Below are 72089 nucleotides of genomic sequence, written 5' to 3'. Positions count from 1 at the left end.
AAGCTAACGAGCCTTAGTTTTTTTTTTTTTTTTTTTGGAATAGTAATGAGCCTTATCTTTTTCTTTTTCTATAATCTTCTTGCTCTTCATGTTTGTACTGTGACAATTCAAAAGATATTTCCTTTCTAACATCAATGATCTCTCTCTCTCTCTCTCTCTCTCTCTCTCTCTCTCTCTCTCTCTATATATATATATATATATATATATATATATATATATATATATATATATATATATATATATATGTACAATTATTTTGCTGCAATTTCAATTTTGTTAGGGTATGAATAATTGTTTCAGAATTTTTTAGTCCAATTTTTTTCCTACGAGTTTTACTCCATCAATTGTGGGGGATTTTAACATAAAATATAACATCTATTTAAAGAGATCACTACAAGATCAAAGATATACTTTTCTAAGATTTTGGGGGAAAATCTAAAGGGAATTCAAAAAGAAGAAATTTTTATGTTTATGCTAAAAAAATGACCATAATTTATGTGGTAGTTGAGCTGATGGAGTAGTTGAGGAACCACTCCGGGATCGAGGTTTTTCTCTTTTAGTTTCGTAAATTTTAGTTATTTTTCATAGATCTAGATAGAATTCTATAAATTCTAGTTTAGTTCTCACTTAAATATGAATTTGATATATCTAGCTCATCTTTTCCAAGATAGTAAGATACATTCAATTACTCAAAAAAATCTCTAAATTTTTTAGCTCATCTTCTTATAAACTACAATTTAGATATATTATCGTACATCTTACAGCTCAGATATCATGTTTTTTTTTTTTTGAAATGGTAGAATGATTTCATTAGATAAGGGAGCGGGCCGAGGAGGACCACTCCCGAAAGTACACGAGAAACAATAAAAATAAAGATACAAAAAAACTCTCAAGGAGGGAGGAAGTCAAACCACTCCAATGTCAAAACAATAGCAGAGCCCGAGATTAGATCTTCTATTTCATCAAAGATAGACGAAAATCTCCAAGGAGGCAACACCGCCCCCTTCAACCATCGAATTACATTGAGTGAATCACTTTCTGACGTGGAAGATTCAAAACTTCTGGTTAAATTCTGACGTGGAAGTATTACGAATTACTTTCTATAAATTAGATGACTTCAATCTATATCATTCTTAGATGTAGTTGGAATTGAGATCAGAGGAGTATCATTTCGATCTGATCTAAAAGGTATAGGTATGTTTTGAATTATGGAAGTTTCTTTGGATTAGACTTCATTTTACTTTCATTAAAGATTAAAAATAGTCCAATTCTGAGTCCATTTGATTCGTGAATCTATCTTGTTGTTACCCAATTTGATCCACAGGCTTTCATGCCCTGAATTTCCATTACAATGCACATATCATTTCATTCATTGATTTTCTTGAGCAATGTTCCTAAATTCTGCAATTTGGAGTAAAATCCAGATTCCAGAATTATAGAATATCGAGACTATTCTAGAGATTACAATACAATGATTATCCATATGGAAATATATATTGACCATACATGTGACTGTGATTATCGATCGATTTTTTGTAATATTTTTTGCAAGCATAAATTTTGGATGAAATGTTAATATTTCCTATGTTCCCTATGCTATTTTAGATTCATTTTTGTATATGTTAGGATATGATAGAATCATGATCTTTTAACATGATTTGACCATTTTACTTTACAAATATTTAATAGTCTTGTAGAGAGTGATTTATGATTTGCTGAGGTTTATGTCTAACAGCTTCCAACCCTATAACCACAAACTGACATCTAAAGTTGTAGAGTTACACAATGTCATAAATTGGTGATCTTTTTCCTGGGAGACAGACTACCTTTTCCACAATTTTTTCATGAAGAACTGAATTTCTACAATTAAAAATTTGATGAATCTTTTACAGTGATTTCATTTTCTATACAGAAATCCATTCTTTTTTGCAAAAGTTGATAATAATGGTGTATTCACAAATGCGCCACTCACATTGCAAGTCATGTTCACTTCAGAGGCTCCTGAAAACGATCTTGTATTCAATCATGCGGGAGTTTCTACTAGATTGAGAATTCTTTTTCTTCTTTCAACGATGACACTTTTTGCCATGGTGCCAAAGTTTTTTGTAGATGAAGCAATCCCCTTTCTTCCTCCTATCTATCATCTTTTTACTGTTGAAGTGGTCATAGTTCTTTACTTCTTTTTCTTATTTTGTCAAGACTTGATTTTCTTAGTGGGATATTTCTTTTCACTCTTCTCTATAAGATTAGCCTTGGACACATTGCAACACTATGTTCTTCAATTTGAAGGGCCAGAAGGAGATCTTCTAAAGAGTTCATCCTTCAAATGCTCGAGATTTTTCAGATTCCTTATAACATGGTGGAAGTGTTTCACTGATTGAAGTTGAATGGAAACAATCATCAATATTGGTACCTTCTCTTAGGATTCCATTCAGTAAGAGTTGAAATTCATAGATTTGACTTTAGAGACAAACTTGGCATCGGTCATCTCAAACTTTAGGTAATTCCTGCAACATGTTATTAGCTCTTAACATCTTCAGTCTTGTATTCCTTGTATAAGGCTTTCCAATATTTTTTAGTGATTGTGTTCAGATGGAGAATAGATTTTTCGGGTAGCAAAGTTGCTATCCCTTATTTGTATTTCCCTGATTTTGTGGAAAAAATGATGGATTTAGATCGCGACCCTAACCCATCCGAAGGCACCCATAATAAATTTTCATAGCAATGAGGATGTAAACCACAACAAAGAAAATCATTGTTTTTTCACCTTTTTTTAGGGTCAAATTGAGCGGGTTGGAGGGTTAGGATCAACCTATGGAAATGATTTTTGGGGCCCAACCTATTTAGGCTGTGGCCCATCTAATGGACGGTTTGAATCATCCTGTAGTGCGGGCCATACCATACTTTTAATAAAGTGAGGAGTGCCCGCATCAAAATATAGTAGTGCTGATAACATTTCCCTCTATACTTTTAACACCCTATTTCCGCTTACACCTATTTCCGCCGGCGTACCTGCGGCGTACTTAGAATCCGGCGGCGTTCTCCGTCAAACGAGACGTGAGAAATAATAAAATATTCAATAACGTCTGTGTTCTAAGCCAAAAGATACGTATTCAATAACGTTACCGTTATAAGCTGAAAGAGAAGTGAGGACCAAAAGAGAAGTGAAAATATTCTAAGCCAAAAGAGACGTATTCAATAACATTACCGTCCTAAGCTAAAAGAGAAGTGAGAAAAGATAATGATTGACTTTGGGTTGTCAGCGTTCCAAAAAATTTTCCAACACGTGTCAAGCATCCATCCGTCTCTTGTTATTTTCGACGGTCAAGATAGAACGGTTCAAATACATATTCAGACGAATCAAAAGAAGCCTCGTGAAACACGCTAATTTAATGGGCACTAATGAAAAAGGAAGCTAAATGACGTTTCTGTTGATGTCAGAAGGGTATCGGGCCTTTTTACCACCTGATTTTGAAAATTAGCCCGTGTTTCATTCTTATTTAAAAAGTGCCCGTAATGCGTAATTTCTCCAAACATCAGCAACCATTCCGTACTTTTCTCCTTGGATGATGCCGGCCTACCATTTTAGACGTTATGGTTTGATAGGCGGGCCCCACCATATCCCCCTAACCCTGGCATAAGGTGGAGCTCACAATTTACACCTCATTCAGTAGGCCCTGCTATTTACACCTCATGTTATGATGAGTAGGCTTTCTGCTTTGAAAATCCCAATAAATTTCAAGATTTTATACGTTGTGCGCAAGGAGTTCAGTATTTTTAAAATGAACTATGCGGCCCACATCATTGGATGATCCAAACAATTCATTTGTTGGTCCACAACGTAATTTGGTTGCACTGCATAAATAATCTCCATAGGATGATCCTAACCCTCCGATCTACAATGGGATTGTCCTCGATAGAAACATCTATAGATCCTTTATAGATTGGAGGGTTAGGATCATCCTATGGAGGCGGTTTCTTTCAAGGAATGATTTGGATCATACCATGAAGTGGGCCCACAACACTTTTTAAAATATACTTAATTCACACGCACACAAAGTAGAAAATCTCACGGATTTGCAAGGTAATTTCACGGAAAGGCATTCCACGGCTTACTTTTGCACATGACACATAAAATCTCAGGGATTAGTTAAATTGAGTATTTTATTTATATTCAGGGTTTTAAATTTCGGTTTCGGGTATATTTCGGTCCTCACCGAAACTGAAATTTCGGCTGAAATTCGGTAGAGGGCCTCGAAATGTCGGTTTTTTGGGCCGAAATTACTGAATTACCGAAATTTCGGTAATTTTGGCTGAAATTTGGTAAAGGATTTTCGAAATTTCGAAAAAATTGGCCTAAATTTCCAAAATTTCGACTGAAATTTGGTACATTTCGCCGGTCTTGATCGAAATGTACCAAAATTTAGGGAAGATAAGCTAGTAAATGATTATCCCAATTTCTACAAGTCAAAGTGCCTATTATAATTACAGCAAATTCCTAAAATCTCCCCGTTTCCAGGCTAAATGAGCAATAGTATTATTTGTGTTAATGCATTTGTATTTAGACCCACCTTTGATCCAATTAGACCGTTTAAGCGCAAGCCTTCGATTTTTACTGCCCATGGCTTAAAAATTGCTTCAATAGATCAAAGGTAGACCCTACCATTAAACTATGTGGACCATTGATGAGGTGGGCCCCACCATGGATTGCCCATGACCCCCAATCTGACCAACAATCCTGATCCCTAACCATATTACCCATATGTCTTTTCCTTTTAATTGGTTATTGTTTGACTTTCCCTTTATCAAACAATTATCTTAAGCCATTTGAACACCCACCAGATGCACGGTCCAAACTGGATTGATCATTAGTGGGCCCTATCTAGGTAATTCTGGTAAGGCCCACATTGGGATTGGATCACTCTCTTCAAGAAATGGAGTTGTTAAAATAATATTTGTGTGATGGGTCGTGGGTCTGTTTTCTCCAATAATTTTAGCTTACTTAAGAGGGCACATGGTGGCATGGCTTATTCTCTGTATTTTTCTTCTCAACCAACACTCTCCTACTCAAATAATACATCCTTCTTCACATCCCAATATAATAATCTTATGATGTTTGGAGGAAGAAGAAGGAAATCACAAGGACAATTCCTTCCAATGAAGTCTCTCTTCAGATTCAAATCCATATGCCAACATTGTATGTTGCCAACTCCCCCCAACCTTGTTTACTTCAACTTCGAAAATTCCAATTTAACATTCCTCTCTATTAAGGGAAATCCAATTGGAGAACGTGACCTTTATCCCAAATTCCTCCCCGACAGAAAACATAAGATCATTACATCATGCAATGGATTGCTCGTCTTTGGGGGTTACAAAGTAGGTCGTGACTATATATATAATCCTGTAACTGGAGAAGCCGATTTCATCCCTATGTTGCCTTATGGTATCTTAGAAAAATTCTATCATCTCAGATTTATAGTGAACGATTTTGAAGGATTGGCTTTCGACCCGTTGAAAGCCAATCCTTGTTATAAACTAGTTATCCCTCTCCTCACTTACTCCAATGATGATGAAGACCCAACTGAAATGCGCTTCCTAGTATTCTCTTCCGAGACAAACACGTGGGAGGTATCTAGAGCTAAAATCAACTTCGAGGACAGATTTTATTTTGGTTCTCAATCATATTACATCGGCGGTCATTCGTATTGGAAACTTAGATATGGCAATGACATTGTGGAGTTCGACCCCGATGGAAATCATGCCAATTGCAAGGTCATCACATTTCAATTTGGTGACGTGGAGCTTGAAATTATGTGGAAGTTAGCTTGAACTTGAGTGGAAGTTTGCTTGAAATTATGTCCACATTTCAATTTGGTGACCGTGGAGCTTTATGTTGAGTTAAAGGCTTAGTTTGGGACAAAGGCTTAGTTGAGTTGAGTTGAGTTGAGTTAAAGCTCCATCAGACATCTTCTCAACAACATGGCATGGCATGCATGCAAATACTAAATAAAGACTGGATAACCAATCGCCTAGTGAAGATTTTCGAAATAGCTGCACTCACAAGATGGGGTTGCAACTACATGTTCCAATTGCAAGGTCTAATGCTGACATTCATAATCTTTTTCATTTTATGATTAGCTGGCTACCATCATCAGGAAGTTTGCTCATTTCAGAAAACCAGGCATAGTTGATCTTTTGGGGATTAAGTATATTTTCTCTAATATCTCAACATACATCCATACATCCTCAATCTCTAACCAAATTGAGGGGTCTTTCAGGATAAATACATAAAAAAAACCTCCACAAAAGAATTGTTAAACAATTATTGGAGATAGAAATGTTAGGCTATTGTAGATAAATGCTCTTTTTGCATGGCTTTCCCTAGTGTGGGAAACCTGGGCATGGGCCCAAATTTGATTTGCTTGACTCACATCTTAAGCTGTGATCAAAACATAATGGGCATAGGCATACTTTGATTAGCTCACGTTCGCATAACCACCAAACTCCTTAGGAGCACCTTGATTAGCTTACCATCACAATAACCATCAAACTCAGATCTACGAAACAAAAAGAAATCCAAGCAAAAATTTCGAGGTTCTGACATAAAAAGAAGTAAAGGTTCTGACATAAAAAGAGGTCAATAAATGCTAGATCTTATATATACTCCACAAGTTCTTTTTGTACCCAAACTGCATCGATTTGAAAAACCATTTGTGCTTTCTTAACAGTCTCATATGGATTTTGCATATTTCCAAAAATCCAAGCCTATAATATGAATATTAGAAATATAATAAGGTTAGCTTTCCCAACAGACTTAGAAAATATTGTTTTACAGTTCATGTAAAAGAACTTAAAAAGATAAATATGAATGATTCTGCAGTTGTTCTGAACATATGTTTTTTTTTTTTTTTTTGGAAAAAAAGGCTGGGACTCACACAGAAGATTCTCCCACAGCAACACTAATACACCACCTTAATTCACCTCTTGCCAAAGAATGCGCCGTGTCATTTGGTAGTCCTTTGAATATGTCTAATGATTGTTTAAGCTCTCTACTTAGGCTGTTAATTTCCAGCACTATATTCATCTTCTACCACCATTCTGAATTTGATTTCTTTTCCCATTCAACTGTATTGGTGGAATCAGCTTACAGCAACTAATTGCTTGTAAAATTCACATTGAATATTTGAAAATCAGAGAGGACAGCCTGTGCCAAGTCCCTGTTAACTGGACCAGAAAACTGATTTTTCCTTTCAAATCTGTTTACTACTTTTTTGGTACCACCATTCATTCTGCTTATTCTTATGCTTGCTCTGCATAGTTTTTTTTTTTTACGCTGTATTAATGAAAGTTTTTGACCATTCAAAAAAAAAATTTAATGAAAGTTTTTGCTCTTATGAAAGTGGGTCTCTCTTCATTCTTCAAACTTTAGGAAAGAGACTGATTCATATTGTTCACTTCAAGAAGAAGATTCATATTGTCTATGATTGTAAAGCTTCTTCTTAGAATTTGATAGCATGTTGAGTTTTCTTATGTGTAACTTAATATTTTTAATATGATCATGCTGTTATATATGCCTTCATTTTGGTGGGCTCATTGTTGTGTATAGGGTATTGGTATTGCTCTGAATCCTAGAGAGAAATTGCTGGTACTCCAATGGGCTGGATAAACTTGCATGTAATGTCCATATCGTTTTTTTTTTTTTTTTGACTCTTGGGAGTTTTGAAGTATCTCGACACAGTAGTTGCGACCTCTATGGCCCTTTATGTTGGGCTTACTGTAGCATCTAGTGTATTGGCAATGTTCTGATTCTTTTTTTTTTTTAAATTTTGAAATGGCAAATAATATTAAATAAAGAAGGGACCCCGAGATGGGAAAACCCAATAATAAAAGAAGAAAAAAGAAAAGAAAATAGAGCACAATGCAAAGGACACCTCAAGGAGGTTGAAGAATGTTCTGATTCTTAATGAGTCAAAGCGTGTTGGCACACTCTATTCGACGTACTATAGTGAATGTTGTTGTAACTGGAAAGATTTAATCTTGGACATCGGAAGTCACACTCCATCTGCTTAGTTGTGGGAATTCTTCACCACTTGGTAATGAAGAGGATGTATTGTTGATATAAGTGACTAATGGAACCTATCTTCCTGAATTGATGTACAATGGTTTTATGTTCAAGGTGGATGGAGTGTATCCTGCTCAGATGAGGTTGCATCATTATTTATGGAGAAATGTGTGAGAATGAATTATGTCAATGTGGGTGGGGAATGTTAGTGAATGGATGCACGAATTTGCAAGAGAGAAGTTTCTGTTTTGTTTTTTAATTCTTTCACCAAGACATCGTCAAATATACTAACATAAAAACCTTGGCCTCGATCGCCCACTTAAATCTGGTTAGGTCATTAATGTAGGTGAGCTTTTTATTCGTTTAACTTCCTCTGCAATGAGTCATGTGTGAGAAAGGTGGCTAATGCTTAAGATTTTCTGGCATTTCTTGTACATGCTCATGCACACTCACTTGCAATTCTAGCCATCTTCTTTTAGCAGCTCAGGATCAGGCATTTCTGCCTTCTTGGCAGTCCTCACAGGATCTTTCTTTTTTCTAGAGCTTATCTTCAATTTATGTGCCAAAGCTTGAATCTGATTGGAAAATTATCGATGCAGAAGCTTAATGATGAGGGAATCGATGAATTCCGTAGAGAATACGAAATCTGTTGATCCTCGTCAGTTTGAATCTCTGATAGGTCAGTTTCTGTCACAGATATTTCAGACACATCCCCATCTACTTCCTGTGACCATTGATCAGCAGCTGGAGAAGCTTCAAACTAATTTAGATGAACAGAAAGAAGAAACTCCACCTCCATCTCAAGATCTCCTTCTTCACAGGTTAGAATCTCATTGGTCCTATCTTTTACATATGAATCATTATTATTTTTTGAACAGTATTAATGTTCTTAATAAGCTAGTATCAGATGGATCCAAATCTTATATTTTTTATCTTATGTTCCCAGGTGGGTAGAAAACGAAAATATATTGCCCTTTTAGTGAGAAATCTAGTGATTGCATTTTTTCATATCAAAGATAAATGCTACTCAAGGCGGCTCAGCTCTGGCGAGTATGCTCATATTGTTTATGTCCCTCTACAGAATCCTAGCTATTGTGTCAAGACTACTAAAGAAGTTAATGAGAGACTTTCTATCGAAGGGCAGGGAAATCGAAACAAAAAATAAAAAATACGTAGACTGAAAACTATGGGAGGGGTCGGTATTGGAAGAATAAAGATCCGGAACATATCCCTAGTAGGGAAGTGGCATTGTAGATATGGTAAGGAGAAAAATGCTCTTTGGTACCTCATCATTACCAACAAATATAGGAAGGGATGGAAGAGATTTGGAGAGCACGGAACCAGTAAAAAAAAAAGATTTGGAGGGCAAGGACCTGACCCTTGGTAAAGGATCAAGGACATGGAAGAGTATCCGTGCTTCGAGATCCTTCTTTGATCCATGTTTAAGATTCTCAGTGGGCAGGAGGATGGAGTTCTGTTCTAGCATGACCTATGGTTGGGGGAGTTGCAGCTTTGTTATGCTTTTCTAGTTTTTTTTTTTTTTTTTGCAAGCTATAGATCAAGGGGCATGAGTTTGCGGTTATATGGAAAGGATAGGGGATGGAAAACCAGATTGGACGTTAAAGGTCAGGAGAAATCTAAAGAAGAAGAGATTGGCAGCTATGGTCACCTTCACTCACTTCTTGAGTCCCAGTATTGCTTCTTCACTGCAGACCAGAGTTTGGTCCATAGTTGCCAGAGTGGGAAGTGAGGGCGAGAAGCTATGCGGGAAGCAAAACAGGGAAGCAAGGGGTTTAGAAAATTGAAAATGCGTCATAAGTCGGCATGTAGCATGTGAGAAGTCGCATGGAAGTGAACAAGAAGTACATAAAAGAAGTAGGATTGTTGTAAGTTAGGGAGAAAGGGTTAGTACAGGTAAGGATTACATGTAGAAAAGAAGCCTTCATGGCTAATTAGAATTGCAAATGTTAGGAATTTCCAGTTTCTCTTGTTTTATTAATGAACTCTTTTTTCCAGTTCCAGCTCCATACTGTGAAGCGGAAGCCCACCCACTTCTATGGGGATTGAGGTGGTTTGCTAATCATGGTTGTGGACATAATTTTCTCATAAACTCTGCTCCGCAAACGAGTATGCAGACAAGCTTTCCAAAGAGGGGCAAGACAAAGCATCGAAGCAGGTGTTGGTGACTCCGTAATGAGCTGTGACAGTAGTGTTGATGGGGGTGGGTGACTCTGTAATGAGTTGTGAGGGTTTTAGGTATATATATATAGGGTGATGATAAATTCACCCCCTCTCCATTACGTGTACACTCCCCTTATAACGTGAACAGTGGCAAACACTTTTTGATGTCAAATCACGTCAAAAGGGGGGTTCATACGTAATGCAGGGGGAGTGAATTTATCATCGCCCTATATATATTGGGTTTATCAGATTGTAAACTGTTGGGTGAAATCTTGTCGCCCTCACTAGTTTTGTAATATAGGGTTTTATCTAATAGCATTTTACTCTTTCCTACTGCCTGTGACCATGACGAAATACTGCTGAAGTCAAATTTTGGAGTCTCTTGAACCATTAACAGATTGAATGAAAGTTTACACTATCAATTTTATCAATTATAATCTTACTAGAATAGTTTATTTTCTGTGGCAAGTTGTCCGGTTAAAAGTCTTTCAATATTTCTTTATTGTATTCTAACCAGACTGAAGTCCAAACTAATTTTAATATGTTTTATGAATACAAAATATTTGATTTTCATCCTAACAGGAGTGCAAGAAAACCTAATTTCTTTTAATACATACCTAAGTCAAGAATTATCTACAACTACCAAGCAAATGGGCCTTTTATTCATTTCTGGTGCTATAGAAAAGTTGTTATTCTGTTTGTTGCTGCGCCATGGACTAACCTGCACCTATATGTACAGTTTTTGTAACAGACAAAAGTTATGATCTAGAGGAGTTACCGAAGTTCAAACCGCAATTAAGAGTGGTGATTTTATGCTTAGTGAGATGGGTGGAATGCTGATCAATACAGTATCGACTCAATCAAGTAGACGGTGGCTGGGATGATGAACTACTATTCTACCATGGACTGTTGCTGTTGATGGGGTGTTGGTCATGCAAATGGTTTTCAAATTTAGTTGTAGCTGATTAGCTTCAATTTCCCACTCATCACTGCGCTTTTAGGTTTCCAATTACCTAGACTTTCATTGCATTTTCTTCTAAGTTCCCTCTTGCAAAGTTAAGCAGAATTTAGTTCGAGTTTATAACTTGAACTAAATGGCAAAATTACAGAGACAGAGAGCAGAGAGCAGTCTATAGAAGATTGTGTTCATAATCTTCTACTCCGACACTGTTTGGAACATTCTAGAACTATTTTAGGTGATTTTATCTCTACTTACAGCTGATAAAAATGGTAAAATGACCACCAAACATGATTGGATATTGGGGAGCCGAGAGAAAATGCTTCCAGAGATGGAAAAGCTGAAAATAAAAGATATGGAGACACCAAACATGAAAATAACCCAAAAATCATCAGTTTAAGCAGCTTGTCGGCACGGCCCTTGCACGTGATTCAATCTACTGTAGAGAAGTTGTTTCCTTGAACTGTTGAGTCTTTTCATACTGATAGGATAGAGATAAAATCCCAAATGTTCCATAACAATTTTAAGAGAAACAAAAAGGGCATGCCTACTGTCAGTCATACTTATCTATTTATGTTACTTCCTCTTTTATTTTCAATCTTTCCATTACGAGTTGCTCCGTAATAAAGGTCCTACTGTCCCAATCAGATAATCTTTGAAGGCTCAGGCCCCGGGAACCAGCTCTGGGATGTGAATTCAATGACCCAGATTTCAGATGATGACGACTGCGATGATGTGGATAGAAAGCAATTGGACTCTGGCAAGGTGAAGCCAAATAGATTGTGGTCCTATGTCATGTATATGGATGCAGAGGCATTGCAGATCTTTGTGAACTGTATCTTGGAACAAGAGCAGAATTCCAGAATAATTTGTTTTATTTCTGAACTTTCTTCATTCTCATATGCTTGTTTGAATGCAAGTCTTTGAAGGCCGATCCAGTTACAGCAATAAGAAAGCTTCTTCCTTTAGTTCTAAACACTCGTCTTCTTGCACCCCTAACTATGTGGGTGTTGCATGCCTGGAAACAGCAAGCTTTTGGAGCGGATTTGAGCAACCAAAAGTTTCATTGCAGGTTCTTTTTGTTGCATCGGTAATTCGCATTTTCTAGAACTGATTATTGGTTTTTAAAACATCATCTATGGAAGTGAACTTTGCAGCCAGCAACCCAGATTCTACCCCTCTAATCCAAGTTTTCCCTCTTGAACAATCCCACTTCAAGCCGTTCTTCACCACCATTATCCTCTTTCCTTTACAATCCCTTAATCATCTAAAATTTACCTTACAACCAAGACCTATTTCTTCCTCCCAAAACCCCGCCTTCACCTTCATTTTGTGTTTACCATTCCATCTTGATCCTTTACACACAATTACCTAGACAGCTTTGTAGCCTTTTTCTTGCTCAACAATTTCTCCAAATAATATTATTATATTATCATTGATAACTTGGTTTAATGCAGCATATTGCTGATGGACAATTCTAGCACATATTAGCAGGATACATAGGACACCAGCTGATAATTCAAACCATGGATGCAACCCATTATTCCAACAATCAGTTGGAAAGAAAAGAAAAACCAACCCTTCAGAAGCATACAGAAATGCAATATCTATGCTTTTGGGAAAAAATAGGGTTGAACATGTCGTAACCTAAGTGGTATTGAATTGAGATCTGCTTCACAACTACTGGGTTGAGGCTTGGGTCCCAAACTTGCCATAGATCAAGAGGGATAGCCTTGACCATATCAACACCCGAGCATAGAAAGAGTTCTAATTACAACTTGAAAAGAACATGATTCACATTATCGCATCTCAAATCCGGCCGAGTGTTCGAACGGGTCTTGGTCTCTGTATAGATTCAGGGGGAGAGGCCTGTGACCTGCACTCAAACAAAAGCTTAAGGGCATCCGAAGTTGGAACTCCAGGGGAAACCTTCGACACTCAAGTTAGACGAGGCAATGGAATGAGCACTTAGCACTTAGGATAAGAGTAGTGGTGTTGCTCAGTGGTTCAAGTGGGATGTCAGGTATGCACACCCGGGCGTGGAATGGTGGTTGAGAAATTTGTCTAATACCTTTGACATGGAGTGGAGGGTTCCCTTTTATAGGCGTAGGTTTCGTGTTCTATGGTGCGACGTGACGATGACGTGGTGCCGGTGTTCACCTATGGTGTGGGCACTGGCACTAGGAAGGTATGGCCACTAGGAATGACAGGTACAAGGAATGAAAGTGATTGGGGGCTTTTGGTAGTGACCCTTCCTCACGTTGGTGGGTGATGTGACATATTCCATGAAGGTGGCATGTGTCAGTGAGCTAGCAAGCAATGGGTGGTGAATATGGTCCCAGGACGTCGCGTGTGTTAGTGGGTTGGTCGATGATGGGGATAGAACATGGCCCCGATCAGCAATGTGTCAATGATCTGACTGTTGATGGTGACAAGTTTTTATCCCCACTAAGAGTTTCCATTTGGCCAAGGGCCCCAGGGTCTCGGCTGGTACTGACTGCATGTCCCGCATCGTGATGTCGCTCAGTGGTGAGGGCTCTCGGATTTGAGGGGTTCTTCTTGGCGGAGGGCTTCCCTCTGAGCCGGTGGCCTTGCTCTTTGCTCCGCGAAGTGGAGTGCCTAGTGGCACTCGCCCCCTTGTCCAGCCGAGTACCTGTCTTGGTTGGAGCCGCAAGGCAGCTTAACTGCTTCATTTCTTTGTGGGCCAACCATCTAAATTGCTTGGCTGCACTGATGGCATATGAGTGAGCCTAGATAGGGCTTCTTATTTTAAGGCCTCTCATAGTATCATTGCCATATGTTTGGACTGCAAGAAATTGATTTCTTGGAGAATTTTTTCTTGGAGATTATGTCTTTCCTTGATCTATAGCAAATTGATACAATTATAGATAATTTAGGCGGATATCAACATAAAAGATCACTCTAAATAAAAATTGAATAGGTTTGGTTCAAATTAATATTTTTTTTTGGTAAAAAAAGTAGGAAATTTTAGAAATGTTTTCCTTTCCAAACTTTTCTAGATAATTCGTGCAAGATGAATTTTATCTGGAGATTTCCAAATACAAATTTTAAATTTATATGTTATGACATTTTTGTATTTTGATAGAGAGAACGGTCTTTTAAAATTTTCATTAGTTTGTCGATCCTCACGGAATGAAATTTTTTGGCAAAATTATTTTTCTCAATACATTACAAAAAAAAAATTATGAAAATTTTTTTCTTAGATTTTTTCTTGAGACGAATTAGAGGGAAATATATGTTTAGGGTTAATTTAAAGCAATATTAACATAGAAGGTCTCTCGAGGTGAAAATTGAACTGGAATAGTTCATGTTTACTTTCTTCCTATATGGGTCCATTGCTTTCGATGTAAAATTGCAGGTAAAATTTGTTCTATGTTGGAAAAATGAGCATAAAAGATATTTTACATATATTTTTATGTCGAAGGAAAGGAGCCTATTTATTAAACTAAGAACTTTTAGGAATATTTTTATTTTACACACTTCCAAAAAAAATTCCTGCAGTCCAAAGTCCAAAGTCCAAACAGGGTTAATAATGTTTAAGGGATTTGCTAATGCAGCACTCTTTAAGGTGCTATAAAAGGTAATTTCAAGTTTGTAAAATTCTAAAACAAAGATGTAAACTTACTTTTATAGCACCTTAATATTATGGCTACCATATAGGGCATGATTTGCAACGTGCACATATTCCAGATTTGGCATTATTTGCACATTAAATTTGGCATGAGATTTGGATGTTACTTAAGGATTTTAAGAACTTGCCTTTATTGTAAGAAAATGATAAATGCGCCCCCTTTCATTAATTGGGACACCCAGGTGCATTGTAAAACGCAATCATGTCCCTTCAATCCTTCCCGTGTGAGGTACAGCTGCCTCTTTGCAGTCATAGATAAAGTGCACTTGGGCGTCCGACTTAATGAAAAGGAGCGCATTTATCATTTCCCTTCGTATTTTACATTCTTTATCAATCCCATAATTTAGGGAAGTGATTACGAGATTTAATATGGTGTATGCCCTTATAGCGGTTTCCATAATATGTAGTTATTCTATAGATAGGTGGGCTAGGATCATCCTTTGGAAATGATCTTTGGGGCACTACCTATTTCCATTGTGGCCCATCACATGGACAGTTAGGATCATCATACCCGTGCCATTCTCTCTGAACCGTTCGGGTTATCCTCGCATCATTCCTTCCTTTCATCGAAAATGAATCATGAAGAAGGGTGCGCGGGTAAGTTTACCAGGGATTTTCGTTGCAAGTTTGAATTGACTCCTTGGGATTTTGTTGTGAAGGATCTCAAGTCGGGACAAACGATAACTAGAGGGAGGAAGCACGGGGAGCTCTACGTTTTGAATGGCAATTCTGGTGCGAATCGATCAAATCAATATCTGAAAAGGAATGGTGGTGTAGTATTTTCCCGATCAAATGAGTTATTCGCATGGTGCTCAGCCGGACGGGGAACAGACAGGAGAGTTTTTATATCACGAAAAGCCTAGCACTCACGCTTCTTTCGAGGAACCCTAATGCTAAAGGATATAATAATGAAAATGTTACAAAAGGTCTACCTCCTTTCGTGCGCCTCTCACCTCCTCCATGAGGATGATCCACTAGATTCATTGGAACACCACAAACAATGGGACGTTCGCCTAACCACCGCCTTTGTCATGCTTTTCTAAGCTTATGTGCACCATGGTTGGGATTGAAAACTATACTGTAACGACCACGAATTTACCTAGTATTGTATTGGTATTGAAACCCTACTAAAACAGTAGGATATATAAATAAAGACACCCTTATTTCAATAAATTAGTATGTCCGTGATATGAACACTCAAATTTAAAATCCCCAAGATCAAATTTAGTAGTCTAATTATATTATTAGATAAATTCTTGTAAATCCATAATTTTAGCCATTAAGTGTAGCCTTAAGGCATCAATTACTCACTAAGAAACCTAATTTAAGTAAACCTAGGATTGATAAGATAATCGAATGTAATTGAAGGATTTACTTCCAAATATATTTATCTCAACTTAAACACTTCCTAATAGAGCCACACCAAATAAAGAAAAAAAATATGGGAAAATGGAAACAAGATTTAGAAATTCTATTGTGGGTTTTTAAAAAAAAAAACCCAACATATGGGTTTTGCTACCCATTTTTAGACCACCCAAAAAGAGAGAGAGTTGGACGAGAGAGAAAAAGAGAAGAGGCGTGAGAGTTTGGGAGCAAACCAAGAAGAAGAAGGAGAGGGATTGAGACTCACGTTCGAATTCACAAGTAGGTACCATCAACTGTGATTCTTTCCTTCCTTGTTATTGTTTTAATTGATGTAAACCCAAATTATAATAACCCATTTAAGTTCTTGGCAACCATGAAACCCCAATGGAATACCACCATCAATCCACACATCCATGCTCTTGAACCAAAAGAAAAGAAAAGAGAGAAGGGAAAAAGAAAAGAAAGGGGAAAATTATTTCAGCTCATCAAAACCCCAACCGATCCATCTTACTCCAAAACTCTCCATGCCAAACTCCCTTTGAAAAGAACTGGAATTTGAGATGAGGATTATTTATTAGGTTATACTGTGAACCATCATAGAAGGAATTAAAGGCCGAACGGTTCACGGACATGCAGCCACTTCGAGTGAAATAAATGAATAAGATAGAATCTGTTGCGGTCACACGAAATTGTTCATCTGCGGATGGTTTTGTAGCATTGGTCTCTAGAAAATAAAATAAAAATAAAAAAATAAAAAAAAAATAAATATTTACATAAATGGGGAGACATACTCAAATTAAGGGTGTTTATATTTTTACACCCCTAGGCTTTATGAGTACACTAACTTTCCCTTTTGACATACAAGAATTTATGTTTACAACGTTCCCATTCAAACATAAGCCCGTTGAAATAGTAATATATCTAGGCACATGTAAAGCCGGACACCACCATTCGCTCCTCCCCTCGAGTGGCCGACCCCTGCCTTGGGATTTTTATAAGACCAGTAGCCACCTTCACATCCTCTTTGAGAAAGAGAAACCTGAAACATAAGTAAATCCAAAAGTTGTTAGAACCTACAACCTAATAAAGATGGGAACAAAGGATAAAATATGGTGAAATATATATATCCGGTCATCAATGCCTTAAATTAATTAAGTACTCATTGCATAAATAAACTGAGAAATATATATATATATATATATATATATATATATGTATATATATATATATATATGTAGATATGTAAATAAATAAATAAAATTCTAACACCCGAGTAAGACGTAATTAACTTTGAAAGACAAACATAGTAGTAGGAAGAAAATGGTTAACGTTGTTGATATGAAATTTATGCAGGGCGCTTTCTCATTTATTTCTAGAGACTTTGGATTTGTCTCTTAAAAACTTCCTCACACCGTCAGTTGGAAAAGGCAGGTGATACCTAACTTTGCTCGTATGGCTTTCAATGTATCCAACAAGAATGGTGAAGTATTTGATTTACATTGTTTCTAAGTTATTCTATAAATAAATGAAATTTTGTCTTTTATATTATATGTTGAAATGGATTCTGAATTCTGATAAAAATAGTCAGTTTAAATTGTATTTCTTTTTAATCATATGTAATAACGTGGAAGCCGTATGTACACTTAAGAAATACCCAAAGAAGAAATGGGAATGGGTGATGGGAAGCCATTGAGCTATCCCCGTAAACAAAGGTATACAACTTGGGAGAACCGCGCAACTCCAGGTTGATGTCGGAATCCTACGGAGACCAAGAGTCCCTAGGCGGTATGATCTATCGTAATAAGTCCCCGCGGAATCGACCGTGTTGGCAAGGGCAACAAGCTAATGGGAGCTGGAGTGCCCTGGGTAAAAAAAAATTAAATCGTTATAATGAGAACGTAATGGATTTGTAATTATTCTGGTTGTTAGTTAATTATTCTCGTTCAGTTCTCAGTAAGTTGTTCACTTTAAAAATGATCTTCTTATATTTAAATTTGCAAGTAGTTGTATTTCTTTAAAATGAATTCTCTTATTCTGGTTTAGAAAATCTCTATAAATTATCATGTTGGAAAAGTATTTGTTCAGTTTATTTGAATTGATAAATAAATATAGATCTTGATCTGTTGTTTAGATTGAACTATCATACCTGCCAGGTTACTATCACTCTGCTTGACGTTGTTTTCTCCCCAGGATTAGAGGATGCCCACGAGGGTGCGTTTGCGCACGAGGACGTTTAGGAGCATAGAGCGATGGGAGAAATAATTGAAATGACGATACCTTCGTCGACGTCTCGGTTTTATTTAAGAAATTTCTAGTTTGGATTTTATTTAGTAGAACATGTTATTGAAATGTCGATGTTATTGTAAGGAACATTTTAGTTATGGAATAAGAATGGCAGTTGTTTAAGTTTCATAGATGGTTGGTTTTAAGAAAAAAAATATTGTGAGTATTTTGACTGGTGTTTGCTTGTAGCGATCCGGTCACGGGAATCGGGTCGTTACATATACCAATGGTAGCTCGGCATCGGGAATCAATGAGTTTTTCACCACCCGAACTTTTTGAAAAATAAGGGACTATAAGTGATTACACCATATAAAATCAAGTGCAGTTGTTAGCAAAACAGGGGATTTTATATGGCGGAAGCCCTTACAGTACCGTATTTTTTAAAACCTACCGTACGGAACACAGTATAGGATGATACAAACAGTCCATGTGATGGGCCCCGAAGTAAATAGGTTGCACCCCAAAAATCATTTCCATCTGATGATCCTAGCTTTCTGATCTAAGAGGTTTTCATAACATGCAATTCCTTGGAAGATCAAGGGGTTGGCATTATCCTATAGAAATGATTTTTTGGGCACAACCTATTTACGTAGTGGCCCATCACATGGACGGTTTGGATCATCCTATAGTGTGGTCCATACGGTAGTTTTTGAAAAATACGGGACTATAACGACTTGTACCATATAAAAACTTGCAAAACCCTAATCGGGTAGAAATAGGAAATCATAGAAACAGTAAATTTGAGAGATTTTGGGGGTCTTTCAGCATGTTAGAGATTTTCAGGATTTGAATCTGAAGCCCTAATCCTAACGGGGAGATTAGAGAAAAAGAAGTCAAAGGGGAGATCAAAAGCAAATCAGTTAACAGAGGAATCAGTGGTGAATCTATGAAATGTTGTTTGGTTGCCTTGGGAGATCTCTGGAAATTCAGATGATGTTGAAATAAAGCCACAAATTTGATTCCCCGAGAATTTCTTTTCAAAATTTCTTCGATTTGATTGAATTTGTTGAGGCAATTTTAGGGGAGACACGTCAGCCGACAGCGGCCGACCAAGCCCGTGGTTAAAACCCCTATTTTGGTGAAAAAGGCAACCAAACATCTTTCAGCAATTCAAGAGAATAAGTTTTGCCTGTTTTCTCCTCACAAAATTGCAACCAAACCGAGCATAAGGAAAACGAAACCCTAGTTAATGACCTGAGTTATTTTTATATGGCCTCACGGTTCTACTTTCTCAACTTTCTTCCTTGCCATAATCCTCTAGCATTCAACCATTTTTCTCTTTCCCATAGCTAAAGCCTAAAAGGTATCTCTCTATCTCTATTCTCTATGATTATTCATTTCTAAAGTTTCTTTCTATTTTTCTCTACTTAATATAATCTTATGTCGCAAGGAAGAAGAAACATGGAGGAGAAATCAGAAGGGGAATTCCTCCCTCGAGGCATCGTTGATCTTAAGATCCTTCCATCATCAAAAGGAGAATTCCTCCCTCGAGACATAGTTGATCTTTATATCCTTCCTCGCCTCCCTCTCAAGTCTCTCTGCAGATTCAAATCCGTATGCCCAAGGTGGAAAACACAAATCTCCCTTATCTTGCCAACTCCACCAAACCTTGTTTATTCCAACTGTAGAAATTCCAATCTGTCATTCCTCACTGTTAAGGAAAATCCCATTTGCGAACCTCACCTTTCTCCCCAATTCCTCCGTAACAAAAGAAATCAAGTTATTGCATCATGCAACGGATTGCTCGTCTTTTGGGATAAGACAAGTGGGAGTTTCTATATATATAATCCTGTAACTGGAGAAGCAGATCTCATACCTGACTGCCCTGATATCACAGAAAATTTCTATAATCTCCAAAATGTAATGGTTGAATCTGTGGGATTGGCTTTTGACCCGTCCAAACCCAATCCTTGTTATAAACTAGTTTTCCCTATTGAGAATTACGTCGATGAAATCGATGCCCATAAAATGCATTTCATGGTATTCTCTTCCGAGACAAACAGGTGGGAGATATCTAGAGCCAACATCAACTTGCCCTCGGTGTCGGACAGATTTTCTTTTGGTTCTCTATCATTTTACATAGGCGGCCATTTGTATTGGATACTTCAATCTTCCAATGACATTTTGGAGTTCGACCCTGATGGAAATCATGCCTGTCTCATCCCATTTGGAGCACAGGTGAATGCAAATTATAATGTTACGATTGGAGAATGGGAAGGTAGGCTTACTTGCACTACTATAATCAGAGGCAGAGATATAGAGGTATGGATCATGAATGAACAACAACGATTTTCGAAGATGTATTCGATTGGATTGGAGACAATACTCGGAGAGAGGGGTATAGACATTCAGTTTTTATGGCCATTGCCCTGTGAGGGTGGAAAGGTGGTGCTGTTTAGGATGAGATTGACGGTCTTCTCTTATGATCCGAAGAAAAGAGAGTTGCAAGAATTTCAAATCCCTAACGATGATGTCCTTTTTCTTTACCCATATGAGTTCATAGTATACAAGAAAAGTCTAGTGCCAATACCTAAGATGCCTAACGAGCCTTAGCCTTTTCTTTTTCTTTAATATTCTTGTTCTTCATGTTTGTATTGTGACAAACACCATCCAGAACAATAGCGACTGAAGAAGAGGGATTTGAACGCTCCTTTTATTGAGAATTGTGTTTTGTACCCATGTTTGGTTGGGGTTTGACTTTACTGTGAACACTCTAATATACCCATAGTCTTTTTTATGCATTTGGTTTAGAAACATAGTATTTCATAATTTTTCATTATGTGAATGAAAATCAACTAATTTGGTTAGGCAGAGGATGATGCAACTGATCTTATCCTATGACTTTCATTTGTGGAATTGGAATACAATTATGCATATTGCCTGGTGGCATCTTATTTTCTGCTTAAGAATATTTAATATTTTTTTACATTCTAATTGATCAAATATATGTTCACATCGTTTTCGAGCCTATCCTCAGGCTCTGTTCACTTGCGTTCCCGGGAAAGCAAATCCCTAGAAAACAGCCTCTTTTTTCCTTGACAAGACCTTGACAAGACATAATTCTGGTGTTCACTTGCTTTCCTGAGAAAGTAACAAGCCTAGGTGGGAAATGTCAAATAATGACATGGAAATTGCCAAAAATGATGTGGAAATGTCTCTTTTCTCACAAGTGTGGGAAACCAAATCCCACTATTTTGGTCGGATTTGCTTCCCCGGGAAAACTAGTGAAAAAGGGTGGGCAAGCAGTTTCTCGGGAAACCTTTTCCTGCATAGTTCCTGCGTACGTGAACAGGCGCGGGAAACCTTTTCCTACACAGTTTCCCTGGATTTCTTTTCCTACTGCCACGTCAGATTCTCGGGAAACCTTTTCTTTTCCTTTCCCGAGAAAACAGGTGAACAGAGCCTGAGTGAATAATTTCTAAAATTTCTTTTATGACCAGCATTTGAATTGAACGTGTTTGATTGTAAATAATTTCTAAATTTTTTTTACCAGCATTTGAATTGAACCTGTATGATTGTTAATCGTGATTAAAACCTGAGTCATCGACTTATAAACATGTTTCTTTTGATTCTTATGTGTAATTATCTGATTAAAACTATTTCTCTCAATTGCATGACTAAGAAGTTTGTATATTTACTTCGTAGAAATGGCGCTTGATGTGGTTCTTAAATCTTGACTCATTGATGAGAAAAAATGATGGTTGGTCAGAACCTGATGTCATATTGAATGTCTGCAAGTTTCTATATGGAGTATCTGATCGATTTGATTTTGTTGGGTAGTATTATTAGACTTTCACATAACATTCAATGTCTTCATATTTACTGGTGATGTTCAATCACTCCACTTTCATAACCATTATTGGTCATTTTTTTATTTTTTTTTATGGATAGATTTGCTAGCTTGAAATTATGTTTACTAGTAAAAAATGTTGCGCATGTGACTAAGGTATTTTGCAACATATAGCTTCATCAGAAATCTTCTCAATAACACAGTATGACATGCATGTCAATTCTAAACTAAGACTGGTTCTCAATAACACAGTATGACATGCATGTCAATTCTAAACTAAGACTGGATAACCAATCCCCTGGTGAAGGTGAAATAGCTGCACTCATAAGATGTGGCCACAACTACCAGTTCCCATTTCATGGCCTACAACTGTCGACATTCATAATCATTCTGATTTTATGATTAGCTGGCTACCATCATCAAGAGGTTTGCTCATTTAGAAAACCAGGCACAATTGATCTTTTGGGGATTGAGTATATTTTCTCTATTTCCTCAGCATCCATCCATCCTCATTCTAATCCCTGCCTACACTATGAATATGATAAATATAACAAGGTTAGCTTGCCTAACAGACTTTGAAAATATTGTTTTACAGTCCATGTAGAAGAACATTTTGTTATCGTCAATGCCCCCTTATATTATGAACCAATAAATATCACCAATGTTTTCATTTTTTAGTGTAACAGTAGCCCTAAAATCCTTCCCGAATCAGGCAGTATTTCCTTTTTCTAATATACCTTTTCTTACTCAAGCTATGATCCTTCTCTCATAATCCCAGAACCTGCTCACTTTTGTTTCAACAGTTGGTGAAGGTCACCAGCAACAACTTCTAGTGAGCAGCAACCTCTCAAAATCTTCTTTTATCTTTCCAAACAACCATATCTGTCCAAGAAACACCAAGTGCTCTCAAATCATAACTAGGTCATGGCAAGGGGTCATCTATGTAGTGTTATGTGTAGGTGCAGTGATGTAAAATTTGGTGTTCGAGAAGCGGATTGTACCCGTCCTCAGTCCTTGTCTTAGAGAGCAAGCCGAACTCTTCCATGAAAGCCTTGGTTTGTTCGTCTTGTCTGGACTTGCTTCGATGATTTAGATTCCATCTTCTGATTCACCCATCCAGAACAGTGGTGGTCAATCCGTTCTAACAGCCAGAAGCCTGTTGGGAAAAAGATGTCAGCATCCCCCTTTGCATCTACATAATTGGTATAATCTGCACTGAGTCCATTTTTGTTAGTTGAAACCAAACGAGTTCTCTCACCAGATATTCTCACATCAGGGAGGTAATGGAAGTTGGAACTTTGAAGCAATTAGGTCATCTTTGGTAGGGCCCAATGTGAAACATCCAGTAATTGCAAGCAACCCCTGTAGGTAGCCAAGCTCTTCGTCGCTGTGGAAAAACTGTTGACCGCAAACTTCTTGCAGATGAAATTGCTCTGCCTCCCAGAGTACTAAGACCTTTATCCATGTCAATGATCTCAATACAACGTTTTATAAGTGAATCTTGTATTTGTTTTTATTGTACAACTCTGAGATATGTCTGTCATGTTACTTTTTGAAAATAAGTACAAGGGATTACACCATATAAAATGAAGTGCAGTTTTTAGCAAAACCCTAATCGGGCAGAAAAGGGAAATCATAGAAACGGTAAATTTGAGAGATTTTGGGGGTCTTTCATCATGTCGTAGATTTTCAGGAAACCCTAACCCTAAGCCCATACCTTTAAAGCGGAAACCCTGACCCTAAGGAAAACGAAACCCTATTTAAAGACCTGTGTGAGTTATTTTTATATGCCCTTACAATTTTAATCCTTTAGCATTCAACCATTTTTCTCTTTCCCATAGCTGAAGGTATCTCTGTATCTCTATTGTCTTTGATTATTCATTTCTCAAGTTAATATAATCTTATGTTGGAAGGAAGAAGAAACATGGCGGAGAAATCAGGAGAATTCCTCCCTCAAGGCATAATTGATCTTAAGATCCTTTCATCGTCAAAAGGAGAATTCCTCCCTCGAGACATAGTTGATCTTTATATCCTTCCTCGCCTCCCTGTCAAGTTCCTCTACAGATTCAAATCCGTATGCCCAAGGTGGAAAACACAAATCTCCCTTATCTTGCCAACTGCACCAAACCTTGTTTATTCCAACTGTAGAAATTTCAATTTGACATTCTTCTCTGTTAAGGAAAATCCCATTTGCGAACGTCACCTTTCTCCCCAATTCCTCCGTAACAAAAGAAATCAAGTGATTGCATCATGCAACGGATTGCTCGTCTTTTGGGATATGACAAGTGGGAAAAAGTACATATATAATCCTGTAACTGGAGAAGCAGATCTCATACCTGACTGCCCTGATATCAGAGAAAATTTCTATAATCTCCAAAATGTAATGGTTGAATCTGCAGGATTGGCTTTTGACCCGTCCAAAGCCAATCCTTGTTATAAACTAGTTTTCCCTATCGAGAATTACATCGATGAAATCGATGCCCATAAAATGCATTTCATGGTATTCTCTTCCGAGACAAACAAGTGAGAGATATGTAGAACCAACATCAACTTGCCCTCGGTGTCGGAGAGATTTTTTTTTGGTTCTCAATCATTTTACATAGGGGGCCATTTGTATTGGATACTTGAATCTTCCAATGACATTTTGGAGTTCGACCCTGATGGAAATCATGCCAGTCTCATCCCATTTGAAGCACTTGTGAATGAAGATTATAATGTTGCGATTGGAGAATGGGATGGTAGGCTTACTTGCCCTACTATAATAGATGACAGAGATATAGAGGTATGGATCATGAATCAACACCGGCAATTTTCAAAGATGTATTCGATTGGATTGGAGACGATACTCAAGAGAGAGGGGTATAGACATTCAGTTTTTGTGGCCATTGCCCTGTGAGGGTGGAAAGGTGGTGCTGTTTAGGATGGGATTGCCGTCTTCTCTTATGATCTGAAGAAAAGAGAGTTGCAAGAATTTCAAATCCCTAATTTGTTCAGTAACGAAGATGTCCTTTCTGTTTACCCTAGTGAGTTCATAGTATACAAGAAAAGTGTAGTGCCAATACCTAAGATGCCTAACGAGCCTTAGCCTTTTCTTTTTCTTTAATATTCTTGTTCTTCATGTTTGTATTATGACAAACACCATCCAGATCAATAGCCTTAGTGAATTGGACTTTGATGCGATGGTGTGTGAAAAAACTATGGTGACTGTGAAAGAAGAGCATGGCTTTGATCGCTCCTTTTGTTTAGATTTGTGTCTTGTATCTGTGTTTGGTCGGGGTTTGACTTTACTGTGAACACTCTAATATACCCGTAGTCTTTTTTGTGCATTTGGTTTAGAAACATATTATTTCGTAATTTTTCATTATGTGAATGAAAATCAACTCATTTGGTTTAGGCAGAGGATGATGCAACTGATCTTATCCTATGACTTTCATTTGTGGAATTGGAATACAATTATGCGTACTGTCTGATGGCATCTTCTTTTCTGCTTCAGAATCTATAATATTTTTTCACATTCTAATTGCTCAAATTTATGTTCACATCGTTTTTGAGTCTGTCCTCTGAGTGAATAATTTCTAAAATTTCTTTAATGACCAGCATTTGAATTGAACCTGTTTGATCGTGAATAATTTCTAAAATTTCTTTTATGACCAGCATTTGAATTGAACCTGTATGATTGTTAATTGTGATTATAACCTGAGTCATCGACTTATAAACACGTTTCTTTTGATTCTTATGTCTAATTATCAGATTAAAACCATTTCTCTCAATTGCATGATTAAGAAGTTTGGATATTTACTTTGTAGAAATGTCGCTTGATTTGGTTCTAAATTCATTGATGAGAAAAAATGATGGTTGGTCAGAACCAGATGTCATATTGAATGTCTGCAAATTTTCATATGGAGTATGTGACCGATTTGATTTTGTTGGGTGGCATTATTAGACTTTCACATAACCTTCAATGTCTTCATATTTACAGGTGATGTTCAATCGCTCCACTTTTGTAACCATTATTGGTAATCGTTTATTGTTTATTTTTTTATGGGTAGGTTTGCTAGCTTGAAATTCTGTTTACTAGTAAAAAATGTCGCACATGTGACTAAGGTATTTTACAACATATTGCTCCATCAGACAACTTCTCAACAACACGGCATGACATGCATGTAAATTCTAAACAAAGACTGGATAACCAATCCCCTGGTGAAGATGAAATAGCTGCACTCATAAGATGTGGCAACAACTACCAGTTCCAATTGCATGACCTACTACTGTCTGACATTCATAATCATTCTGATTTTTTGATTAGCTGCCTACCATCACGAGGAAGTTTGCTCATTTAGAAAACCATGTTTGTAGACCTCTCGTTGTCGCTCTTCTTGTATCACAAGTGAAAAAACTCGGTTGATGGATGGAACTGGATCAAGGAGTAGAATCTGTCCACGCACACTTGAATGTGACTCGTTCAAACCCATCAAAAACTGTATCATCTTATCTTGTTTCTGGTATTCAAGCAACACATTTTGACAACAGATGAGAGCCCAAAAAAAAGAACCCAAAAACTAGTGAGGTATTTCAACTGAAGGTAATGAAGGAAGGTGAAGGATCAAATAATAGAATGGTAGAGTGTAAGTAGTATTGGTGAAACAGACACTGAATATTGAGATCTGGCTACAGAGACTAGTTGTTGATTTCCTTTACAACCAAGAAGCCAGTGGGTTATAGAAAAGGTTGAATCTGAAAGGAATACTTGAGTGACTAGTAGAATGATTTTAACAGGTAAAAAGAAACATGACCGTCAGAATGGGAGGCCCTCTTCATATGAAGAAAAAAATGGCTGAACTTTGACCTGATGCTCTGATACAATGATAAATCTCAGACTAGAGAATTGATTTGAACATTCTCAGTTTCTCTCATTCACTATGATGATGTATTTATATACAAAAAAAGTATCCTACAATTAGGATATGATTGAAGGAAAAAGGAATGGAAACTATACAATTTAGGTCCCTAAATTGAAGTAGAAGAGGAAAGGCAATATACATGGAATATACAGTGTGATCTTGGGTATTCAATTCTTTCCCAATATCTTGTGACAGCCTTCTTGATTTCCTAATAAATATAAAACAAAAAACTAAACGACGGATTGAGAAACTCATCGACACTTAAAATATGAAATATCATCACACAATTGAAAATTTATTTATAAAATTGTATTTTTGTTGCATAGATGGAAGATAAAGAGTCTTGTCCCCAACAATTTCTAAGATTTGGGTAGTTTTAAGACAATTTGGAACAATTTTCAAATATGAAACAAAAAACTCAACTACCCCTGTAATTATGAAATTAAACAAACGTAAGAGGTCGGGTGTTCTCTGGGTCGGGGTTGCCTGAGACCTCAACCTTTAACCTAACCTGAATCAGTTCGGATTCGCTTTTTCTCAACCAGAATACAACCAAATATTGCTTTAGGTGAACCATGCTCGCCTGCAATTTGGGTTGAACCCGACCCAAGTTGCACCCTTAATCGTCTTTACAGGTTTGCCTTTGTGTTTTTCTAGTTTTGATATTCACATGTTAGGAGAGGTTTTTGATACTGGAGGGGTGAGAATAACATTTCCAAGGAAAATGCTACTGGGAGAAGCTCGAGAAGCTCGAATCATAGCACATACGAAGTCCTTCTGATCGAGTATTCATAACCAATCGATTCGATCAATCAGCTCAAATGTTAATTGCGAATTTGCAAACCATTGGTTTTGTAGTTGTGATCTTCAATAAAGATGGCTATTTTTTTTCCTTTCGTCTCTAGGGCCAACAGTCTAAATGGCTTGGATGCACTAATGTCCTATGGATGGGCAGGGACGGAGCCAGAAATCTGCTCAGGAGGCAGAGAATGGCTGTTATGGCACATTCGGGCCCACCATTTTACGCACGATGTTTTAATAGGCAGGGCCCACCATGTCCCCTAAACCCTGCATAAGGTGGAGCCAGCAATTCACACCTCATATTTTGATGCCCATTACACCTCGTGTTGTGTTGAGAAGTTTTTTTGCTTTGAAAATCCTAATATTTTTCAAGATTTTATATGCTGTGTCCATGAAATTCAATATTTTCAAAACCATTCATTTGTTGGGCCACTAACATAATTAGGTTACACTGCATAAATAATCTGCAAAGGATGATCCTAACCTTCCGATATAGAAACGTCTATAGATCCTCTATCAATTGGAGGATTAGGATCATCCTATGGTCCATGGAAGTGGTTTCTATAAGGGACAATTGTAGGGGGTGATCCTATGGACGTGATTTTACACAGTGCAGCTGTTGATAAAAGGGTGGCCCAATTGAGTTGGGCCTATTAAGGAGTTTGGCCCTACTCAACAGGTACACAGCTGCCCCCCTTATGCTACATGTAGTTCCGCCCCTGGCCGGTACTTTCAATTACTCAAGGTTGTCAGGGCGGGATTCGATTCGGGATTCGAAAGCGGGATTCGAAGGTTCCTTTGATGGTTGGGAGTGGGATTCGATTTTTCGCCGGAGATTCGCCGGGGAGCGATAAAAAATAATAAATGATAAAATTTAAGGAAAAATACCTGAAAATCAAAATCTAAGCATTTAACTGTCCACCATTAAACATAAACATGATTTTCTAAATACCGAAATTACAGCAGTTTTTCATTCAAGAGCCAAGAGGCCCTAGACTCCATTAAACAAAATCCCACAAGTGCAATTTAAGAGATTTTGGGGATTTCTCATTATCTCATAGATGATTTGAATCTTGGAGCCTAAGTAAAACCCTACCCCTAACGAAACCCTATTTAAAGAGACAACTGTGCCAATACGAGGAATAGTGGGTATGGCGTATTCTCTTTATTTTTCTCTTCAACCTAGCCTCTGCTACTCAAATACACAGAAAATAAGACTCTCTCACCACTCTATCTCACCTTCCATCAGACCCCAATATAATCTTATGATGTTGGGAGGAAGAAGAAGGAAATCACAAGGACAATTCCTTCCTCTCCTCCCAATGAACAGATTCAAACCCGTTTGCCAAACTTCCAAAACACCAATCCATCCAAACCTTGTTTACTATGAAAATATGGATCTCAATCTGACTACCTCAATCTTGATATCAAATTCGATCAATGCATCTTGCAACGGATTGCTCTTCTTTTCGGATTTCTACATATATAATCCTGTAACTGGAGAAGCTGATGAAATCCCTTACCCCACTGATTATATAGAAAAAAATATCTACGATCCCAAATTGGCTTTTGACCCCTCGAAACCCCATCCTTATTATAAACTAGTTTACCCTTACAACCACTTTGTGGGGGATGACTCAACTCAACTCAACAAAACAAAATCCTCTCGTTACACACTACATGGGGTGAGATTGGGGAATGACTGCAAATGCGAAATAAAATTCCTAGTATTCTCTTCCAACACAAACAAGTGGGAGGTATCTGGAGCGGACATCATCTTATCGGAAAATCATTATTATTATTCTTTTGATCGTCCTTCTCCTTCAATTTACATAGGTGGCATTTTGTATTGGAAACTTCAATTTTCCAAATACATTGTGGAGTTCGACCCGGATGGAAACCATGCCAGTCTGATCACATTTGAACCACAGGTGCATGAATTTCATGAGATTGCCATTGGAGAATGGGAAGGTAGGCTTACTTGCACTACTATAATCGGAGGCAGAGATATAGACGTATGGATCATGGATGAACACCGGCAATTTTCGAAGATGTATTCGATTGGATTGGAGACAATACTCGTAGAGAGGGATATAGACTTTGAGAATTTATGCCCATTGCCTTGTGAGGGTGGAAAGGTGGTGCTGCTAGATCTATACACATCCGTCTTGGGAATTGAGATGATGTAATCTTAGATTCATTCATAGGATTATAATGTTGATTGATTTACAAGCGAACAATGGGCTAAACATGGTTTGAATTTGAACAATGGAGTTAGCTGATTTGATTGTTGCAAGCTGGTGCAGCTGCCTTGCTGACTCTAGCCTACCATTCTTTCTGCTTGGCCAATGGTAGGCTTGCGAGTTGCGACCTCTATGGCCCTTTATGGTGGGCTTATTGTTGCATCTAGGGTATCGGCAATGCTTAGAATCCTACAGAGAAATTGGTGGCACTCCAATGGGATGCCCAAACTACATGAAATGTCCATTATATATGTTTTTTTTTTGGGAACTGTTGGGAGTTTTACCTTGACGCTATAGTTGCAACCTCTATGCCCCTTTATGGTGGGCATATTGTAGCATCTTGGCTATTGGCAATGTTCTGTAACTTCTGTTTCTTAATGAGTCAAAGCCTATTGGCAAGTTAGTGCCAAATGCCAAATGCCCAAAAAAAAGAAAAGAAGTTTCCATTAAAAAAAAAGTTAGTGCCAAATGCTTTGCTTCTCAGGAGGAGGCACACTCTATTTGATGGACTGTGACGAATGTTGTTGAAGCTGGCCAGATTTAGTTGTGGGAATGCTTCACTACTTGGTATTGAAGAGGATGTCTTGTTGATAGATGTGACTAATGGAGCCTATCTTGCTGTACAATGGTTGTATGTTCAAGGTGGATGGAGTGTCTCCTGCTCTAATGAGGTTGCATCACTGTTTATAGAGAAATGTGTGAGAATGAATGATCTCAATGTGGGTGGAGAATGTTTGTGAATGGATGTATGAATTTGCAGGAGAAAAGTGTCTCTTCTGTTTTTTAGTTCTTTTACCTACACATCGGCAAATATATTAACAGAAAAACCTTGGCCTCAATCGCCCGCTTAAATTTGTTTAGGTCATTAATGTAGGTGAACTTTTTATTTGTTTATTGTTTGTCACTCCCTCTGGAATGCATCATGTATGAGAAAGGTGGTTAATGCTTAAGATTTTCTGGCATTTCTGGAGCATGCTCATGCACACTCACATGCAATTCTAGCCATCTACTTGTAGCAGCTCAAGATAGGCATTTCTTCCTTTTTGGCATTGTCTTTGCTCTGACCCGTTGGCAGACATACGTTGTAATCGGAGATCCAACATTTGGGAGAGAAGCTTCAAGATCGTCCACTGCCATGTTGGGATCTCCCCCTCCCCCCCCCCCCCCCCCCCCACACACACACACACCCCACCGTGGCCCCACCTGAAAACCCGGTCCCATAGGTATTGGAGGTTTGATTCACGACTACTATAGCGCTCATGTCCTTTTCCGGTTCTATAGGGATCTGTCTCTCTAATGAAGCAGAAGCTAGAGCCCTTTTGTGGGGTCTAAAGTGGTATACAGATCACCTTTCTCACCCGTTGATTATAGAGGCAGACTTGTCTAATGTCATAGCTTGGGCTAGCACATTAGCTCCAGGTCCGTGGAAACTATCTAGCATAATTGAAGAAATCAGGGACTGCTGTAGGACGATCTGCCCCAAAATTTCTCACAGACTCCGCTCTGCAAACGACGATGCAGACAAGCTTTCCAAAGAGGGGCTGGGCTGGACAAAGCGTCGATGCAGGTGTTGGTGACTGTAATGTGTGTTTTAGGAATATATATTGGGTTTATCAGATTGTAAACTGTTGGTGGGCTTATTGTTGGGCTTATGGTGGGCTTATTGTTGCATCTAGGGTATCGACAATGCTTAGAATCCTACAGAGAAATTGGTGGCACTCCAATGGGATGCCCAAACTTACATGAAATGTCCATATTGTTTTTTTTTTGGGAACTGTTGCGAGTTTTGAAGTACCTTGACACTATAGTTGCAACCTCATGAAGTACCTTGACACTATAGTTGCAACGTCTATGCCCCTTTATGGTGGGCATATTGTAGCATATTGGGTATTGGCAATGTTCTGTAACTTCTGTTTCTTAATGAGTCAAAGCCTGTTGGCAAGTTAGTGCCAAATGCCAAAAAAGAAGAAGTTTCATTAAAAAAAAAAGTTTGTGCCAAATGCTTTGCTTCTCAGCAGGAAGCACACTCTATTTGATGGACTGTGACGAATGTTGTTGAAACTGGCAAGATTTAGTTGTGGGAATGCTTCACTACTTGGTATTGAAGAGGATGTCTTGTTGATAGACGTGACTAACGGAGCCTATCTTGCTGTACAATGGTTGTATGTTCAAGGTGGATGGAGTGTCTCCTGCTCTATTGAGGTTGCATCACTGTTCATAGAGAAATGTGTGAGAATGAATGATCTCAATGTGCGTGGAGAATGTTTGTGAATGGATGTATGAATTTGCAGGAGAAAAGTGTGTTCTGTTTTTTAGTTCTTTTGCCTACACATCGGCAAATATATTAACAAAAAAACCTTGGCCTCGATCGCCCGCTTAAATTTGTTTAGGTAATTAATGTAGGTGAACTTTTTATTTGTTTATTGTCAGTCACTGCCTCTGGAATGAGTCATGTGTGAGAAAGGTGGCTAATGCTTCAGATTTTCTGGCATTTCTGGAGCATGCTCATGCACACTCACATGCAATTCTTGCCATCTACTTGTAGCAGCTCAAGATAGGCATTTCTTCCTTTTGGCAATCTCTTTGCTCTTACTCGTTGGCAGACATACTTTGTAATCGGAGATCGATCATTTGGGAGAGAAGCTTCAAGAATTGTCGATTGCCATGTTGGGATCTGTGGACCTCGATCCCGAGAGGACGGTGAACGAGGGACGTGAGATCCCCCTCTCAATCCTCTGAGACCTCCACCATGTGAAGGAGAGCTCCACCAAGGAACTCTCGAAATGGTGCCACTCACAGCATGGGTGGCGATACAAATGAGATACCTCTCGATTCAAGGACTAGCCCGGAACCGAGATGTACCTATAACAAAGAAGAGTCGCCATCCAGGGAAGTAGGCCCTGGATCCCATGAAATACTCTGTTGCAACGGATAACCAGAGATACAAAAGTCCGTGCCTGATGACGAATGGGGAAGGTATTAAGCGCCCCCAATTCGCCCAAGTGCAAGCACCTGATCTCTTATGTCATTTTTAATTAATTTTGAAGAATTTTGGACTAAAATCATGTGAAAAGGGAACGAGTATCCCCGAAGAAACATATATCTAAGCATGCATGACCCGGGGATGGGCAAAAGAAAATAAACATCCAAATCCTAACTCACCGCATCTAATCCTAACCCATCACATCTAGGAAAGCAATAACATCCGCACGCACAACTACAGCTAAGCAGATAATCAAGATAAGGTGAATAAATGCTACAACTAAACAGGTGAGAGGACAGATAAGCGCAGCAGTAAACTACCAAAGCAATAGAATAAACACACTAGCATGCGAGCCTATGTAAGAGATAATGCTAAGAAAATAATAACCAATCTCGTGCTAGAAAAGTAAGCAAGCTAAAGTAACACATAAGGAGTCGAAGATAAACACACAATGAACTAAAAGATACAGGGAAAGAAATGAATCGGAAAATCAACGGTACATGAGGACCGAGAATGCCAGGGAAAAGAAAATAGAACACACGATAGGCTCAGAGGGCGATTCAAAAGGAATCAAGCCCAGCGATCCTAATCTGCTGAAGATCGGACAAGTCTCGCGATCGTCATGACCTATCGTTGGGCTCAGCGAGGACAATCCCTGTAAAGGGGCCACGCTACATCATCGCCCGTCCCAAAACCCGATAAAACGTCGGAAAGCCGATAAAACCAGCAAACCATGATCAAAATCGGAAATGAAATAAAAAGAAGGCTCCGAGTGACCTGGCAATCACCATCCTTGCCCATTTTGGTTTTTGTATTTTTGAGAAAGCTTGAAAGATATTTTTGGATGCTGAAATGATTTTTTTCAAGGATTTAAATGATTTTATTGAAAAGTTTGACTGAACTTGGGATGACGATCCCAAGCTGCCTACGTACCCTGTGAAAAGGGATCAAGCCAACGTAGTTCGAATCAGCTTTTCGAAAAACGCTTTGAGTGCTTTTTGATATTTTTTGGATTTTTTTGTTATTTGATTTTTATGTATTTTTATCCCTTTTGATTGAAAGGGGGTTTTGGCTCAGGAGGTTGCCGTCCGTCGTTGCCTAAACCCGACGATGTGTTCCCAGGATCGATAGAATCCCGGAACTCAAAAAGGATCCTGAGGAACGTGCAAAGAATAGTCCCGAAAAGGGAGGAAACCCCTCAAACCCTGCGAAAATCCTGAGATGAGGAAAATGAGAGGAAGGGCAAGGGGTTGGCTCAAGAAACATTCCGTCATCGCCTGAGCCGAAGGGAAGCTTCCGAGAATGAATGAAACCTTAAGAAAATTGATGCAATAGATTACATCCAATCATAATGCTATCGAATACTCGCACTAAATTCACAGGCTACGGCAAGAAGGATATCCCCAAGGAAAATAATTAGCCGACTCATATGTCCGCACCATACCATTGAAAACTTGAGAGACCGCAATATCTAAATGAAACTAAAGGGATGGACCCTAGCCTACCCCACAGTGTCCCATTGCACATACTCCAAAATCACGAAAAGAAACAGAACAGGGAACATGCTTCATAAAATTCATTTAAGAAATAAACTCTGTGACATGGTTCAAAATAAAATACATGATTTGTGGTGTAAATACATTTATCAGAACATGAGTGCCTAATATCATTTCCCACAAAACAGTTGAGAAGGCAAGCGGAACAAGAACCATATAAAGCATGCATTAAAATGCAACTGTGCAGCTAATATTTTCCACTAAGGATAGAGGAAAGGTCCTTTTAAGCTAGCAAAATAGGGACTACTATGGATTGATAATTACCAAGTCACCTGTAAAGATAGTTTGATGCAATTACACACATGGTAGAACTTCTATTAGCATCCTTTAGTATCCTGCCCTGATGGAATCATGTAAAACCAGACTAAATGACAAGAAATGCTCGCACCATGGAATGATGAATTAGGCTTTCTAGAATTTTAGACCAAGGAGCAAACGGTTGGAACACCCAAAATAACAGAGCGCCAAGCATGCATTCTATCATTTCAATTGGCAAATTGGAAATGGGATTATTGGAATCCAACTACCGATTCCTCAGAGCAATCAAATTGGGAGAGAATGAAAATCAATTTTAAGCAATCACATATGCAATATAGTATTGAAAATTGAGCCTTTGAGAAATTACCCGGCTACTTGCAGAGGTTGCAGAGGAGGATGGATTGGGTCTAGGATTAGGACTTTTGTAGTTTTGATGAAGCTCTGTCGCTGACGGATGCGCAGCTGCCGGACCGGATCTGAGATGGGGTTACCGGATTCCGGCAAGGATGGAAGAGGGTTTGATGGAATATGGGATTTGGGGCTTTGATGGAGATGAAAATGGGAAGGGGAGGTAGCTGAGGCAGAGGAGAGAAGAAAATGGGAATGGGTTTGGGCGGCCGGTAGGCGCAGAGATGGTGGCCGAGGATGGGAAGTGGTCGGAATGGGTTTGGGTATAAAATGGAATGGAATGGGATGTTGATGGTGGTTAGGAGAAGATGATGGTGGTGAAGCTCGGATTCCGGCCGGATTGCCGGAGATGGGAAATGGCCGGAGATGAGGTTTCTCTTCTCTCTGCAAATCCTCCTTCTCTCTGCTTCTATTCTCTCCCTCTGTTTTCTCCACGAAAATGGGTTGAAAGGAATGGTGATTGGATTTTGGGTTTGAGGAGGAAATAGAGAAGATAAAAAAAGGGGAGATGTGGCTGTGAAGGAAGGGAGAGAAAATGGGGTTTCAAGGTTAGAGTTATGGCCGTTTGGTCGGATTCCGGCAAGGTTGCCGGAATCAATGGAGAGGGTGATGTTGATGGATGGTAAGGACGAAGTGGAGAAGGAAGAGACGAAGGTGGCTTGGTGGGTTTGGAGATGGAATATGGGGTTTGTTGCAGAGAATGGGTTTGCGGTTTGGGTTTTGCTGGGAAAAGGGGGTTTCGTTGGAAATTGCAGAGATGGGGTGGAGGTGGCCTCACCGGAGAAGATGGTGATGGCGAGGTTGCAGAGGTGATGGCGGCTGTTGATGTGGGTTTGAGAGATGGGTTTAATGGTGGTTGGGTGAAGGCCGGCCGGAGATGGTGGTTGGTTTGCAGGTTTTTATGGTGTGGTGGTGGTGGTGGATGAAGGAGATGGGGATGCCGGTGGGGAGGTGGCTGGTTGAGGGGTTTGGTAGTGGTGGCCGCCAGGGAGTCGCCTTGCCGGAGGTGGGGAAAATGGTCGGTGGAACGAGGTGATGGTGGAGATGACAAGAACGGTGGAGATGGGGGAAAAAGAGAAAATGGGCTCGGGTTTCCGGTGGAGGTCTCGCCTGAGAAGGAGATCGGGTCTCTTTCTCCCTCTTTCTTCTGCTCTTCTCCTCCTTCTCTGCCTCCTCTGCTGTGTATCGAAGCTCAGAAAAAAAAGAAAAAAATAAAAACCCCTCTCAACGAGCTCTTGTGGAGTTTTTATATCTAGGGTTCTTCTTTACTCTAATCCTTGCCATTCATTTTGTTGCCCCCCTCATCTCAACCATCCATCCCCTTCTTTTAATCCTGATGCCCTCTTAGAAACCCTAAAAATCTAGAAGGCCCTAGTCTAATCCAAGCCCTACACTTTGCCTTGTTAATCCTACAGCCCATGTTCATTGCTTGCAAAGGAAGTAAGACTTCTTTTACTAAAACGCCCCCCAAGATAAGGTGATTTTTCCCTCCTACCCTTATGCTCTATTTGCCTTTTCTTCTCACCCATGGGCACCCTTGCTTTGCTAGCTCACCCTACATCTACAAAGGAAATATACTTGCCTCCCCTTTCTTCCTCGGACAGCCTACCTTAGCATATTTGCTGCGCTACAGGGGGGGTGCCAACACCAAAATTCTGGGACATTTCGTAAATTTCATAAGTTTCATAGAATTGGGACGATTAAACGAGGGTTATCAGGAGTTCTGGGGATCATCCAGGCTTCTAAGGGTTTCAACAACGATCTGCAGAGACATTTTTCAGGTTCTTTTGCATTGAAGGCTTAGTTCTTCTGAAATTTCGGGGATATGCTTCAGGCACTTGAAACTTGACATTTGAGACTCGAAAATTTGGTTTTGGGACTCAGATTTTTGGGATTTATTCAATTGTTGGGAAATTTGGGTCAGGTCAAAATGGGGTGTCTACATATGCCCCTCTTTAGCAGAGGGTGCTTGTCGCACGAATGCCAAAGCCAAAAGGACAACGCATTTTGACCTGCCCCGAAAATTTGGTTAAAGAAGGAAAACATAAAGAAAATGATTTTGTGAAGATTGAATTCTTGAAGGGTCAGATGCCTCAAGAGTCTAAACCGGATTGGATGCCTCAGGGGTCTTTAGAAGGAATGTCTTAGGGGACCTTGGAAAGGATGTCGCAGGGGACTTTGGTAAGAATGCCGCGAGGGACTTTGAAAAGAATGCCACAAGGGACTTTGAAAAGAATGCCACAGGGGACTTTGGAAAGGATGCCTTGGGAAGGCGGTTGAATACAGCCTGTCTGCGAAATTGACCTGTCTGCGAAATTGACTTGTCTGCGAACGAGACATGGCCAGCGAGACTGGAGGTCAGCGAGACGGGAGCTAAAGAAAATTTGATTTGTCTGCGAAACGGACCTGTCCGCGAAGTTGACCTGTCTGCGAATGAGACACGGCCAGCGGGGCTGGAGGTCAGCGAGACGGGAATCAATAACGACTGGTTTTGGTGGCCTGACGAAAATAGCTTGTCTGCGAAATTGGCCTGTCTGCGAAATTGACCTGTCTGCGAATGAGATGCGGCCAGCGAGACTGAGGGTCAGCGAGACGGGAACTAAGGAAAATTTGATTTGTCTGCGAGATTGACCTGTCCGCGAAGTTGACCTGTCTGCGAATGAGACACTGCCAGCGGGACTGGAGGTCAGCGAAACGGGAATCAATAACGACTGGCCTTGATGGCCGGACGAAAATAGCTTGTCTGCGAAACTGGCCTGTCTGCGAAATTGACTTGTCTGCGAATGAGATGCGGCCAGCGAGACTGAGGGTCAGCGAGACGGGAACTAAGGAAAATTTGATTTGTCTGCGAGATTGACCTGTCCGCGAAGTCGACCTGTCTGCGAATGAGACGTGGTCAGCGGGACTGGAGACCAGCGAGACGGGAATCAAAGAAGATATGATTTGTGTAGATTCGGATTGAGAATAGGATTTTGACTGATTCCATTGGGGATTGATTGATCATCTCTTGCCAAGAGAAATTAGGAGTGCGTGCTCTCTGCTGAGAACGAGACTTGAATGACTTGTTGGGAAATTGATTTTGATGGAGAGTTCACTGTATTTGAGAGTGGACTCAGCTGGGGATACTGATTTTGCTAAGGAGTAGATTTTTGTTAGGGAGCGGACTCAGCTGGGAGTTGACTCGGTTGGGGATTTGGAGGCCTGACTCGAGATGTGCACATGCCTCTTTCGTCTCAACTTGCTGGAGGTATTGACACTGATTATCTTTGTGTGTCTGATATCTTTTATGACGCAAGTCATAAAAGATGCCCCTAGTATATTCGTGCTTCCATGACAAGAGTATAACAAGGCGATGTAAAGCTGACATTTCATTTCATGAACACTGGGATTACATGAGTTTTTGCTTCTTCTTCTTCTTTTTTTTTTCTTTTTTTTTTGTTTAGAGGGAAAGAAAACAAACACATTGCTGATATAGCCTGAGAGTCTTCCTTCTGGTTCTGCTCGTTTGTGATGCTGAGATCTTTGACAGACCTGGGCAAGGTAATCTTCAACACTTCTGGATCATGCTCTGACTTGTTCTGGTCTTTGAAGATGCCGGCCTTTCTCTGCATGTCACCCCAACTTCAGGAAGGGACTAACTAAACTAGACTTTAACGACTTACACTCGACCCGACACACAAAAGACCGAGACTTCAAAGAGAAACTCGATTTGTTTCTAGACCTGATGAAACCAACGAATAATGGTCACCCACTCTTAGAAGATTTCAAATACCATGTTTAAAGGAACTACTTTCCTCTCTCGGCATTTACGTCATGGTCATTATATCCTTTAGATTGTTCGGCCTTAAATGCCCCTAGTATAGAGCAGCCAAAGAAGATCTTGCTGGCGCCGCTCAGACTCTGATGATGCCAACTCTGATACTGAAGGCTGCGCCCATTTTCTGATACTCTGCTTCTTGCGGGAAGTCACTGCCATTCGACCAGATCGCCCAAACGGGTTTTCGATCTATCGGACCGCTCTGCCTTGATTTTTGCCTGGATCACATTTTTCAGGTTTTTGGTCCAGCAGGCTAACACCCTAATTTTTGCCTAAGTCGCCCTTTCGGGTTTTCGACTTAGCGGGTGAATGACCCTAACTTTTGCCTAGACCGCCCTTTCGGGTTTTCGGCCTAGCGGGTCTTCAGACTCCGTCTCTTTTTTCTTTTATTATTATTATATATTTTTTTTATGCCACAAACCTTTGCCTATTGCACCAAAAGGACTTTTTAAGTGGGTTATGGGTTCAAAGGATAGGATTTTGCTTTGGTTTTCAAGGTTTAAAGGTGATTGATTTTTGTTTGGAAGAGCGACCGAACCTGGATAAACCAAGTTGCCTACGTACCCTGGAAGAATAGGGATCAGGTCGGGCGTAGTTCAAGGCAAAAAATGCCCCTTGCTTGAGGTTTTGGAAGACTTTTGATTTTGTTAAGGCTCAAAAGGGTTGCGAACGATTGTTGTATTGTTGTTTTTTTTTTGTTCTGGCTGGCCAAAGGAGGCCTTCTGGTGCTCTAAGCATAATATTTCTTGAGTTGGTCCAGGTTTGTTGGCTCTGTTAATTTTTCACCATTTTGATCGAGGAGTCTGACGGCTTTTCCTGGCAAGACTTCGTCCACAATATAAGGGCCTGTCCATTTAGGCTTAAACTTTCCCCTGGGATCATAAACCGGTGCCCGAAAAGTTTTCAACACGAGGTCTCCTTTCTGCAAGTCTCTGATGCGAACTTTCTTGTTAAAAGCTTTCTCGATACGGCGCTGATATCCTTGGACATGATATAGAGCTTTTAACCGTTTCTCATCAATCATGTGAAGCTCCTGGTATCTGGCTTGTGCCCATTCTGATTCTGGCAAGTCAGCCTCCATCATCACTCTCAAAGAAGGAATTCGCAGTTCTACAGGCAGGACAGCTTCCATTCCGTACACCAGTGAATACGGCGTTGCACCTGTGGAGGCCCTGATTGACGTCCTGTAGGCCCATAGAGCATACGGGAGCTTGCTTGACCAATCTTTGTAGGTTTCGGTCATTTTGCTGATGATAACTTTGACATTCTTATTGGCTGCCTCGACAGCTCCATTGGTTTGGGGCCTATAGGGCGAAGACTTGTGGTGCTTAACTTTGAACTCTTCGCATAAGTGTGCCACCTCCTTCTTGAAGTGAGATCCGTTATCTGAGATCAGCTCATGCGGTACTCCATACCTGCATATGATATTTGCTCTGATAAACCTTGCAACCGAAGCGGAGGATAATGAGGCATATGAAGCTGCTTCTACCCACTTGGTGAAGTAGTCAATGGTGACCAGAATGTACTCATGTCCGCTCGATGACTTCGGTGATATCTTCCCAATAATGTCTATTCCCCATACTGAGAAAGGCCAGGGCGATGTAAGAGAATGCAACTGAGATGGCGGCACGTGAATGAGATTAGCATAAATTTGGCATTTGTGACACTTCTTTACAAAAGCATGACAATCTGCTTCCATCGTCGGCCAGTAATACCCAAGTCTTGTGATCTTTCTTGATAGCATTTTTCCATTCATGTGTGGTCCACAGACACCTTCATGAATTTGTTCTATGATTTCAGCGGCTCGATCTTCATCTATACACAAAAGCTGGATCCCATCGAACGATCTCCTATATAATTCTCCACCACATATGATAAAATTAGAGGCCAACCTCTGAAGTGTTCTCCTCTCTTTTCCCGTGGCTTCGGCTGGATGCCCCTTGCCCGAAATGAGATCTTTTATATCTGTGTACCATGGCTTGCCGTCTGGACACCTTGCTGCTATTTCTATTGCATTAACATGTGCCGGGGCCCATTGCAATCGTACTGCTAAAGGCTGAACCTCCATCGTCGCAGATAGTTCCAACATCAAAGCTAAAGTAGCAAGGGCGTCAGCGAAATGATTCTTCACTCGAGACAGGTGAGTAAATGAGATGTTTCGGAATTTGCTGACCAGAGACCCCAAGTACTCGTGATACGGGATCAGTTTATCTTCTTTTGTTCTCCAACATCCTTTGGTTTGACAAATAATCAGGATCGAGTCTCCGAATACATCGATGTCTTGGATGTTTAAAACCAGAGCCGCTTCGAGACCAGCAATGCATGCCTCGTACTCCGCCATGTTGTTTGTACACTCAAATTGTAGCTTGATTGATACAAGGGTATACTCCTTTCTCGGCGATACCAGTACTGCCCCTATACCACGACCTTGCTTGTTCACAGCTCCATCGAAGTACATAGACCAGGTCGTCCCTGGGGCTTCGTCTTCTAAGGTCATTATCTCTTCATCTGGAAACTCTGTTTTCAAATATTCAACCTCTTCTATGGGTACTTCAGCCAGCTGCTCTGCTACTACCCGCCCCTTGATTGATTTCTGAGTGACGTAAGTGATGTCAAACTCAGACAATAATAACAGCCACCTTACAGTTCTTCCAGTGAGAGCTGGTTTCTCAAACAAATACTTCAAGGGATCCATCCGTGAAAGGAGTGAGACCCTATTTGATAACAAATAATGCCTCAGCCTTTGAGTAGCCCAAACCAGCGCCAGACAAGTTTTCTCGAGCAGAGTATACTTCTGTTCATACTCAAGCATCTTCTTACTGAGATAATATATAGCCTTTTCTCGCTTCGACTCTGGATCTTGCTGGGCCAACATGCATCCCATCGCTGTATCAGTCACAGACAGGTATAACAACAATGGCTGGCCTGGCGTAATTGGTGACAACACTGGAGGCGAGGTTAGACACAACTTGATCTTTCCAAAAGCTTGACACTCTTCGTCCCATTTCTTCGATGCATTCTTCTTCAAAAGCTTGAAGATCGGCTCGCAAATAGTAGTCAACTGCGCTATGAATCGTCTCAAGTATTGCACCTTGCCAAGAAATCCTCTGATTTGCTTCTCCGTTTTTGGGGGAGTCATTTCTTGAATAGCTTTTATCTTCTAAGGATCAACTTCGATTCCTCTCTGACTCACCAAGAAACCCAATAACTTCCCTGATGTAACACCAAACACGCACTTGTTTGGGTTAAGACGAAGCTGATACTTTTGGATACGCTGAAAGAACTTCCTCAATGACACAACATGCTCTTCTCTGGTCTTAGCCTTGACTATCATGTCATCCACATAAACCTCTACTTCTTTGTGCATCATATCATGCAACAAGGTAGTAGCAGCTCTCTGATAAGTCGCTCCTGCGTTCTTGAGTCCGAACGGCATCACTTTGTAACAATATGTTCCCCATTCAGTTATGAAAGCTGTTTTGATCATATCTTCGGGCGCCATCTTGATCTGATTGTATCCTGAAAACCCATCCATGAAGGAAAGCAATGCATGACCAGCTGTATTGTCCACCAGGATATCTATGTGCGGCAGAGGGAAGTCATCCTTCGGACTTGCTTTATTCAGGTCTCTGAAGTCTACACACATACGAACTTTTCCATCCTTTTTAGGCACTGGTACTATGTTTGCAAGCCATTCAGGGTATTCCACCACCTCGAGAAAACCCACTTCTAGTTGCTTAGTAACCTCATCTTTAATTTTCAAGGCCCACTCAGGCTTCATTCTCCGAAGCTTCTGCTTTTTTGGCTTGGCACCCGGGATTAAGGGAAGCCGATGTTGGACAATGTCTTCACTCAATCCCGGCATGTCTTTATAGGACCAAGCAAAGACTTCTTTGAATTCCCTAAGTAGGTCAGTTAATTCCTCCCGTTCCTCAGGGGATAATGTTTTACCAATTCGTATTTCCCGAGTTTCGGTTTCATCGCCAATATTTATGGTCTCGATTTCTTCTTCAAGTGGCTTTGCTCGACGCTCCTCCCCCTGTTTAATCATATACTTGATTTCAGGGGGAGTTTCGTCGGCATCCTCATCCGAGGAGGGTTCTTTATTATTATTATTATTATTGAATTCATCAGATAAAGAAGCAGACACAGAGACATACTGAGAAGAGATATTCATTTCATCAGAAACTGCAAGTACATCCTCGGACGCGCCTAACTCAGGCTCAACATCAGACTCGATAAGGGAAGAAACAGACTCGGCATCAGTCCCATCAGTGGACTCGAGCTTAACAGTAGCTACATCAGACAACTCAAACTCAACTTCAGACACATCAACAGACTCTGACTCATAACCAGACTCCATAACATTGGAAGACTTATTGACAAGAATGTCATCATACTCCATAACAACCTGAGGAAAGACATAAGAACTCCAGTTTGTGAGGTCTCCTTCAGCTGAGGTGATCATGGCTTGCGGATTCAGAAGCGGCGCATCTTCTCCGATCATAGCTACAACCGGTGAATCGATCTTAAACAGAGATTCCAGAAGGTACGGATCCATAAGGTCAGCCCAGTCTGATTCAGATTCCTCTTCATTGATCTGCAAGGAGGGGAATTCATCTGGTAGTTCCATCTCAAAGAAGATCTCAAACCCTGGCAGCTTTTCATGGGTTATTGTATCGACCCAAGGCTCAGCAAAACCACAAAAGGCGAAATCCTCCCCTTCTTTCCTGTAATGTCCATTTCTCAACAAACTGTAAAACCTGCTCGGCTCATCTATCCCCAAACGACGAAGCTCAACCTTTCTGCGCATATACTTCTTCATCTCACTGATCTCTTCATTTGTAGGTTCATAGCCCAACCCAAACAATCCAATTGCTTTACCCATATTCGGCCACTCAACTACACCCTGATGGTGGCGACCTAACCCGGCTCCTGGAACATAGCCCTGCTTGCGCATCATTCAGACTACTACGGGATTCGAGCTTGTAAGGAATGTGAGAGGTTCATTCATAGCTTCTTCCACTGATATAGCTGTGACCTCCAGTGAGAAACCAGTCAGACTGACATATTCATTCTTTTCTAATGTGGCCGGGATGATGAGCTCCTGAGAAATTTGGCCAACTTCTAGATCTGGGTCTCCTCTAACTGTTATCACACTGTTACCCTTGATGAATTTCAGCTTTTGATGCAATGATGAAGGTACAACTCCGTATTTATGAAGCCAAGGTCGGCCCAAGAGCAAATTGAATGATGGTTTAATGTCCAACACCTGAAACTCAATTTCAAACATACCACCTCCAATCTGGATTTCCGTGGCTAAAGTTCCAACAACATCACGCCTCGTACCATCATAAGCCAAGATGCCTTGTTCAGAAGGGATGAAATCGCCAGGTTCAAATCCTAAGGCAGTAGCGGTACTCAGAGGACAAACATTCAAAGCGGATCCATTGTCAACTAAAACCTCAGGAACTTTCTTCTCATTACAGAAAACGGTGACTCGGAGCGGGCGGCTATGATTGCGACCTTCGAGAGTCAAGTCTTCATCAGTGAAAGACAAGGTTTTGGAAACCCGGGCCATAGCTACAAGTCCGACCAACTGATCCGGAGTGATATCGACAGACACTTTAGCGGCATTCAGCTCTCTAAGTATAACCTCTCGGTGCTTTGCAGAGTTCATAAGCAAACCCCAGATCGAAATATTTGCCTGAGTTTTCTTTAACTGCCGGAGGAGGTTTTCGTCTTCTTCATCTGACTTCGACTTAAACAACTCTGATGCTCTGGCCAACTCAGCGGGATTCTCAACCCTTAACTCGGCTGGCTTAAAGACACGCCCGCCGCGAGTAACATGGCGGACCTCATCACAAACAATCTCCAGGTCCTCTTCATCAGGCTGAAAAACATAAGGACGAACTTGATGATCCCCCTCATCAGGCTGGAAAACATAAGGAGTTCGGGCTTCCTGATCTTCCTCATCGGGCTGGAAAATATATGGAGTTCGTGCTACTTGATGGACAGTGGATTCAACATTCTGATAGACACATGGGTAAATCACCTGGCCTTCCTCATTAGGCTGGAAAACATAAGGAATTCGGGCGGTGCGATTGATGACAGGCTCAGCAAGACACTCTTCTTCCTCTTCTTCAAAATTTAAGACATAGGGAGTTGCAGGAGTTATGGCACAAATAAGAGAGGTTGGATCAACAAAGGGTTTGTCATCAGAGATGGCTCCTATCTCAGGTGGAGGGGGAGCGGTATGTCTGGGTAAGGGATTTCGAGTAACGTTGGGTTCAGGTAGAACAAGGTCACCCACTGCTAGCAGTTTCTCAATTCTGTATCTCAGGGCTATACAACGATCAGTATGGTGTCCAGGACCTTGGTGGTACTGACAGAACTGGTCTTCTCTGAAACCTCTGGGAAGAGGGTCTGGGGGAGGTCTTGGTGGTAAGAGTTCAATTACACCATCTCTGACAAGATTTCTCATGATTGAAGAGGGGGTATAGGGCAACAGAGTGAACTCTTTCTTTGGCCTTTGAATGGGCTTTTCTCCTCCCATCACTATATTTCTTGGAGGCGGGCGAGAAGTCCCCAATTGATTCACTTCTTTGGGAGCAGTGATAGTTCTTTTACCCTCCTTCAGATTCACGTAATGCTTCAGAACTACACCCTGTGCTAAAGCATCTTCTGTCATGTTCCCGGTGTGGATGAAATGCTTAAAATCCGGATAGTACTGAGTAGCCATATACTGCGCATAAGGACTGGAGAGATTTTTGACAATAATGCTGAGCTGGTCTTCTTCAGATGGGCGGTTAGTCATCTGAGCTGCCTTTCTCCTCCACTTCTTAACAAAGGTACTGAATGGCTCATGGATCTGCTGCTTGAGCATTTTCAGGTCTCGACGAGTGACCTCAACCCCTTCATCATAAGAGAATTGTTCAATAAACTTTTCGACAATGTCTTCCCATGTCTTGGTATAAGCTGAATCCAAAGTCAGAAACCATTTACATGCCACACCTGATAGAGACATTTGGAACAATTTAGCCATCTGCTGAGAATTCAGGCCGTACTGCTCAAGCGCATTGATGTACATCTTCAGATGACTTCTAGGACTCCCAGATCCGTCATACTTGGCAAAGTTAGGGATTTTGAACTTGGGAGGGAGAGTGATGCCAGGGAAGATCGACAATTCAGACATGTCTATTTTCCTTGGATTGTGATTTTTCAAATTCAGAAGCTCGAGAGCCAACTGGTCCACTTTCTCAGATAACTCCTTCTCTTTTCCGGCTCTAGCAGGAGATGGCGGAAGATTTTCCTCAGCGTACTGCTCCTCATCGTAATCAAAGGCAGGAACTTGCATGGATCTGACTGGGATATGGACTCCAGTTGGAGGATTCTGGACTACAGGGTCCTTCGAGGTTGAAGACCTCTCATTCGCCTGACCCTCCAGACATGTCACTTTTTCTGTAAGGGTTGACATCTGTCTGGTAAGGTTCATCATCATTTCTCTCATTTCAATCATGAAACTGCTCTCAGTAGACTCAGCCATTAGGTCAGGATTAGAAGATACTGGTGAAGCAGAATAACGACTTAGTCTCGATGTTTGACGAGACTAAACCGGCTTAGAATCGGTAACCTTTCGGGGAGCGATGTTTAAACGATCGGGTAAGACTCCTGCCATGGACATCACAAACACTAGGTTTTAATAAGAGGTAATCATATGACAATATTTCATGCAAATTGAAACAAAAGATTATACAGATGCATCATTTCCCTGGGTAAAACCACCAGCAAAGCAATCGTGAGAAGGGTCACGACGGCCTATCACACCTAAAAGAGTTGCCATTACACTCAAGGTGTGTCGGATAAAAAGAAAAATCTGACAGCATAACGGTCTTACAAAAGGGTCATGGCATGGTCAACTCATGGTTTATCAATACTCCAAAGGATAGTGATTACCCTCAAAGTTTTTAGCTAAAATCCGGCAGCATAATGTTAGTACATGGAGACAGGGTAACGTAAGCACATGATTTGTTAACAAGCCTGAAAGGATGATGACCACACTCAAGGTATTCAGAGAAAATTCGGCAGCATGACGGCCATACTAGGAGATGTGGTATGGTAAGCACATGGTTTGTTAACAAACCTAAAAGAATAATGATGACTCCAAGGTTTTTAACAAAAATCCGACAGCATAACGACTGTACTAGGAGGGTCTAAGCAACTAAACATGAGGAGTACGCCGTCATGGTCAATATAAAGCAGGGCTCTCAACAAGAACACACACTCTGGTAGCGATAATGGCAAGATAGACTCACAATCGACATGTGGAATGGGATTTGATGAGGATCAAACAAAGGATCAGGCTCATAGAAGATAGATCAGGCTAGAAAGATGATGAAATGAAACCAATGATCTGATCATAATCTGAAAGACGGATAGATAGGGATAGCAGATTAGGTTAGGAAGGAAAACCTAACGTAAAAAAAATATACCCTAATCTAAAAATCAATACACACATATATATACATCCTAACCAGGGGCACCAGCCTAGTCTGCTCTAACAGAGTCAAGGAGGTCTCGACTGATGACAGACTGATGAGTGTACTAGGACCGTGTTGTAGCCACGCAAGGTGAGCTACCCTAGTCTACAAATGGGACAAGGTTCCTAACTCTAGGCTTCACATGTGTAAGCAACACATGTTCGTCCTCGTATGAATGCAATATATATAAACACGGGTACTTCCTAGTGGGGTTTCACTAAGCCAGTAAGTATATACATAATATATAGAACAAAGTAGGGCTCCAGACTCAATCTATTGGGCACTATGCATATGAACCATACTTAATATGTATAACAAAAGTACGCCCAATGTTATACATAGTATGCTTCATTGCTCATCGGCTGCTGTAGACAAAAGTACGCCCAATGTCTACGGCTGCAGCACCGGCGCATAGCTTGGAAATAGATTCAACAGTACCATCAGGGTGTAATAACATCCCAGTCGGGCACGCATTGAATCTATCCCGTGGAGCCAATAATGAAAAACAATGAGAGACCATGAAAGAAATAAAAATATGACAATGCATACTGTGCAGTGTGTGAATCCCTTGTTTTAATTACGCACCTGTCTGGTGCCCCTGGATTCTAACGATAGAATTCCCATTTAAAATGATTTTAGCTCAAATTTCACCAAAGTTAATAAAAATGGCATTTCAACAGAATTAGGCAATGTTTCAAGAATTCCCCAGCAGAGTCGCCAGCCTGTGGACCCCGATCCCGAGAGGACGGTGAACGAGGGACGTGAGATCCCCCCTCTCAATCCTCTGAGACCTCCACCATGTGAAGGAGAGCTCCACCAAGGAACTCTCGAAATGGTGCCACTCACAGCATGGGTGGCGATACAAATGAGATACCTCTCGATTCAAGGACTAGCCCGGAACCGAGATGTACCTATAACAAAGAAGAGTCGCCATCCAGGGAAGTAGGCCCTGGATCCCATGAAATACTCTGTTGCAACGGATAACCAGAGATACAAAAGTCCGTGCCTGATGACGAATGGGGAAGGTATTAAGCGCCCCCAATTCGCCCAAGTGCAAGCACCTGGTCTCTTATGTCATTTTTAATTAATTTTGAAGAATTTTGGACTAAAATCATGTGAAAAGGGAACGAGTATCCCCGAAGAAACGTCTATCTAAGCATGCATGACCCGGGGATGGGCAAAAGAAAATAAACATCCAAATCCTAACTCACCGCATCTAATCCTAACCCATCACATCTAGGAAAGCAATAACATCCGCACGCACAACTACAGCTAAGCAGATAATCAAGATAAGGTGAATAAATGCTACAACTAAATAGGTGAGAGGACAGATAAGCACAGCAGTAAACTACCAAAGCAATAGAATAAACACACTAGCATGCGAGCCTATGTAAGAGATAATGCTAAGAAAATAATAACCAATCTCGTGCTAGAAAAGTAAGCAAGCTAAAGTAACACATAAGGAGTCGAAGATAAACACACAATGAACTAAAAGATACAGGGAAAGAAATGAATCGGAAAATCAACGGTACATGAGGACCGAGAATGCCAGGGAAAAGAAAATAGAACACACGATAGGCTCAGAGGGCGATTCAAAAGGAATCAAGCCCAGCGATCCTAATCTGCTGAAGATCGGACAAGTCTCGCGATCGTCATGACCTATCGTTGGGCTCAGCGAGGACAATCCCTGTAAAGGGGCCACGCTACGTCATCGCCCGTCCCAAAACCCGATAAAACGTCGGAAAGCCGATAAAACCAGCAAACTATGATCAAAATCGGAAATGAAATGAAAAGAAGGCTCCGAGTGACCTGGCAATCACCATCCTTGCCCATTTTGGTTTTTGTATTTTTGAGAAAGCTTGAAAGATATTTTTGGATGCTGAAATGATTTTTTTCAAGGATTTAAATGATTTTATTGAAAAGTTTGACTGAACTTGGGATGACGATCCCAAGCTGCCTACGTACCCTGTGAAAAGGGATCAAGCCAACGTAGTTCGAATCAGCTTTTCGAAAAACGCTTTGAGTGCTTTTTGATATTTTTTGGATTTTTTTGTTATTTGATTGAAAGGGGGTTTTGGCTCAGGAGGTTGCCGTCCGTCGTTGCCTAAACCCGACGATGTGTTCCCAGGATCGATAGAATCCCGGAACTCAAAAAGGATCCTGAGGAACGTGCAAAGAATAGTCCCGAAAAGGGAGGAAACCCCTCAAACCCTGCGAAAATCCTGAGATGAGGAAAATGAGAGGAAGGGCAAGGGGTTGGCTCAAGAAACATTCCGTCATCGCCTGAGCCGAAGGGAAGCTTCCGAGAATGAATGAAACCTTAAGAAAATTGATGCAATAGATTACATCCAATCATAATGCTATCGAATACTCGCACTAAATTCATAGGCTACGGCAAGAAGGATATCCCCAAGGAAAATAATTAGCCGACTCATATGTCCGCACCATACCATTGAAAACTTGAGAGATCGCAATATCTAAATGAAACTAAAGGTATGGACCCTAGCCTACCCCACAGTGTCCCATTGCACATACTCCAAAATCACGAAAAGAAACAGAACAGGGAACATGCTTCATAAAATTCATTTAAGAAATAAACTCTGTGACATGGTTCAAAATAAAATACATGATTTGTGGTGTAAATACATTTATCAGAACATGAGGGCCTAATATCATTTCCCACAAAACAGTTGAGAAGGCAAGCGGAACAAGAACCATATAAAGCATGCATTAAAATGCAACTGTGCAGCTAATATTTTCCACTAAGGATAGAGGAAAGGTCCTTTTAAGCTAGCAAAATAGGGACTACTATGGATTGATAATTACCAAGTCACCTGTAAAGATAGTTTGATGCAATTACACACATGGTAGAACTTCTATTAGCATCCTTTAGTATCCTGCCCTGATGGAATCATGTAAAACCAGACTAAATGACAAGAAATGCTCGCACCATGGAATGATGAATTAGGCTTTCTAGAATTTTAGACCAAGGAGCAAACGGTTGGAACACCCAAAATAACAGAGCGCCAAGCATGCATTCTATCATTTCAATTGGCAAATTGGAAATGGGATTATTGGAATCCAACTACCGATTCCTCAGAGCAATCAAATTGGGAGAGAATGAAAATCAATTTTAAGCAATCACATATGCAATATAGTATTGAAAATTGAGCCTTTGAGAAATTACCCGGCTACTTGCAGAGGTTGCAGAGGAGGATGGATTGGGTCTAGGATTAGGACTTTTGTAGTTTTGATGAAGCTCTGTCGCTGACGGATGCGCAGCTGCCGGACCGGATCTGAGATGGGGTTACCGGATTCCGGCAAGGATGGAAGAGGGTTTGATGGAATATGGGATTTGGGGCTTTGATGGAGATGAAAATGGGAAGGGGAGGTAGCTGAGGCAGAGGAGAGAAGAAAATGGGAATGGGTTTGGGCGGCCGGTAGGCGCAGAGATGGTGGCCGAGGATGGGAAGTGGTCGGAATGGGTTTGGGTATAAAATGGAATGGAATGGGATGTTGATGGTGGTTAGGAGAAGATGATGGTGGTGAAGCTCGGATTCCGGCCGGATTGCCGGAGATGGGAAATGGCCGGAGATGAGGTTTCTCTTCTCTCTGCAAATCCTCCTTCTCTCTGCTTCTATTCTCTCCCTCTGTTTTCTCCACGAAAATGGGTTGAAAGGAATGGTGATTGGATTTTGGGTTTGAGGAGGAAATAGAGAAGATAAAAAAAGGGGAGATGTGGCTGTGAAGGAAGGGAGAGAAAATGGGGTTTCAAGGTTAGAGTTATGGCCGTTTGGTCGGATTCCGGCAAGGTTGCCGGAATCAATGGAGAGGGTGATGTTGATGGATGGTAAGGACGAAGTGGAGAAGGAAGAGACGAAGGTGGCTTGGTGGGTTTGGAGATGGAATATGGGGTTTGTTGCAGAGAATGGGTTTGCGGTTTGGGTTTTGCTGGGAAAAGGGGGTTTTGTTGGAAATTGCAGAGATGGGGTGGAGGTGGCCTCACCGGAGAAGATGGTGATGGCGAGGTTGCAGAGGTGATGGCGGCTGTTGATGTGGGTTTGAGAGATGGGTTTAATGGTGGTTGGGTGAAGGCCGGCCGGAGATGGTGGTTGGTTTGCAGGTTTTTATGGTGTGGTGGTGGTGGTGGATGAAGGAGATGGGGATGCCGGTGGGGAGGTGGCTGGTTGAGGGGTTTGGTAGTGGTGGCCGCCAGGGAGTCGCCTTGCCGGAGGTGGGGAAAATGGTCGGTGGAACGAGGTGATGGTGGAGATGACAAGAACGGTGGAGATGGGGGAAAAAGAGAAAATGGGCTCGGGTTTCCGGTGGAGGTCTCGCCTGAGAAGGAGATCGGGTCTCTTTCTCCCTCTTTCTTCTGCTCTTCTCCTCCTTCTCTGCCTCCTCTGCTGTGTATCGAAGCTCAGAAAAAAAAGAAAAAAATAAAAACCCCTCTCAACGAGCTCTTGTGGAGTTTTTATATCTAGGGTTCTTCTTTACTCTAATCCTTGCCATTCATTTTGTTGCCCCCCTCATCTCAACCATCCATCCCCTTCTTTTAATCCTGATGCCCTCTTAGAAACCCTAAAAATCTAGAAGGCCCTAGTCTAATCCAAGCCCTACACTTTGCCTTGTTAATCCTACAGCCCATGTTCATTGCTTGCAAAGGAAGTAAGACTTCTTTTACTAAAACGCCCCCCAAGATAAGGTGATTTTTCCCTCCTACCCTTATGCTCTATTTGCCTTTTCTTCTCACCCATGGGCACCCTTGCTTTGCTAGCTCACCCTACATCTACAAAGGAAATATACTTGCCTCCCCTTTCTTCCTCGGACAGCCTACCTTAGCATATTTGCTGCGCTACAGGGGGGGTGCCAACACCAAAATTCTGGGACATTTCGTAAATTTCATAAGTTTCATAGAATTGGGACGATTAAACGAGGGTTATCAAGAGTTCTGGGGATCATCCAGGCTTCTAAGGGTTTCAACAACGATCTGCAGAGACATTTTTCAGGTTCTTTTGCATTGAAGGCTTAGTTCTTCTGAAATTTCGGGGATATGCTTCAGGCACTTGAAACTTGACATTTGAGACTCGAAAATTTGGTTTTGGGACTCAGATTTTTGGGATTTATTCAATTGTTGGGAAATTTGGGTCAGGTCAAAATGGGGTGTCTACAGGATCCCCCCCCCCAGCCCCGCCTGAAAACCCGGTCCGGTAGGTATTGGAGGTTTGATTCGCGACTCCTACAGCGCTCATGTTCTTTTCCGGTTCTATAGGGATCTGTGTCTTTAATGAAGCAGAAGCTAGAGCCCTTTTGTGGGGTCTAAGGTGGTACACATCACCTTTCTCACCCGTTGATTATAGGGGCAGACTTGTCTAATGTCATAGCTTGGGCTAGCACATTAGCTCCAGGACCGTGGAAACTATCTAGCATAATTGAAGTCAAATTGCGGAGTCTCTTGAACCATTAACAGATTGACTGAAAGTTTACACTATCAATTTTGACAATTATAATCTGACTAGAATAGTTTATTTTCTGTGGCAACACACCTCAAGGTTAGCAGGAACTTTTTACTATGTAAAATTTCCACCTAAAAGCTTATTAAAATATTTGGATTGGGCTTACCCTAACGAAACACCACAAGCAGCAAGTTGTCCTGTTAGTAGTCTTTCAATATTTCCTTATGGTACTCTTTCAAGACCCAAGCCCAAACTAATTTTGATATGTTTTTATGAATACATAATATTTGATTTTCATCGTGAGAGCACTTCAATTATAGGTGTAAGAAAACCTAATTTCTTTTAATATATACCTACACTAAGAATTACCTACAACTATCAAGAAAATGAGCCTCATATTCTTTTCTGGAGCTATAGAAAAGGTGGTTTTTTGTTTGTAGCTGCACCATGGACGAATCTGCAACAATTATGTACAGTTTTTATAACAGACAAAAGTGCTGATTTTATGCTTAGTGAGATGGATGGAATGCTGATTAGTACAATATCGAATCAATCAAGCCGATGGTGGCTGGGATTCTGATTAGTACAATTAAAAATGTTGCTGATTAGTGCAATTAAAAGTGTTGATTTATTGACTACACGAATCATCAAATATTTTGGAAAACAACCAACATGAAATTGGTTATCTTTGCCCTCTTGCAATGTTCAGTAGAATTTAGTTAAAGTTGATAGCTCACGAGTTGTGGTTGTGGAACTACAAATCTGAGCTACAGAGAGCAGTCTGTTGAAGATTGCGTTGACTATCTTCAATTCGGACATTGTTGGGAACATTGTAGAACTATTTTAAGAGATTTTATCTCTACCCTACTTACAGCTGATAAAAATAGTAAAATGACCACCAACCATGATTGGATATTGGAGAGCCAAGAGAAAATGCTTCCAGAGATGGAAAAACTAAAATGAAAAGACATTGCCAAACATGAAAATAACCCAAAAATCCTTTTCACTTTAAGCTGCTTGTCATCACGACGCTTGCACATGATTCATTCTACTGTAGAGAATTTGTTTCCTTTAACTGTTGAGAATGTTTTGATGCAGGTAGGATAGAGATAGAATCCCAAATGTTCCATGACAATTTCAAGAGAAACAAAATGGGCATGAGAAGGTTTATTGTCTTAACCCCAGTATCCTACTATCAGTCATACTTATCTATTTATGTTACTTCCTGCTTCATTTTCAATCTTTCCATGACAAGTTGCTCCGTAATCAAGGTCCTACTGTTATCTTATTTTGCTGAATTATTCCATTTTCTCTTTAGGGAATCCTAGCTGCAGTCTCACTGCAGCCAATTCGTAGGACTATGCACTTGGAAACATCATCTTTTGCTCAATTACTCCATTTTCTCTTGACGGAATGCTAGCTGCAGTCTCACTACAGCCGATTCGTAGGACTATGCACTTGGAAACATCTGTGTCTATCAGAGGAACATGTGATCTGTTTGTGTTCTATGACATGGATGTTTTGGCATTCATATGCACACTATGAGCAGGGGACTCTTCCAACGCCATCGCGTGTCGTTGCCGAGGACCATGGCCTTTAATTGATCATTGACAGATCAATTAATTTTTAGAAACTCAATGACACTTATTTAAAAATTTAAATGTCATCATATAATTAAAAAATTAATTTAAAAAGTTAAAGAAAATTAATTTAAAGAAAATTTGGAACAAGTTTCAAATATAAAACAAAAAACTCAACGACTCCAAGTATTTTATGAAGAGTTCTACTATAACTATTGTAATATCATCACATAAGACGAAATAGTATCTCTCCCAATATTTTCGTAAAAAATGCTTCAACAAGTTAACGTTTTTCCTTGCAAATTAATTCATATGATTAACGTTAAATTAAGTGAATTTCATAATAAATTGAAAACCCGACCTGAATTAATTTTTATTGGGAGGGGGTTTTCAATTTGGGATTATTCTAAATGGATTTGACTTAGTATTTCATTTGTATACCTTTGAGAGAACAAAGTTGCTTATCTTCGGTGCACACTCTCTTTACTCTTTCTCTCATTATCTTTTATTCGTGTGCATTCTTTGTTTATCTTTCCTCATGCCTGATTGTTGTAAATTTCAATTGTTTTAATTTTACATTAATAAGGGCAAAAGTCTTTAATTCCCAATTCAGCCCCCTCTTGGGTTGCTATCTCTTTCTGTCTGGGCCTTACATTCCATAGCAAGGAATTTAGACATCCAACGAGACTAAAAACAAGCGTGCTGATATCAAAGATTATCTCCACTGAATTTGTAATGCCCAAATTAAAATCAACATAGAAATACCATCTAGCTAAAATAGAAATGCAATCTACCTAAATTAGAAATATAATCCATTTTGAAGACCAGTAATCCTAGATATATTATGATGATTCTCAAATATGTCTGAGGGATCGGACGGGTGCAACAAAGGGTCCCGATCACAGGCTATTCTTCCCGTGACCTCCACCAACAAACAACAGGTTAGGGACCACCCGAAGTTTTAACTCAGAGGAACTCTTCGACACTCAAGTCAGTGTTGAGATCAAACAAAAATGAGAGCACGGAGCAAGGAAAACTCAAAGTTACCCCAGTGTAGTGTCTTTGATCCCATAGGGAGCTGATCCCCTTGAACAGAGGAGGGTTCCTATTTGTAGGAGGCACCACTGCACTGAGTGGGATGTGTCGGCGGTAGGGCACCATGTATTGGTATGTTGAGGTTTCTGAGTCGTGGTGTATCTCCTGTTGTCGGGTGTGAAAGTCTTCTCATAGTGACAGCGCTGGGATTTGATTCTTACGAGATCTTTTATGATTAGGATGCGTACAGATTTTCCTAACCCCCTTCTTTCTTACGGTAGTGCAAGGGGGTTTAGGATTTCGTCGATCCCATCCCACATGTCATAATCTAAGGGGTCGCTTTCCTTCCATCGAATTGGTGCAAAATTTTTGTGTACATTGATAAGCCCGCGACTTCTTTGTGTCAGTAGTAGCAGTCGGAGAAGTAATGCTTGCACTCCGATCGAACTGTTAGTTCTTTTCATGGTGCTGATTGATTGCAATCTTTGATATTCCTAATATTTTCAGTATTTATTTCTCAAGATACGATGAGCTGTGCATCGATGCAATATAGTAAGCGTGCACCTTCCCGAGATTCGGGGAGGGGAGCCGGGTTCGCAGGCATGGGAGATAGTACTTTGACTAGGATTGCTTGTATGATACGTAACCCTTGCGATAACTTAGGTGTGGTTTCAATGAGGAGGTCTATAAAAAGAGACCATGGGGTTCTGCCTTTAGGCATTCCATCTTCTACTTTTTTTCTTCACTTTTTGGGACACTGCTGGCGATGGTGCCGCGTGCCGTATTATGAAGGAGAAGTGCATGGTCGAGACGGTACACTCGCACAAAGGAGCAGGTAGGTTTTCCGGCGACGGTACAAACTACCCAAAATAAAATAAATCTGTCCCCATATGAGTAATCATAAACACCTACTTTAGCAGAAAAATACCGTACAAATTATGGAATTTTGTTCTTAAACATTTTTCTCCTTATTTACTTCGGAAACAAAAAATATTCGTAAAATTTCTTAACATTAACTCGAAGGTCTCTCCGGGTAAAAGTTGAACAAAAATAGTTCATGTGGCAGTGACATCCTAGCCCTGCAGTCTATAGAGGAACGGCATATTTAGGAAACATTTATTGGCTGGAGGGTTGTAATTATGCTATGGAAATGAATTTTGGCACACAACCTACTTACATTGTGGCCCATGACATGGACAGTTTGGATCATCCTACGATGTAAGCCATACAGTACTTTAAAAAAAAAGAATACTCACTATCAGGGCTTACACTATATAAAAACTCTCATAATCACATGATTTCTCTCTAAATCATGGGGAAATCGGTCAAACGGGCCGGGTGAAATGAGTTAAAAACTGATTATTGGTGACTCACTATTGGTTCTCAAAATCCAAAACAACCCGGCTTGAGTTGAGGTGGTCAACAATTTGTACCATATCAAATTGGGTCAGCCCGACCCAACCCAATCCGAATTGGGTCGACCCAACCCAACCCGAATTGGGTCGGGTTGACACCCAAGTTGCACCCCTAACGATGACGAAAAAACTACTTTTCCTTATTCACTATGTACGGGTCAAATTACAGAAATGTTGATATTACGAATGCAGGACACCTGTAAAAATATTGACTAATTTTGGATACCTTAACAGGAACAACAATCATGGAAACCTCTATAGATTGGACGGCTAGGATCAGCCTATGGAAATGTTTTACGGGCACAACCTACTGATGTTGTGTTCCATCACATGGACAATTTAGATCAACCTATGATGTGGTTTAAATCATTTCCCTCTAAAATATTGTGGTGCTAATGTCATTTTTCTTTAAATATAAAAGAGAAGATGGGTCCGGGTCAAACGGGCGGGGTGAAAATGACCCATGAAATTTTACGGGTCATTGGGCTGGACGCACACCCGGCCCGTGCGGGCCAGGTCGACCCGCGGGTCACTAGGATTTTTTATGTTTTTGTTAAGATTTTTGTGTGTGTAGGGATTTGCTAGCCACCTTCTCCGAGGCTACTTCTCGGCTTGTGGCACATCCTTTGCTGCAAAGATCGGCAGAAGTACGATTTGTGGAAAGGTGACTAGCAATAAATAATAATCATGCGGATACTAAGTTTGAAATGAAAAATTACCGGAAAATGGAAGCAGAGTAGAGAAATTAAAAAAAAAAATAGTAAAATATGACAATTATGGAAAAAAGTACAAAGCAAAATTAAGAATTATGACAATTACTGACAAAAAGGCATAAAAAGGAGACAGCTTGCCTTTTTTTTTAACTCATGTGCAAGGGCATATGAGAAGCGGAAATGACGAAAAAGAAGCAGTGAAAAAGGAGATACGTGGGTGTTTGATGGGAATTAAGGCGGACTCATAAGGCAATAGCAGGAAAGAACGTGCCGAAAAATATAGGATTCCCGCTATTAGTATAGTAAGGATTTCGGAAATTTTAAAGATAATTTGGAACAAGTTTCAAATATAAAACAAAAAACTCAACGACTCCAAGCATTTTACCAAGTGTTCTACTGTAACTGTGAAATCAAATGAAAAAGTCGTAAGAGGTCGTGCGTCGTTGGAGCCCAGCTGCGCATAAGAAGCTTGACTTGGAAAACCGCCCAAAGTGGAAGTCCCTCTGGTCAAGTGTTCATAACCAATCGATCAATCAGCTCAAATGTTAATTGTGCATTTGCAAACCATTGATCTGCAATAAAGATGGCGGCTATTTTTACCTTTTGTCTCTACGGTTTTGGCAACCATCTAAATGCCGAGATAGGACTTCTTATTTTAAGGCCTGTCATAGTATCATTCCCCTCTTTTTGGATTGAAGAAAAACATTTTTCAGAGAATTTTTTTGCCTTTGAATTTTTCTTTTCCCTAATCTAGAGGAAAAATATACGATTGTAGATGATTTAGGCAGATATCATCATAAAATGTCTCTCTAAATAAAAATTGAATAGGGTTCGTTCAAATTAAATCTTTCTTTGTAAAAGATGTAAGAAATTTTAGAAATATTTTTCCTTTCCAACATTTTCCAAAAAGTCCCTAAAACTAACAGGAGTCAATTTCCTAGATTAAAAATTTTAAAATGACAAATTTGCCCCTCCCAACATTTAAGCCCTTTTAGCCCATTTTCCATTTCCCCTCCAATATTTTTGCGAAAAGTTAGCAAATAAGATGAAATAGTATCTCACCCAATATTTTCGCCAAAAATGCTTCAACAAGTTAACGTTTTTCCTTGCAAATTAATTGATATGATTGATGTTAATTTAAGTCAATTTCATAATAAATTGAAAATCAGACCTTAAGTAATTTTTATTGAGAGGGGGTTTTCAATTTTGGATTATTCTAAATGGATTAGAGTTAGTATTTCATTTGTATACCTTTGAGAGAACAAAGTTGTTTATCTTCTATGCACACTCTCTTTACTCTTTCTCTCGTTATCTTTTATGTGTGTGAATTCTTTGTTTATCTTTCCTTTTACCTGATTGTTGTAAATTTCAATTGTTTTAATGTTACATTAATAACGGCAAAAGTTTTAAATTCCCAATTCAGCCCCCTCTTGGGTTGCCATCTCTTTCTGTCTGGGCCTTACATTCTATAACAAGGAATTTAGACATCCATCGAGACTAAAAAGAAGCTTGCTCATATCAAAGATTATCTCCACTGAATTTATAATGCCCAAATTAAAGTCAACATAGAAATACCATCTAGCTAAAATAGAAATGCAATCTACCTAAATTAGAAATATAATCCATTTTGAAGACCAGTAATCCTAGATATATTATGATGATTCTCAAATATGTCTGAGGGATCGGACATGTGCAACAAAGGGCCCCGATCGCAGGCTGTTCTTCCCGTGACCTCCACCAACAAACAACAGGTTAAGGACCACCCGAAGTTTTAACTCAGGGGAACTCTTCGACACTCAAGTCAGTGTTGAGATCAAACAAAACGAGAGCACGGAGCAAGGAAAGCTCAAAGTTACCCCAGTGTAGTGTCTTTGATCCCATAGGGAGCTGATCCCCTTGAACAGAGGAGGGTTCCTATTTGTAGGAGGCACCACTGCACTGAGTGCGATGTGTCGGCGGTAGGGCACCATGTATTGGTATGTTGAGGTTTCTGAGTCGTGGTGTATCTCCTGTTGTCGGGTCAGGGCGAAAGTCTTCTCATAGTGACAGCGCTGGGATTTGATTCTGACGAGATCTTTTATGATTAGGATGCGTACAGATTTTCTTACCCCCCTTCTTTCTTACGGTAGTGCAAGGGGGTTTAGGATTTCGTCGATCCCATGCCACATGTCATAATCTAAGGGGTCGCTTTCCTTCCATCGAATTGGTGCAAAATTTTTGTGTACATTGATAAGCCCGTGACTTCTTTGTGTAAGTAGTAGCAGTCGGAGAAGTAATGCTTGCACTCCGATCGAACTGTTAGTTCTTTTCATGGTGCTGATTGATTGCAATCTTTGATATTCTTAATATTTTCAGTATTTATTTCTCAAGATACGATGAGCTGCATCGATGCAAAATAGTAAGCGTGCACCTTCCCGAGATTCAGGGAGGGGAGCCGGGTTCGCAGGCATGGTAGATAGTACTTTGACTAGGATTGCTTGTATGATACGTAACCCTTGCGATAACTTAGGTGTGGTTTCAATGAGGAGTTCTATAAAAAGAGACCACGGGGTTCTGCCTTTAGGCATTCCATCTTCTACATTTTTTCTTCACGTTTTGGGACAGGCGATGGTGCCGTGTGCCGTATGATGAGGGAGAAGTGCATGGTGGAGACGGTACACTCGCACGATGGAGCAGGTGGGTTTTCCGGCGACGGTAGAAACTACCTAGAATAAAATAAATCTGTCCCCATATGAGTAATCATAAACACCTACTTTAGTAGAAAAATACCCTTTAAATTATGGAATTTTCTTCTTAAACTTTTTTCTCCTAATTTACTTTTGAAACGAAAAATATTTGTAAAATTTGTTAACATTAACTTGAAGGTCTCTCCGGGTAAAAGTTGAACAGAAATAGTTCATGTGGCAGTGACATCTCCCTCCACTCCACAACTGGTACAACACTACTCCAAACCCTCTCTCTCTCTCTCTCTCTCTCTCTCCAACATGAACGGTTGGTGTAAACTGTACACTATTTGATGGGCCACAACTATTTACATTGTGGCCCATCAAATGGACGGCTTGGATCATCCTATGGTGCGGACCGTACACTTCAGTTTGAAAAATATGGGTGGGGCCTCCAATCGGGCCTGAATTTTTCTTGGATTTTTTTTCTTTCCACGGATTAGAGGGAAAAGATATGTTAATTGTTAATTTAGAAGGATATTAACATTAACTTAAAAGGATGTTTGGCGTGGAGTTTTCTCTCTCTCCGTTGCTTTCCGAAAATGCAATGATAATTCAGTCTGGTTCTTCTCAGGCATCTATGGTCCTTTGTCATCCTCTGAGAAGTGTCTTTTTTGGGAAGAATTAAATCAGATGCGACGCCTATGCTCCGCTCCTTGGTGTATCGGGGGGGATTTCAATGAAGTTCTAGGATCAAGGGATCGCCTTGGGGGCCAGCGAGTCACTGCGGGTATGAGATCTTTCGCTGATTTCATCGCAATCAACGAGCTCGCAGATTTACCTTTGGGTGGCTCCTCTTTCACCTGGGCCAGAGGTTCGAACCGGAGTCGGCTTGACCGATTTCTTCTCTCGGGTGACTGGTTGGCAATTCTTTCTGAAGTCTATCAGCAGGCTTTACCCCATTCAGTTTCCGACCATTGCCCTCTCCTTTTGTCTCCTAAAATGGAGTTCTGGGGCCCACCCACCTTCAGATTTGAATTAGCTTGGCTGGAAAATCCCCAAATGGAGGCTCTCTTAGTCCGATGGTGGTCTGAAAGCGTCTTCGAAGGTCCAGGGGACGTAGTTATAGGCAAAAAATTACGCTTCATTAAGGGGAAATTAAAAGAGTGGGATAAGGAGCAGAAAGAAGTGGACCAAGGCAGGAAGAGGATTCTTGAGGACAGATTGATGGAGATAAATACATTGGCAGAGAGTGGTTTGGCCTCGGCGGAGGATTATGAGCAACAAGGAAGGATTAATTCAAGAGCATAAAGAGTTGTTGATGCTTAAAGAAATCTCTTGGCGCCAAAGATCTCGAGTCAAGTGGTTGTTGGAGGGAGATAAAAACACAGCCTTCTTCCATGCCATGGCTAGTGCTCGCAGAAGAAGGAACAGAATTAAATCCTTAGAAGTGGAGGGGGAGATTGTATCTGACAGGGAGCAGATTATTGAAGAAATTATTGCATTCTACAGATCTTTATACTCAGCTGATGGGATGTTACCCCAATTCCTCAAGACATTTGTTTTGCTAGCTTAAGCCTGGAAGCCTCAGCCGGATTGGAATCCCTTTCTCTGAGGTGGAAATCCGATCAGCACTGTTTTCTCTGGCAAAAGATAAAGCCCCTGGATCCGATGGTTTTTGTTTGGCTTTCTTTCAAACTTGCTGGGAAACAGTAAAATCGGACATTCTTCGATTCTTCATAGAATTTTTTGAGGGAGCCATCCTTGACAAAGGGACAGGTGCAACTTTTCTCGTCCTCATTCCAAAAATTGAAGGAGCAACAAAAAGCTCGGATTTTCGCCCGATTAGCTTGGTGGACAGCCTTTACAAAGTCCTCGCAAAGGTTCTGGCGGATCGTATCAAAGTGGTTCTTCCTTCAATTATATCGGTCTGTCAAAGTGCCTTTATAAGCAACCAGCAAATTCTTGATTGTTCTTTAACAGCCATGAAGCCATTGACTATTATCGGAGGAAGGGGGAATGCGGCATCCTATGCAAGCTTGACATGGAGAAGGCATATGACCGAGTGGATTGGGCAGCATTAGATTTTCTCATGGGTCGTATGGGCTTTGGGGGTTGGTGGAGAGGGTGGATCCGGAGCTGCTTATCGTCCGCCTGGTTCTCTATCCTCATCAACGGATCAGCAAAAGGATTCTTCAAATCTTCTAGAGGATTGCGGCAGGGAGATCCTCTCTCTCCTTTTCTTTTCCTGATTGTGGCCGAATCACTGTGCAGACTGCTGAAAAAAGGAAGTGAGTTGGGGCTATATCAAGGGTTCCTTATTGGCGAGAGTAAGGTGGAAGTATCGCTTCTTCAGTTTGCGGATGACACTCTTCTATTCTGTTCTCCGGTCATATCCCAGATTCTCAACCTTAAAGCTATGATTCGTTGTTATGAGATGGTTTCGGGTCAAAAATCTAATTTCGCAAAATCTCGGTTGTTCGCGATCAACGTTTCTGAGAGCGATGCATCCTTTTTCGCCGGAATTATGGAGTGTGGTTTAGATGTCTTTCCAGCAACCTATCTGGGTCTTCCTCTTGGTGTGGGTCGACCGAAACACAACCTATGGGCTCCTATTATTCAAAGGATTGAGCGACGTTTGGCCACCTGGAAGCGCCGGTTGGTTTCCAAAGGAGGTAGATTAGTGCTTATAAAGGCCGTTCTATCCAATATGCCGATATATTTTCTATCTCTTTTTCAATGTCCCGCCTCGGTTGCTAAACGCATCGAACAAATTCAGAGACGCTTCCTGTGGGGCGGATCAGGGTCTTCCAAGGGGGTCTCCCTGATTAAATGGAGTATGGTCTGCTTGCCTACTAAAAATGGAGGTTTGGGTATCAGGAGGGTTCAGAGTTTTAACCAGGCCCTTATGGGCAAGTGGCTGTGGAGATTTGGCGAAGAACAATCCTCTTTGTGGGTCCGGGTCATTGGAAGTAAGTATGGTTCAGATCATGGGCATTGGGACTCTGTTGATAATTTTAAACTCAAAGGTCTCACGGTTTGGAGGGACATCTTGAAGTTGAAGTCGTTATTTGCTCCTGGCGTCCGATTCAGAGTATATAGGGGGGATCGGATTCGGTTCTGGCAGGATCCTTGGTGTTCGGATGATCCTCTTCAAGTGATGTTTCCTGACTTATTCATCTTTTCATCTCAGAAAGAGGCCTGGGTATCAGAATGTTTTACAAGGGAACAAGGGAAGGTGGCTTGGTCTCCTAAGTTTCGCAGAGACTTCTTTGTTAGGGAGTTAAGCTCTTACAGCGTCCTCCTCTCCTTATTGGATTCTTGCTTCATCAAGTCTTCGGGCGTAGATCGTCGGATTTGGATTTGGAATCCTTCGGGGATATTTTCAGTCAAATCTTTTTATAACCATCTGATCCCTTCTTTAGTGGAGCATGTGTCCTCCTCGGTTTGGAGACAATCTTGCCCTCCGAGAGTTGCTTTCTTTGGGTGGTCGGTTAGCCGGGGCCGCATTCAAACTATGGATTTTTGAGGAAACGAGGAATGTGGTTGGTAGATCACTGTCCTCTATGTTTATCCGCTGGGGAATCCATTGACCACCTTTTCATACACTGTAAGGTTGCTCGCCATATTTGGGGTCTTATTTTTTCTCGTTTTGGAATCAGTTGGGTCCCCTCCAACTCTATGGCTGAATTCATTCAGAGTTGGGCCTGGACTCCTTGGAAAAGGAAAGGCAGAATGCTGTGGAAGATGTGTCTCCTGGCCTCATGGTGGTTCTTGTGGAAAGAGAGGAATGCTCGTATCTTTGAAGGGAAGGCTAGATCTCCCTATTGGATTTATATTCAGTTGATAGCTGCGGTCATATCCTGGGCTCGAAGCCTTCCTCTGTTTCGTTTTGTTTCAGCTTTCGACCTCTGGGAAGGATGGTCAATCATATGCTTGGAATCGACTACCAAAGTGAAAATCCTCCCCTCCTGGACTCCTCCTCCTCCGGGGTCCCTGAAGCTTAACTTTGACGGATCGTCTATCGGCAATCCAGGAGTGGCAGGAGTAGGGGGGTTATGTAGAAACCACAAAGGGGAAGTCCTCTGGGCCTACTCGGGGCCTATTGGAGTGGCAGACTCAAACGAGGCAGAGGTCCGAGCCGTTCATAGCGGGCTTCTTTCGATGCCTCGTCTGGAGTGCGACAAAATTATCGTCGAAGGGGATTCCTTAAATGTTATTCGCTGGCTTTCGGGCGCCGCTTCTCCCCCCGGCGATTTTTGCCTCTCTTAGAGGAAATACAGGATAGAGCTAAGGGCTCCTCAATAGTTTTTCGCCATGTCAGGAGATCAGCCAATGCGGAAGCAGACTCCCTTGCCAAGAAAGGAGTCTTTCGGGCCGCGTTTGAGTGCTTTGACTATCTACCTCCTTGAATTATTGTACTGCTATCTTTGTTCCTTCAGGACCACCTCGGTTCTGTTTTTACATATATATATATATATATATATATATATATATATATATATATATATATAGAGGAAAGTGTTTCTAGTCCGGCCGACTAGAGATCATTCTCTAGTCCGCCACCCAAAAACACATGGGTCCCACATATTTTGGTGATGCAAAGCATTCATTTGATGGGCCCTGACATAGAGACGGTGTCCACAAGAAATTAGCTTCATAGGATCATCCAAACCCTATGATTTGTGGAGCTTAAAATGGACGGCTATAAACCGCCACAAATCTGTCAATTTTTTAACTCCACAAATCAAAGGGTTAAGAAGATCCTATGAAGCTGAATTTTTGTGGACATCCTATCTATGATGAGGCCTATCAAATGAATGCTTTAGATCACCACAAAATATGTGGGACCCATGTGTTTTTGGGTGGCGGACTAGAGAATGATCTCTAGTCGGCCGGACTAGAAACACTTTCCTCATATATATATATATATATATATATATATATATATATATATATATATATATATATATATATATATATATATATATATATATATTCTGTTGCCCTTTTCAAAAAAAAAAACTTAAAGTGTAAGAACAGAAATAGTTCATGTTTACTTTTTCCAAATATCATGTAATAGTGTAAGAACTTTTAGAAACTTCTAACCCCATCCAAACAGGGCTAATTTTTAAGGGATTTGCTAATGGCATTCATGCTATAAAAGGCAATTTTACACCTGTTTCAAAACATGTGTAATTCTCAAAAAATGTGTAGTTTCTCAAAACAGGTATAAAATTGCCTTTTAAAGCACCATAACAACTGGACTCGTTAGCAAATTCTTAATCAGGCAAGAAAAATCTAGAAACGTGCAATATGAGAAATTTTCGGGATTTGTTCTTATCTTGAAGATTTTCAGGATTTGATTCTTTAGAGAGGAAACCCGAAGCCTGAAACCCTATTTAAAGACGTCTGAGAGTTATTTGTATGTGCCCCTACAATTTCACTTTGTACCCTTTCTTCCTTGTTACAATCCTTCGTTTCAATGAGTTTCCTATTTCCTACTGCTTACATTTCTTAGGCCCTGAATCACTCTCCTTGGAAAAGCATCGGACCAAGATAGAACAATTCAACCTATATTTTTACCTGGGCGATGACACCTTGCCTGACCCAATTAGTTTGCTTCCCACTAGGGGAACGGTGGCGAGGTGGAACACAGTCTGTGAATTGCAACGAACTGCCCTTGCTCCGTAGCACGATCTTTACCCACGAAGATCGCATTACGGAGCAAGGCTACTGGAAGACGTCCGGTAAAGATCGGGCGGTTTGTTGCAACTCATGGACAGTCGGCATGAAGAAGATGCTCGAGAAGTTAGAGCAAGGTATCGCTCAGGTAAAAATGAAAAATCCACAATTTCGTTCTCATCTTTGCTAAAATATTAAATGATTAAGTGATAGGAACTCTAGCAACTTAATCATTGTTAAAGTATAAAAGATAAATAACGCCTTTCTCCAAAAGCTTAAAGTTGGTTAGTTAACGTGGTATCATAGCCAAAAGTCTCGAGTTCAAACCTCCCGGACAGCGTAAATCCACATGCGATGGTCGGCCCAAAGCGCCTTTCTCCTACAGCTTAAGCTTTGGGAGAAATTGGTAAGTTAACAATCTTTTAGAGTAATTGGTTGTTTCACATTCTTCTGTCTAGTTTCTTTTCATTTGGTTGAATTGTTCTCTGATTGTTTTCTTGGGATTTGGGTTTTCTAGGATGCGTTTGTCCTCTGCAAAATCTTCAAGAAAAGCAGTCAGGGCCGTAAGAAATCTGAGCAGTATGGGGCGCCATTTCTTGAAGTGGAGTGGGACGGGATGAAAGCGACGATAATGCCTTGTCTGGTTTTGTTCAGCCGGAGGACGATCATCAGCAGGTACATTGTGTATTTCTTGGACAGAAGCTTGTCGACCTTCTGACCACCGTGATCAAAATCAACAAATTTTGACTTGGAAAGCTCTACGCTGCATCCATAATGCACGGATATTTCCTGAAAAAAGGTTGATCTGAGATTTCAGCTCGAGACACAGATGGAGACACCCCCGGTCGGTATGGTAAAAAATCGGATCATTTTTTAAGATTCAGGTCCTGGGAACCAGGTATGGGATGTGAATTCAACAATCCAGATTTCAGATGACGACAACCGAGCAAGAGTCAAATAGATGGAGGTCCTATGTCATGTACCTGGATCCTGAGACATTGCAGTTCGTTGTGAAATATATCTTGGAAAATGAGCAGAATTCCAGAATAATTTATATTTTATTTCTGAACTTTCTGTGTTTCTTCTCATATGCTTGTTTTAATGCATGTCTTTGAATGCCGATCCAATTACAGCAATAAAAAGGCCTCTTGTTTAGCTCTGAACACTTGCCTTCTTGCGCCTGTAACTACGTGGCTGTTGCATGCCTCCAAACATCAAGCTTTTGGAGCGGATTTCTGCAACTAAAGTTTCATTGCAAGTTCTTTTTGTAGCATCGGCAATTCAGATTTTCTAGGACTGATTAAAATCAAACCAACCAATTTCTCTCCCACTTTGTCATCAACAAAAGAAAGGGGATAGATAGAATTAAAATTTTATGGGGTTTAATTAAAATATGTAATTTGATGCTCCCCCTAAGTCAAAAGAATTATTTAACACAAAGCTTGGTGGTTTGGAGGTGGTGTACGAGGTGGGTTTTGGTTTTCGTTAGTGTTACCAAGTAATCCAATCCCATTGTCGTTCTGCACACCACACTAGGGTCGACCACACTTCAGTTTTGGTCTAACAGTTCGAGGGTCAGGTCGATCTGCTACGGATGACCTCGCTTACCGTTGAGGCATTGAGGAGTCAATGTTACCAACACTATCCATGTTAGGTGGAAGAGTGTATCTTGGTGCTGAATTTTGGCTTCATTCTCCCGGGACAGATACAGAGGGGCCACTAAAAGAGCCTCCCGGAGCAGGATTCATCCAAGTTAAAATCTAGAATTGGTCTAACTTGATTCCAACCTCTAGCGGTGTAGTAGCACTTTGAAATGCATATCTTGTGTATGGTAGCTGCTTGACCACTCCGGTGTATGGTAGCTGCTGGATCGGCTTATTACGCTGCCAAAGTGGTAGCTGTACGGTCGCTGTCGCTGTCGCTGTCGCTGCTATTCTGTTATTTATTAAACCAAGCAGTCTATTACCTGCTTGGAAAAATTATCACTAGAGGAGTGGAATGGCCTTATTACATCAGAGTTCTAGCGAGCCATCATTTGAGACAACTCGTGGGAATTCTCGTCCAGGTATCGTTTATACACAGTAGCCACATCTTGCAAATGACAAGGACGTGTCCGAGTCTCGACCTCGCGGGGTAGTTAGCCCACTTGTTGAAACTGGATTATGAGCAATTTAAATGCCACGAAATGCATAGGGTCCCACCGGGCGTGCCAAAACTTGTTGTTTGGCCTAAAATCTACTCCAGCGTAGTCGGCCAGTACAACCGTGTGTGTCTGTGCGGAGCGTTGATGTGTGTGCGCACGGGGGTGCCAACCTCTCGAGGCAAGAAACCAGAAGCTTAATTTAACGAGAAAAACATTTATGTCCCCTAGGATTGGGGAATTCATGCAATTGAGAAGAAGATGGGAATGACACTTCTTGTTTGGGCACCTTGTCTTTGCACAAATGGAAAGGATTTTTAGGTGAAAACACAACACTAAATGTGGGCATGTTGACACAGGCAGAATGTGAAAGACACTTGGACATGCACAGAATGTGAACAACTCTTAGGGCCAACAAACTGTCCGATTAAGGCTAAATGACAAAACAACGCAAATAAAATGCTAGTGCTAAGGATAGCTAATTAAAGAGAAAGACTCACTTGGGAAGGTAAATTCATTGCTTCTTTAATCCGGAAAAGGCTACAGCTGCGGAAGAGTAAAAGTACAAGTGCTGGAAAGTAAGGATAAAATGCTAATACATGTTTGGATTTGGTTATGGGACCTCTTGCTTGGAGACAGACGCCTCCTCATATAGCTTTATTCGGGTAACAATTCCTCATTGCCCCATGCTCTTCTTCGAGGGAACTTTTTAGTAACTAACCACGGTGGGTTCCCTTATTCTCACGTCCTTCCTTGTCTAGGTGATTATCATCCAGCTTCCCACGATTAGCAACTATTTTGCCAATCTTTGAATCAATCAGTCCAAATGGTGTCTTGGTAGCCTGGTCCTAATGACTGATTGGCTTTTTAAAGGTAAACGTGCTCTGATGACAATTTTTTCAATAACTGTCCATCCTGTTATATGCACGTTGCTCCTGTCATATGACTGATGAAACCCCAAAATGGGTGTAACAGCCCCCTTAAAAATGACACTCGTACTATCTTTGCAAGCGATTTGCTTGAGACCATCGGAGAAAGCATTTCACAGAGAGGCTGTTGCATGAGAGAGCAACAATCGCTCCATGAACTGCCTTCTAGGATGGTGGATAGGAAATCCCTCTTTGCAAACTAAAATGTGTTCTTTGACACTGCAACCCAATCAACCATTCTACAACTTTTTTTTGTCACATTTTATAATTTTGGTTTCTCCCTTTTAGGTAGACATTGACAAATCAATTAATTTTTAGAAACTCAATGACACTTATTTAAAAATTTAAATGTCATCATATAATTAAAAAATTATATTTTTTTGTCATAAAAATGGAAGATAAAGAGTCTTGAAGTGTCCCCAACAATTTTACGTATAGTGGACATTTTTAAGACAATGCGGAATAGTTTTCAAATATAAAAAAAAGTAAACGACGGATTGAGAAACACAACGACACTTAAAAGATGACATATCATCACATAACTGAACATAACTGAAATGTTATTAATAAATTGGTATTTTTGTAATATAGGTGGTAGATAAAGAGTCTTTCCTCAACAATTTTTTAAAATTTTGGAAATTTTAAAGACAATTTGGAACAAGTTTCAAATATAAAACAAAAAACTCAACGACTCCAAGTATTTTACAAAGACTTCTACGGTAACTATTGTAATATCATCACATAAGACGAAATAGTATCTCTCCCAATATTTTTTTCCTTGCAAATTAATTCATATGATACGTTAATTTAAGCGAATTTCATAATAAATTGAAACCCCGACCTTAATTAATTTTTATTGGGAGGGGGTTTTCAATCTGGGATTATTATAAATCGATTTGAGTTAGTATTTCATTTGTATACCTTTGAGAGAACAAAGTTATTTATCTTCGGTGCACACTATCTTTACTCTTTCTCTCATTACCTTTTATGCGTGTGCATTCTTTGTTTATCTTTCCTTATGCCTGAATGTTGTAGATTGCAAATGTTTTAATTTTACATTAATAAGGGCAAAAGTTTTTAATTCCCAATTCAGCCCCTCTTGGGTTGCCATCTCTATCTGTCTGGGCCTTTCATTCCATAACAAGGAATTTAGACATCCAACTAGCCTAACAACAAGCGTGCTGATATCAAAGATTATCTCCACTGAATTTGTAATGCCCAAATTAAAGTCAACATAGAAATACCATCTATCAAAAATAGAAATGTAATCTACCTAACTTAGAAATATAATCCATTTGAAAGACCAGTATTCCTAGATATATTATGATGGTTCTCAAATATGTCTGAGGGATCGGATAGGTCCAAGAAAGGGCCCGCTCGCCGGCTGTTCTGCCCGTGACCTTCACCCACAAACAACAAGTTAGGGACCACCCGAAGTTTTAACTCATGGGAACTCTTCGACACTCAAGTCAGTGTTGAGATCAAACGGAATGAGAGCACAGAGCAAGGAAAGTTCAAAGTTACCCCAGTGTAGAGTCTTTGATCCCATAGGGAGTTGATTCCCTTAAACAGAGGAGGGTTCCTATTTGTAGGAGGCACCGCTGCACTGAGTGCGATGTGACGGCGGTAGGGCACCGTGTATTGGTATGTCAAGGTTTCTGAGTCGTGGTGTATCTCCTGTTGTCAGGTCAGGGCGAAAGTCTTCTCATAGTGACAGCGATGGGATTTGATTCTGACGAGATCTTTTATGATCAGGATGAGTACAGATTTTCCTACCCCGCTTTTGTCATACGGTCGTGCAAGGGGGTTTAGGATTTCTTCGATCCCATGCCACGTGTCATAATCTAAGGGGTCGCTTTTCTTCCACCGACCTGGTGCAAAATTTTTATGTACGTTGATAAGCTCGCGACTTCTTTGTGTCAGTAGCAGTCGGAGAAGTAATGCTTGCACTCCGATAGAACCGTTAGTTCTTTTCATGTTGCGGATTGAATGCAATCTTTGATATTCCGAATATTTTCAGTATTTATTTCTCAAGATACGATGAGCTGTGCATCGATGCAATATAGTAAGCGTGCGCCTTCCCCAGATTCGGGGAGGGGAGCCTGGTTCCAGGCATGGGAGATAGTACTTTGACTAGGATTGCTTGTATGACACGTAACCCTTGCGATAACTTAGGTGTGGTTTCAATGAGGAGGTCTATAAAAAGAGACCATGGGGTTCTGCCTTTAGGCATTCCATCTTCTACTTTTTTTCTTCACTTTTTGGGACACTGCTGGCGATGGTGCCGTGTGCCGTATGATGAGGGAGAAGTGCATGGTGGAGACGGTACACTCGCACGAAGGAGCAGGTGGGTTTTCCGGTGACGGTACAAACTACCCAAAATAAAATAAATCTGTCCCATATGAGTAATCATAAACACCTACTTTGGCAGAAAAATACCGTATAAATTATGGAATTTTGTTCTTAAACATTTTTCTCCTTATTTACTTTGGAAACGAAAAATATTCCTAAAATTTCTTAACATTAACTCAGGTCTCTCCGGGTAAAAGTTGAACAGAAATAGTTAATGTGGCAGTGACATCTCCCGCCACTCCACAACTGGTACAACACTACTCCAACACCCCCCACCCCCCCCCTTCTCTCTCTCTCTCTCTCTCCAACATGAACGGTTGGTG

At 40.5% G+C, this 72089-nt stretch overlaps 3 protein-coding genes across 4 annotated transcripts; 2 read left to right on the top strand and 1 right to left on the bottom strand.

Moving 5' to 3' along the window:
• The first annotated feature begins 19634 nt into the window (after nucleotides 1-19634).
• On the top strand, nucleotides 19635-21240 carry LOC143847514 (F-box/kelch-repeat protein At3g23880-like). 2 transcript variants are annotated; one of them, XM_077356489.1, is made up of 2 exons: nucleotides 19635-19804; nucleotides 19896-21240. In XM_077356489.1, the coding sequence occupies exon 2, from the start codon at nucleotides 19903-19905 to the stop codon at nucleotides 21052-21054; it is 1152 nt and encodes a 383-aa protein (XP_077212604.1). In that variant the 5' UTR covers nucleotides 19635-19804; nucleotides 19896-19902; the 3' UTR covers nucleotides 21055-21240. The 2 variants fall into 2 exon arrangements, with proteins under 2 accessions (XP_077212604.1, XP_077212533.1); XM_077356418.1 differs by having other exon boundaries at nucleotides 19638-19804; nucleotides 19892-21240.
• A 22981-nt stretch (nucleotides 21241-44221) lies between these two features.
• LOC143889991 (uncharacterized) lies at nucleotides 44222-46804 on the bottom strand. The gene has a single exon (XM_077394446.1). The coding sequence runs from the start codon at nucleotides 46802-46804 to the stop codon at nucleotides 44222-44224; it is 2583 nt and encodes an 860-aa protein (XP_077250561.1).
• Nucleotides 46805-61353: 14549 nt separating this feature from the next.
• LOC143889988 (uncharacterized) lies at nucleotides 61354-61971 on the top strand. The gene has a single exon (XM_077394432.1). It carries the CDS (start codon nucleotides 61354-61356, stop codon nucleotides 61969-61971), a length of 618 nt encoding a protein of 205 aa, XP_077250547.1.
• The last annotated feature ends 10118 nt before the right edge of the window (nucleotides 61972-72089 follow it).

This window comes from Tasmannia lanceolata, unplaced genomic scaffold (assembly GCF_043159265.1).
Source record: "Tasmannia lanceolata isolate RefF3 unplaced genomic scaffold, GAP_Taslan_0.1 ptg000002l, whole genome shotgun sequence".
In the NCBI taxonomy this organism is placed as follows: domain Eukaryota; kingdom Viridiplantae; phylum Streptophyta; class Magnoliopsida; order Canellales; family Winteraceae; genus Tasmannia; species Tasmannia lanceolata.
This window is presented reverse-complemented; position numbering and strand designations above follow the sequence as displayed.

Excerpts from the sequence above, each read along its gene's own strand:
- LOC143889988 (XM_077394432.1), top strand. The coding sequence starts at position 61,354 with ATGCGACGCCTATGCTCCGCTCCTTGGTGTATCGGGGGGGATTTCAAT.
- LOC143889991 (XM_077394446.1), bottom strand. The coding sequence starts at position 46,804 with ATGGCTGAGTCTACTGAGAGCAGTTTCATGATTGAAATGAGAGAAATG.
- LOC143847514 (XM_077356489.1), top strand. The coding sequence starts at position 19,903 with ATGGAGGAGAAATCAGAAGGGGAATTCCTCCCTCGAGGCATCGTTGAT.